Source organism: Melanaphis sacchari, unplaced genomic scaffold, assembly GCF_002803265.2.
Source record: "Melanaphis sacchari strain LSU unplaced genomic scaffold, SCAv2.0 Contig119_pilon_pilon, whole genome shotgun sequence".
NCBI lineage: Eukaryota > Metazoa > Arthropoda > Insecta > Hemiptera > Aphididae > Melanaphis > Melanaphis sacchari.
The window spans coordinates 49156-121244 of NW_020270468.1; the positions used below are offsets into that span (position 1 = coordinate 49156).

At 26.1% G+C, this 72089-nt stretch overlaps 2 protein-coding genes across 4 annotated transcripts; one reads left to right on the forward strand and one right to left on the reverse strand.

The window, feature by feature from the left end:
- Positions 1–23185: 23185 nt before the first annotated feature.
- On the forward strand, positions 23186–57414 carry LOC112604071 (aromatic-L-amino-acid decarboxylase-like). Of its 2 annotated transcripts, none has more exons than XM_025352936.1 (9): positions 23186–23488; positions 49976–50111; positions 50853–51087; positions 53435–53554; positions 53685–53814; positions 53938–54198; positions 54777–54994; positions 55688–55885; positions 56585–57414. In XM_025352936.1, the coding sequence occupies exons 2-9, from the start codon at positions 50032–50034 to the stop codon at positions 56888–56890; spliced, it is 1548 nt and encodes a 515-aa protein (XP_025208721.1). In that variant the 5' UTR covers positions 23186–23488; positions 49976–50031; the 3' UTR covers positions 56891–57414. The 2 variants fall into 2 exon arrangements, with proteins under 2 accessions (XP_025208721.1, XP_025208722.1); XM_025352937.1 differs by lacking the exon at positions 23186–23488 and adding an exon at positions 45998–46200.
- Positions 57415–65307: 7893 nt separating this feature from the next.
- On the reverse strand, positions 65308–71097 carry LOC112604075. Of its 2 annotated transcripts, XM_025352944.1 has the most exons (2): positions 67564–71097; positions 65308–66447 (listed from the first exon to the last, which is right to left on the reverse strand). In XM_025352944.1, the coding sequence occupies exons 1-2, from the start codon at positions 70565–70567 to the stop codon at positions 65351–65353; spliced, it is 4101 nt and encodes a 1366-aa protein (XP_025208729.1). In that variant the 5' UTR covers positions 70568–71097; the 3' UTR covers positions 65308–65350. The 2 variants fall into 2 exon arrangements, with proteins under 2 accessions (XP_025208729.1, XP_025208728.1); XM_025352943.1 differs by having other exon boundaries at positions 65308–71097.
- Between the last annotated feature and the right edge of the window lie 992 nt (positions 71098–72089).

The window sequence follows — 72089 nt, forward strand, 5'->3', positions numbered from 1 at the left end:
CAAAATAGAAAAAAAAAATACAAAATAATCGATATCATTTAGGTAGTATTCATTTTTGGGAAACAACTTTAAGCTATAAAAAAGTTATACTGGGATGCAATTAGGTTATAACATGTTTTTACCTTTTTGATTCGGACGCGATTTGCCTAATTTAATAAAACCTGAAACGCAAATAATATTCATCCTGCGGAATCGATGGTTAGTTTTAGTCTTTAGACTATCTGTGCTGCAGAACTGCAGAAGTAATTGATACTGGCAGAATCAATAAGTCTCTATATTAGTATATCGTATATCGAATGTTACAGTTATAATATGATTGAAATACATTAATTTACACTGTTATATTCATATGATTGATGGTAATTCAGTCAAACAGATTTTAACCGTGCAAAATATTATTATTTCTTAAGTAACTTATATGTATTATATCTATCTGTAATATTATTAATTGTAATTGTTAAATGTAGATAGTGATAGTAAGTTATGTAACATCAAAAATTATCTATCATAATTTCTCGTTTCCTATTTACCAGTTACTACTATGAATGAATAATATTAAGTATTCTAATTCAAAATCGATTACGGTGTAGGTTTAGCAAGAAGTTTTCGGTTTGAATATTATTTCGACGGTACGACACTCATAAAAATCTTTTTCAGTCGAATAAATACCTAAAAGCGTTATGTACGTAGCTTTCAAGAACTGAATAGGATATTATATATCATAATACACCTAAATATATAATATGTATCCTAAGGATAGGCACGGCTGTAGTGAACTCTTGAAAGCGCTTAAAGAAATTACAAAATTATACCGAAAAATAAAGTAAGCGTTAAGCTTAACGCTAACAGGATTTATAAGAATATATTGATTTATTTTATATATAAGTATATATATTTTTTTATCAATTATTTATATATATTGTAAGAAAACAAGTATAGACGATGTCCGTTTACCTATTTATTAGTGTCGGAAAAATATGGTTTTGTAATGTGGATGTATTAGGCTGATTTATAACATATTAGTTGATAATTAAAAATGTAATTTAAGGGGGTATAGATCAATTTAACACGTAATTAAAAACTTAATTAAAAAATTAATCAATAGGTAAAACAATTGTACCTAAATTAGTAAATCATTTTTTCTTCTGTTTACTAGTTCATTTATATAATAGTGTAGTTGGGTTACACCCAACTTAGTAGGGATGAACACCGAACGGTCATTATAGCCAAATCATCGTGTTATTGAGGCGACTTTAGAATTACATAACAACTAATTTACAAATATTAACATTTTAAATATATTTTTAATTTAACTTTAAAAGAAATAAGAAAAAATTCCTGAAAAGATGTACTTCATGATAAAGATTTTTTTAATTTATAATAATTATTATGTTTGTACAAATATTTGTTTTTGCTCAAAGTAAACTTTATACAGTGTGTTTAATTCTAGAGAAAGTTTATTGTTTTTATAATCAAAAACAAAAAAAAATTCATTTTTATCAGATTGTAACAAAATAAATATTATTATTAATCAGATTATTTTCTTTGTCTAAATATAAAATAATCAATAATATTGTATGATATTAGTATAAATATTAAGAAAAAAAAGTCACGGTGAAATATATCCTTGTCTCGCCCCCTATGCTTTAATGTATTATCGTTTATGATTTTTGAAAAAAAACACTCAATTTCAAATTATTTTTAACATCCATCGTGGTATTAAGATTGAAACGCAATTACTTATATTTATTATGAAATTTTGTATGTAACAAAAAATATTAATTAACAGTTATACGACGAAATAATTTTTTTAGGTTTACGATATTTTATTTTTATTTAGGTACCGAATAACATCCATTTTCAATTATTTTTCCGCCAAATCAAAAGACAAAACTAAAACAAAAATATGAAATTTGCCTTTTTAGAGTTCTGACTACCTTCCTTTGCGATTACGTTTATGATTTAAATAATAATAATAATAATAATAATATATTGTAACAAAGAAAAACAATTATACAATTTACTATTATTATTTCCTGTTACGACATTCAGTCGCATCAGTGTGGTTAAGTAACAGGCACAGTGTAAATTAGAACATTAATGCAATTTAATATTTAAATGTCGATCGATCGAAATCGGTACATGTATAGTGTATATTGATCACTGATCACTGACTGTAATATCTAATTAGAAATTAACCGCAAATGGTCGTAAAACCAAGGTCTCGTAAAAATACGACGGATGATCAAATTTAATCTATATAATACATTACATAATCAATAATTCCGCATAAAACATATAACAATAATACTATTATGTCGGATTATTATGATTATATAATATTACTTTAAATAAACTTGTCACAACAGTATTTTTTCACGGCTTGTGTGGTCACTATATAGTATTATTATCTATATGTATATTATACCTGTGCAAGGCCTCGGACAAAGTAATTATAATGATTTTATGTAATGTACATCAATCGGTTTGAAAATTAAGTTTTTGAGCTGAAAGATTAATGTATTTGTTTTACAAAGATGTGTTATTTTGTACGTTTGTCTTCGTCTTCTAGAGCTGTAAAAATTCTATAATTTTCAATTTTGAGGGTGGTATCAAATAGCAAATATAATATAGTCGGTATAATATTTTGAGAAGGTCAAAAGTTATTGTTGATATATTGTCATAATATAATCGTTCAAAAAACTTGATTGTAGGAACTTGAAACATTTCACAAGTAAGTACTATTGAATTATCATTCTTTGTGTTTATGTCCACAGAGTTTAATTTAATATAATTATTTGAGCGATCTATTCAATGGTGAGGTAGATACTTCGATGCCTATAATATACAGCAAAACAATAATTTTTCCAGTTTTTATTTTTATTATTAATTTTATTCATTATTTATTATACCCAATAGTTGTGATACGTATAGGCATTTGTTTCAAGAAATGTTATAACTTTTTTCAAATTTATTTTCGATCATGCATGGTTGGTTTTATATCGTTTTCATCGTATACATAATCTATCATAACAGTAAGCAAAATATCTGTTATGGGGTTGTGGGGAATGGGCAAACAGCAATTTATAAAAGTCTTTTTTTGCATTACAATGATAGCGGCACGTGTGACATTTGCATAGCAGCGCCATTGCTATTGAAAAAAAATCAAATGAATTTTGTACAAAAAGGTCCGAATATTAATATGATAGAAAATTACGCGGAAGAAATATGTAAACAACCTATCGATTCCAAAATCAAATCGAACTTTTCCTGTGGTACATATAAATTTAAATTATATATTCATATTTTCTAGAAACAAAAAAAAAAAAAAACTGCTGTTTAAATAAACCCTAGTTATTTTATATTTATCCGACTTTTTCGTGACTGCGAAGATGTTGCAAATCTATAGAAATATATAGTCATTTTCTAAATGTGGGTATATGTATGTACAAAATAATTATTTTAATTGGCAGGTTAAATTAAGCAGCAAATTTCGTTTATTGTAATTATCAATATATCTTTTCTGTTGTTAATAATAATTATTAAGCAACTTTAAGAATTAAGATTAAAGTATATAGGTAGTAAATACTTATTTACAATCCAAATGGTTGTTTGTATGATATTGTTGATATAAGTAATAGAAATAATAGAATAATAATAGTTTTATTCATAATGCATTGCGATTACGTATTGTAAATAATTTTAAAATAATAATTTGGTAAAAAAAAAAAAATATTTAAAAATGTCAGTGCAAGTGTTACTAATGCCATGGGCTACAGAATTTTAGGAATTAATAAGTTAATAGGTTAGTTAACAGTGTATTGAATACATTATTTTAGAAATAGCATTTATTTATTATTGTGCACGGAAATAATTTTGTTAAATAAAAAATATCAATTAGTGTTTTGTAATCTTTGATAATAATAATTTCGATCACGTATAAGTACAGAATTTACTATGTAAACAACATAGGCTAATTGGAGGCTACATTTTAATTAGACACGTATTGCATTACTTAATTCGTTTGGTATGCAAATAAAATAATATATTAAAATGGCGTGTATGGCTATTGGTTTTATCTAGCGGTTATTTTGTACTGTGTGTGAAACGTGTGTAAAAATGTAATTTAACGTTATTATAATTATTACGTGTAACAGAATCATATTATGTATAATTAATTAATTATTATATTATAATACAAAATTATATGATGTATCGGTTTGAAATTTTCATTTAAATAAACATTCATTAATTTTAAATCGGTCTATTTGAACAAACGTGAAAAAATACTTATAGTATATTATAATACATTGAGCGATTAGATTAAATATACTTACTTAAAGATCGTCATTTTATATTATTGAAAATTTTTTGTGCTATTTAAGAAGTGCCACGTGAAGATACATTTATACATAAATTATAATTTGTTAAAATGATTCAACTATGATAAATATTAAATCTAATATAATATATATATTATATTTTTGTAAGACAATTTTTATGGACCATTATCCTTGAGTATAAACATTTAAATAACTAAAAACTACTTATAAGAATTTTGAATTAAGTACATTAACATTAAAAAACCCATAACCACTAAAATAAAGGGGTTCTTATTTAAAAAACAGAAGTTTTTATCAACACAGAACAGTCTAGAAGTATTTAAGAGTTGTATAAAAAATGTTTACTGATTGAAAGTGTGTTTAAAAATTCCAATAATTAGAGTTCAAATAAATTCATTATTAAAGGAAATTATGGAGGTAAATAAGAATTCTAAGTGAATTATCTTGTAGGTATATATTATTATAATGTATATATTGCAGTGCGTAGGCTATATCTATACCTACACTTTTACCACGAATTGTGGTCTATCCTGATCGATAACAAGTGTATTGAAAATCGAGATGAACATCACATGAATATTTGAAGTCTGTAAACATTATATACACCTAGTCCTTTTTCATTGATCATTTGCCTGTATAAACAATCCTAATAAAATAACGACCCAACAAAATCTTCTCGGCGGTCCTCTCAAATTGAGCTTATATATATATATATATGACATATGTATACCTAACCTATATATACACTATATCAATCTGTACGTCGTGGCTTTTTAGGTACAAATATTTGTATAATAAACGGCGTTGAGTAAACCCGCGATGTCGGGCCACCTGCAACATCGATTTAGCCTTTCAGAAAAGAAGAAATATTCTCAACCGAATTTAAACTCGTCCGCACCGAAACGTTTCCTGTCACGTTTTTGTTTCGAGTTATGATTTGATATTCGGTACACCTATACTTCGTAGATCGTAACTGCACGTTATTTTCGTACCCTTTACTATCTATAATAATATTATATATTTTGAACAGCGTAGGAAAACGGATGAAAAAAAACCCTATTTTTTCAAACTTGTTAAATTGATATACAAACTATCATATTATGATGTATATATTTATATTTTATCATTATACTTGATCAATAATGTTGGACCGGGTGATAATTTTTTATCATGTGCAGCGTTAAATTGAAAATGTAATCGATTGCTGATATTTTTTCATATATTACATAGTAAGAACCTATATTTGTTTATAGTTTTAAACCGCATAATACTAGAATGTTACATTGAACGAAATTAACTAAAAAGTCAAAATAAACAGAAGTTTTAAGATAAAAAGAAATTATATTTATGTACTACTGTTGACTTTGTTGTTGTTGTTGATATTTTCTTGTTAACTACCTACGTTAATTTCCAGTTTTTATTTAGGGAATTTATAACAATGTTTGTTATCGTGATTAAAGATATTTAAAATATGTTTTGACGTTATTCTAGGTATTGAGCTATTGAAATTGGATGTGTTTCAACAGTTTAATAAATTTGAGCCATAATATAAATATATAATAATTATTTATAGTAGCACACTCGTAAGCACGTTACATTGTTACCTGTTATGTATATATATGTATCGAAATTGGATTAATTTTTTATCACGATGCGGCCTAATTTAAGTAAAAGATAATACTAATACGTCGTACAAGTAGTTATTAAATGCATATCATCTATATTGCAGGCTAGTGGCATAGTAAGATTTTTAATTGGAGAAGTGAATAATTGTTTTCCTAGTTATAGGCGTAGATTATAGGAATTTGGAGATTCACCCTCTCTCTTCTAAATATTTCGAAAGGTATGTTATCACTTATCAGTATATATTTTTAATTTTCTTATTACTTTAATTTAATTTCTAGAAATTATAATATTCTACTAACAACCTTCAAAATTTTAACTGTAGGTACTTACTTATATGATTTACCGCTGTGGCTTAAGCAATTAATACTTAATACTTTATTAAGAACAACAATAAAAATTAAAAACTAAATTAATAATTTATTCTTATAACATGGTCTATAGATTATGGCACACAATTTAATAATTTATAAATATATATAAAAAAAACTGTAATTGATAAATGATGTTATAGTAACTAAATTAACGGACGATATTCATCGTTTTTCACTTCGGACGATGGTTGTGTTTTATATTGATAACGCTCGTAGCTACAATCAAAAACATTATGTATCAATAAAACCTGGTAAATATTTCTTAAAAAGAAATTATGCATTTGAGTTAAAATAAAAGACTAACGGAGTGATGATAATAGTGTTTAATCTTTAGAGATAAAATTATTATTGTCAAATGACATTTAAATTTAATGTAACACTCTCAGCGAACACATTTTAATTTGTACAATATTTATTTCATATTTCAAATAAATGATAAAATAGTAGGTATTCACTGTAAATGATACATATATAAACACAGTCTAAACTCTAAGCCTCCTGGCTGCGCCACTGTAATGCAAGCGTAAGTATATTATATTGACTTACCACTTGGAATTTCGTTCGGTTTATTTATTTGTTTTTTTTTTTTTTTTATTAAGTTAAAGGCTTCAACAACAATGGTAATTAGCCTACCTTAATTAATTAAGTAATTACAATAAAAAGTTTATATAACAGGTACATTTTAAATATGTACAGTTGATAATAGTATATTACAATTTATTAAATAAATCATTTTTTCAAAAAAAGTTGCAGATGTTTTATGTGTTGTCTTTGTTGAGAGCTTGTTGAATTGTAGTAGGATTGTTGAGTGTCCTATGCGATTTTGAGAACTTTGGATATTCGATCATGATACGGTGAATTGATAAGTTGAATCTGCATATTTATTTTATTTTAGTATTTTTAAAAACCATGTAAAAAACAACATAAGATACATTATATATATATATATTGTACTTTTCATATCCACGATTTATGTATTTGTAAGATATAATATATATGTATATATATTATGAGAATTCAATAGTTTTATTTTTAAAGATAAATTATATATAACACGAAGGGATGCAATTTCACTGTAGTTTGTCCTCATATTTATTTTAAATTCAATCTTCTAATTAAAACTATATTATTAGTTGATATTAATAGCTTTATGTATAATTTAAATTGTTTTTGTATGCTAAAAAATATTGTACCTTTTATTTCATAATGTATACACCAATATATTAAAGTTTTAAATTCTTTAAAAAAATAAGACCTTCAAATGGGTTATCTTAAATTTTTAAATTACGCGAAAAATAAAAAAATAAATTATTTTTGTAGACAAACAAGCAGTGAGTTACCTTGCAGTAAGTGCACATATATATATATATTATTAACTTAACCTTATAGGTAAACCCAGCGTGCGCGTATTTAATAATAGATATAAATCAGTCATATATGTATTTACTTTATAATGTACTCGATTGCTTAGATTTAAATTTGATTGGTACCTGTCTTAAATGTGTGAAAAACATATAAAATAAGTCTTTCGGCATACACGATACCATATGAAGTAAACGAAATAAATACGTCATATTACTCATATTAACCAGAGTTTGTTTTATTAATATAATATTACTTCTAAAATATTTTGCATTCTTTTTTATTCGGTTTACAGGACCATTAATGAATGTCGTTTAATTATCTACATGCAAGGAAAATTGAACAACATTCCATGCATTTCCGTGCACATAGTATATCTATTATTTGTAAAAAAACATCTAAATTTAATTAGTTGTATTACCTAACTTCACTCGCGTTAAAATTAACCGATCTTTCTGTTGTTTTTTTTCCGTTTTGTTTCAGTTAAAATACTTAATATGAAATATAAATACAATTATAACGATGAATTTTATGATTTTTAACTTTTTAATTTTGGAAATATTTTTGATATAAGCATAAGGTATACTAGTGTCAGATTCAATAAATACTTCTAAATCGACGTAAATCCAATATCGTTAAAATTGGCATTGGTCTTTATATGTTAACATAAAAAATAAATCCAGAATTAAGAAAGCAAATCATAAAATAATTTTTTGATTAATTATTAATCATTATAATTATTGTATTCATACCGTTCATAATTTTGTAAGTATGTTTAGTTTTAAGACATATTAAATTTATTTAAAATAATAGTATTTCTTATAACCAATACAGTTAAAATTACCCATCTAAGTATTAAAAAATTTATTGATATAACTTTTATTAAAAATTGGTTCATTAGTTTTTGAGCCTATAGATGAAAAACAAAGAAAAATTTACTTATATATCTATATATTTATATATGACATGTATATATAGATAAATAGTCTGACCACGTGATCTATTTTCAGCCAAATGTAATCGACGGACGACAACGATGTACGATTTAAAATAATAATCATTATGTATATAATATTTATTATAAAATTGAATTATCACATTTATAGTTGTACAGTCGGCTTGGTATGTGTCGCACCTTGAGAGTAGAGATACACATTTGTTTTCATTTCTTAGGTGTTTGTTGAGTTTTTGAAAACCTAAACGCATGTACATGTTTAATATTAAATTGAAAATTAAGTAACCGTTCATAAAACAAAGGAGTGCTTTTATTAAATTACTCATGAAAAGTTATCTAAAAAGATATCTAGTAATGTTGAAAAATATTTACGATTTGAAAATACAAATTCTTTAATTATGACTCATGTTACCAATTTAAGTTCATCAATAGTCAATTTCTTTAAGAAAACAGACTAAACGTCTTTCAAAGACTCTGAAGTTGTTGTGGTGGTGAAGGCATATGGCTTATATCTCATTGTGTGAGAAAATTAAAGTTTTAACTTGAATAGTTGTGCATTTGGTTTGATAATACATGTTACGAGTAAAAATTTAGATGTACTTTAACTATGTACTCGTATGAAATCTGTAGTTATTGTTGAGAATGTGTTTAGTATTTGCACACATGATAACACATGCATTAAAGACTGTCTTTGTAAAGCTAATTGCATAACTTAATTATCATAATATGCTTCAAACCATGGCTCTAAACTGAAAAAAAAAAGTCGTTTGTAATATGAATAAAAAATTGTTCTTAATCATAATCTTTGAAACAACATACTTTTTTATTAATTCAATAAAATATCGTCCATAGATTTATAATAATATTTGCCAATATTATAAAATTGCGTTTTTTAACTCAATAATTATTGGTCTTTAGTCTTTATTACTCCACTGTAATTTTTTAATTTTTTATAATGATTATTTTTATTGGAACAATAAACAAATAGTATTATTATTGTTTATATTTCTGAGAAACTGGAAATATATAATTGAATTCGGATTTCTGTCCCTTGAGTCCTAGTTTAATATTTAATATTGTCGTTTTAATTTTTAGGAATAAAATAAAAACTACAAGAAGAGGATAGCTTTATAATAAGTTCTATAATTTGAAAATGTCTTTCAAAGTGATTTCAAGACCTCTCGAGAATGAGTTTAGAGAAAAAAGTTCTTCTATAGCTACCCTGAAAAATTTTCCAGATATCTTTAAAATTTAAGTTAGCTATCTAATTTAATTTATAATTATTTTTTATTTGATTTATTTTATGACAGTTTAAATGTTTAATGTTTCTATTAAATAAAGATCCAGAAATTAAAGCAAAGCTGTCTTAAAATTTTAAAATTTTACACATTAAAAAATCTAAATTTTCAGTTCAGCCTTCACTCTTTTATGTAGGGTAAGATATTTTTTCAATAACACACATCTTCCTATACGTAGAAAACGTTCGCTACAAGTTAAATAGTTTTTTAAAAACATTGAATATCTGTTTTAAATGTATATATTTATTTGGTTTTAAGTTTTTAAAGGAATCTATAATGTACTATTCATTTATAGAATGATTTTTACAATTTGAAATGTATTAAAAGTTTTACCAAGGTTCATATTATGTTACAATATGAAAAGAATTGTAATTAATATTATTCATTCATATTACCAGCAGGTATACTGTATACTTAGTATATGTATAATATACATTTTATAAAGTAATTACTTATAATAATTTTTTTTAAATTAAATGTATAGTGTTAATAATTAATTAAAATTGCTATAAAACTATACTTTTATTAATAAATTTGTTCTTTCGCCTATTTATATGTAACCTTTTGTATTTTTTTACAGTTTTTTTCGAACATTTAAAAATAATAATTTTTTCTTGCTTATATACTGTTTTCTTATTTTTTTTTTATTACTTCATTGTATCAATTAATAGAACACATTTTAAATGTAAAAATTATTATATCATTTGTGAATGTTGCATTAATATTATTAATATGGACAAAAGCTGACAATAAAAACAATAAAATAAATACAATTATTTCCTTGACTATTTTTTAATTATTTTTAAAATTGAATAAAATTCCATGTTTAAAAATTTTTTTGTAAATTGCTTTTATATAACTTTTTTATATTATTATTTCATTATAGTAATAATACATTTTATTTCAAGATACTTTCTGTCGTTTAGTTTTTCTTCTATATAATTTTTAAATTTGGCCTGGAACAATATTTGTTATTATTTTTATTTTTTGTCTAGTAAAATACATAAACTAAAATAATAACTCTAATAGATTTATACAATAGTTACTATTGAATAGTATGAATTATTAATTTAAATTAATAATGAACTAATTAATTTAATAATCAGTATACATTAAAGAAATAAGAACTGTTCATAGATTTATCTAATCTATACTTTGAATTAATCCATAAACATTTAGTATATAAAATATGTTCATTGATATAATTACATAATATTATATTTAATTTAACTGATTATTGCTATACATTGAATACATATCATATATTATTAATGTGATATATCTTGAGTTTACATCATTAAACTTTTTACGTTATATCTATAATTAAATATTTTATAATTTACAAAATAAGTTGTTGATATAATTAAATACACTTCGCTAACTTAATGTACACTGTGTACATTATATACACAAATGACAAATACTCATTCATTATATCAATAAATAGTTCTATTAGGGACATTTTAATGACAACTTATTATTAATTTAATAAACTTTTTTTGTAGTTATACGTAACTATTTTTTTAGTGTATAAAATTATTCCCTGTCTTAGCTCTCAAAATTTTACATTTAAAAAAAAGTGCAAGTAAAGATTTTAGATTTTCAAGAGTAATCAGGCGAAAACTTGAATATAATTGTTGATTATTTGAATCAAGTATTAACGATAAATGAACTGACACAAAAAACTGTGTGGAAATAATACTAATTGCAATTTTGGAGGAAAACAGAAAAGGAGTTAATAATGTTTACGTAATATTGAACACACCTCTTGAAAATACACTCACAGGAATTGAATGCAAAGCTCACATATTTCACAGTACAACCAAAACAACTGCTGATTGATCTACCTGTTGATTGCTTTAAATGCATTATCGTGAAAATGTATTAACTTTTCTAAATTATTGCGTTTGTGTTTGGAGTTTTTAAAGAATTCTGTTATGTAGCTATGACACATAATATAAAAAAAAACTTCTGGGTTGTAATAAAATTAGATGGCTTGTGTTGATATATGCACTGGAAAGATTTTTGAGAATATTTTAGCCTTTAAAAACTATTATCTGAACATTGATAAATGTCCGAATATATTAAATGAATTGTTTGAAAATCACAGCTTTGAATTATGTTTATTTTTTATGCACGCACAGTCAGCGACTTTTCATCAAGCGGTGTTAAAGATTAAGGGACAAAACGTGCCTGCGATAGACGTCTAAATTGAAAAACTGTATATATTAATAAACCTAGTTTATGTATAAACCCAAAGTTTTATCATGACTTTTAGTTTTCGAGATTTGCACAATTATACAGGTGGTATTTTTTATGTACACACTATTAGGCTATAATTTATAATGCAACTGTATAATATAATACAGTGAAACTTTCATACATTTTTTCTGTTGAATGAAATATTTTTATAAACCATAACCAAATTACAACCTAATTTATGTAATTATATTTAACAAATTTCTTTATAATACGATTTTCTTTTGTTACTCATGAATCATGATACTTTGTAATGCGGAAATTTCATTGTATAATAAATATAATATCTATTTAAAAATTATATGCCTGTATGAACGTAAGCTGACATATTATATATAATACGGTTGCATTGGGGTCATAACCTCGACGAGTTAGATCTTGTTCACCGCACGCGTGAATATAATAATAGTAATATTGACTATGTGATAGCAACAGGCCTTATAGCATGGCCTAAACGTAATTTATTAAAATTAATTACCACCACACTTAGACCTAGAGGCGTTATTGACTATTTTGGCGTGTAGTTGGTACCCTAAAAAATATCACTGTGAGTAAAATAATCATGTACTATTTTTATTTATATTATTATAACATTGATAACAACGATATTTTGAACGATAATATCCGTGAACCATGTCGCGTTTTCCGCATTTGCATCCTTGTTTTTCTATTCAAAAATGTACAAAAACAGGTGAATTAATTATTTTCCACCAAGTTGTTACAATTATTATGGATATAGTAGATGGAGAATTACATAAAATTTACCGCTCTTACTATCATAGTCAAGTGACTACTGTGCCCATATGGCATATAAACATGAGTACATTTGTGAATCCACGCACCTATTATCGGCATGATGATTAAAATTTAAAATACCACGTTACTCGGGAAACTTGCTCGGGCCGTACATTCATATAATAGTTTTATAATAATATTATTATTTATTACGGTAGATAATTATCATGCAGAACGTCGATGATTCGAATTTTCTATCAAGAAAAAAAATAAAATGTCTACTGTAATTTAAATCTAAATTAATGCAGTAGGTATATTCAGTGTAGTGATAGATGCTGGCGTATAAAAAAGTCGAGTGAAATATAAATTAATAATTAACAAGTATTTAAATTGTTAATATTTTATTATGGGTAAAAGTTATTAATCAAGTTTATGCATAATTGTCATCATACAATTTGAAACAATATACGTATTGTATTAGTATTATAATTTTTAAATATCATCTGCAGTGTTGGGAAATATCTAGATAAATTATCTAGATAGAATTGATTTATCTTTTATCTTATCTAGACAATTCTCAACTAATTTATATTTATCTTCATCTAGATACAATTCTAGTTATCTATGAGTACCTGTCTAGATTATTTATTTTTGTGGGCTAAAAAAAAAATTAAAATTAAAAATATTATTTTTTTCATATGTAATTTTTATTTGTTTTATTAAATTATTATAGAATGACTTTTCATATGTTCTAATGAATAAACTATTTTATTTTATGTTTATATTTTAAAATGTTTTAAATGATATATTTTTTTACCTAATACCTGTACCTATATCACTGAATACTTGCAAAATTAATGAAATTATTTGATATTTATCTAGATAAATTACGTATTAATTATCTATTCTCAATAACAGTGATAATCTGTTTATGTATTCAAATTATTCTACTAATTTTGAATAAAAATCAATACATTGAACTATTTTCTATTCACCTAGAAATCTGAATTAATGATAGAGTTGTAGATTTAAGATTATATGATTAGAAAAAAAAATTCAGTAGTTATCTTATTCTGAATAGATAAAATAGTAAGATTTTCGTAGTCTGGATTGAGAAATGTGTTTTTTACTCTACATAGTCAAAGATCAATAAGTAAATAAATTATTTTAAACTTGAATGGTTTTTTTAAAATTGTTTTTCACGAATTTTACTTTTCCTTCTTTTACATTTCCAATTGTACTTTCACTATTTGATACAGGCTCAATTACTATAGTAAGTGAAAAAATCGTTAACGAGTGTTTAAAGTTTAGTGCAGTACGACGATTTATCGGCAAAACGATTCTTGTATGCGTATATATTTTCGAGTATTAACTTTTCTGGTCCGAAGGAAAAGTGCGGAATACATCATCCATTTTCCAAGAATGGCGAGGCAAGTTAAGTCACGCACCTGTCATCTATAAACAGTTATATATGCGTGATGCGTATAGTATTCACATAAAGTACCTCGGACCAGGATTTAAAGGTTATTTGCAATTTATTATAACTGCACTGTATAACTAAAGCCTATATTTCAATGCAAAATGTTAGCTTAATCTTAGAGTTTACGAAAATACATTCAAAGTAAACATAATTCGTTTTATATAACAAATACTCCAAAGATGACTTACTATTTTACATTTTTAGCTGTTTTCCCTTTTACAACATATGTTTAGTAATTTTAGGTCATTTTATTAATTTTTTGTGTATATATTGTTATGCGTAAATTATACAAGCTTGTAGTATAAATTAGGAAGTTCAAAATATTATATCAAGAAATTAATATTGTTTTTATAATATTATTTGGTTTAATAGTTTTTAGGTATTTTTCATCCATACTAAATGCAAATTTATCTATTTAAGAATTTAATAATGTCTTTATATCTATCTATATGCAGTAATTATCCTAAAAGATGTCTTACTGGGTCTTACTCAAATAAATAACAATGAATCGGTCAGTAGGCGTACCTAATACATCGCAATCGCGTTTATTTCAAATGTAGGTAGTAGATATTTGATACTGCTGTTTATTTATTGTGCATAGGTGGTTAAGTTTAGTATTCTGTATTAATATTATTGTTAATTAAATTAAAACAAAAAAGTATAAGAAGTTCCAAAAGTTAAACTATTGGTTGATTGTCTATTTGTCTATCAAAAATATTTGGGTCATTTTTTAAGAGCGTTATTGCATTGAAAAGAAATTTATGGTTATTTTTTTAAATCATCATTTAATAGTTTTTAGGAAATTTCAATTTTGGTGTTAATCATATCATAAACTGTTTACGAGTTGATTCTCAAGTATTTTTTAACTAGGTAAATCAAAACCAATGGATTAATTCTAGGGTAATTATTAGGTATGTATATTGTATACCTAAGTTAATTCTCTTTTTGTTGTAAATCATTAGAAAATGACGAAAAAAAAAAATTTACGAAGAGAATGATGCATTAGTACCATAAGATAACTCAATGATAGGAACCAATTTTTAAAAGCAATGTGTTTAAAACATTAATCTTTCACTTAATAGCTTCCTAGTATATAAAATAAGCTAACTATGATGATTATCATTGACAATGCTTTATAATTAAATGAAAAAAAATGTATTCACTTTTAATCAGTCAAGATAGTTTAATGAATTTAAATATGACGATTGACTAAATTAAATTAAAAAATGGGAGACTTATTAGCCTATCTTCCACTGATATCTCTGGGGTAACACGAATTGAGTAAAGTTCGGGTATTAATACTGCATGTGTGCTGGGAATCAATTCATTCGTTCTCCAAATTAATTCGGGAATCAATTAAAATGCTTTAAAGTAATTGAGTAAGTTTTGGGAATCAACTCATTCAAACCGATAACACTTAGCATGTACTCGTATATTTACGTAGATACTCGTAAAAAGTCATATAGGTTTGTAAAAATACCAATAATGATTTTGATGATAATTTGATAGTCAATTCGTCACGTGATTATCGTTTTTCATAAAATGATTACAGCCACCCGTTTTTAACCTTTTTTTTCATGCAACGTAGTCGATTTGTATTTTCACCATATCTTTGAGTATAAAAACTGTCAGTAAATAAAGGGCGAAACTCCTTTCGCTCAAAAATGACCTTTTTCATTTCTTTCACGTCCTCTTTTCGAAAAAATATGATAAAGTAGTTTCCTTTTTCTAAACATAATTACATTTTATTCACTCACCATTTCACATTCAACATTTGGGGAAGTATTGTTTCAAAGTTAGTTTAAAACACCATTTTGAATAATCTAGAGAGCACTTAAAAGAAGCGGCTTCTATTATATTCTAAAATTGTATTATCTGTGTACATTAAAATAGTAATTGTATAACATTGGCAAGTATTTGCCATTGGCTATTATAACGTCGTTTAAAAAATATTTATTTTATGTATTTTAAGTGTTTATTAATTAGAAGTTTTTTTGGTGATTGTATTGTTGAATGTCAAGATTTAATAAACTCATATCGATTTAAATCTTCTATTATATTGTTGGATTTTATTTTTATTTTTTAATTGACATTTTTGTACTTTCCTATCTTTGGGGAAAAAATAGTATACGGATGCTATAAATGTTTGTATATAAATCAGTTTGTAGCTATATAATGCAATAATTATTTTGATGTACATAAACACAATGCATTTTTGGAGAGTAATAGAAGCAACCATTTAGTAATGTTAACTGAGTTTTATTAAATAGGTTTATTAAACTAATTTTGAGACAGTACTTCCCAAAATATTGAATGTGAAACCTTGGGCGAAAAAAATGCAATTATTTTTAAACGAAAAGAGGAACTACTTTATCCTATTTTGTGGAAAAGAGTACTTCCCGTTATTAAAATCTTTTCCTCTCATCAAGAGTTTATTTTCATACAACTTAATATACAATACTTATTTGAAAAAAAAATATTGAAAAGAACATAGTATGATATTTAGTACTTCAGATTCTCGTATTACATTACAATTTTACATTGTGTGTATTGTATTATATTTTCGTCATTATTAAATTAAATAAGTAAACAATAACATGAAAATATACAAGATGCTTTAGTATATATATACTTACTTTACTTTTGATTATTATATTTATCAATAATTAAGAAAAAAATATGGTATATCTATACATTTTTAATTATTTTACATTAAAAAAAATATATGTACGAGTATGTGGTATGAAATATGGAAAATAGTAAAATATCACGTGTATTTAACGAAACTACTAATGAATAAGCATTATTTTTAAGGTGTACGAAAATAACGTTAAAAATCTATAAAAAATAAAGAAAATGCTATTTGTGCCACATCTAAAAATTAATTTTGATAGTTTGTGTTACTATAGATAAAAGGGCATGTTATGTAATCAGGGTAAATTATTGGGCCTTGTATCTACCTATAAAAATTATAAGTTGTGCTATTTTCACCTTATAAAAATGTCTTTAAAATAATTTATATAATTTTTTTAAACTTTTAATAATTTTTAATTTAAATTATATATCAATTAAGTTTGTTTTACTTAATATATTTTAAGAAAATTATTAAAAATGTAGGTACAATATAAAGTAAAAATAATCTTATAGCATTAATATTTTTCAAATAAAATAAAATAATAATATTATATAGATTAATTAAGTATTCACTAATTTTTTGTACTTTTAACCTAACGACAAAACTAAATTTCTTAATTTGTTTTTGTCTATAGACTTCATATATTTATCGCCAATTTTTAATTATTTTGGAATTCTGTTTTTTTGAAATGTATACTTTTAATTTTAATCAAATTTTCCATTTAGATCCTCTTAGTACGTCCAAGAATTGGTAAATAGTAGGATCTGGTTGATAGTTTGAAATTTGAATTGAATCGTGAAAATTTGCTGTCCAAATTTAGAAAAATGTTTTTTTAATAAATTTGTTAGTGAAAATTTTGCTTCTTTATACTGATGTATGTAGCAATTAAATAATTTATATATTTCATAATATTTAGAATATATAATACTAACTGATCCTGCGTGGTTTTGTCTGTGACAAATTAAATGTCTGTGGACCTTTTGTAAACTACACATATTTTTTAACATATTTATTTAGGTTGTAATGATCGAATATAAAATATATGTCTAAAATTATAAACAACTATAATAACTATTTTATTTTCTATAAATAATAGTAATTCCCCATTATAAAAACAAAAATTTGTTTTTCGTGAGCTAAAAAAATTAAATTCTGTGTGAGCCCCTTTTTAAAATTCAAAAGTAAAAAAAATTGTATTTGAGAGGTTAATAACTAATTTACTTAATTTTAATAATTTATTAATTTTAAAATCATAACACACTCACACACATACACGAATTTCCTTTAGTGATATACATTTTAATATTATATCGGACACGTGTCGGTATTAATGCTGCAGTATGTTATAATCGATATGAGCTCAGTTATTTATCAGAAAAATTCCAACAATTGAGATTGAAAGTGTGGCGCAGATTGCATATTAAGTCATTTCGTTTTTTGTCCTGTTGTAAATTTCTAAAATTAATATTTTGATGTAGCCTAAATGATATGTTATTTTCAATATTATATTTTGTTATAGATAACACATGCACTTTTATGTATACACCTATTGGTGGTGTAAATCATAAGTACTAAAATGGTTATTGATTGATTGATTGATTGAGCAGAATGTTATACTTTTTTAGGTGAACGATTGAGAACACTTAAAATTTATAAAAGATTCCCTGCTTATCCAAATATTAATATAATTGAGAATGAATTTACGTGCAACGTTGTCATATAATTTAATTGGTTATCAAACGATTCAGAATGTAGAATTTTTTTAAGCAGAAAATTTAAGTATAACGAATAATGATAATTATAATAATAATATATATATATATATATATAATGTTAAAATAAATTACATTATATGTATATAAATTTATATATACCTATATATAAGTATATATACAAATAAAATATATGATAATCGATAGCAATGTTCAAATTTATAGTCATTCATTTTAATGATAATTTAAATAATTTTATACAAAATATGGTATACATTTATTACATTATGTATTACGAAATTGATTTGCGGTATTCATATATAGACTAATATCAAATAAAGAGCTCAATTGTCAAATAAAAATGATTGAATACGGCAATGTTGGAAAAAATAGTGTAAACTGAGCATTCTTAATCGATATTTTACCCACTGGAATTGGCGCAAAATATCATCCTGCTCACTGTAAATGGTTTGTGCAATAATAATACAGCAACACTATTGGCATGCGCTGTCTCGCATAGTCAGCTGGCCGTTTATGGAAGCGCCTCGTGAAGCAGAATATCGTTTGAAACCAACGTCCAGTACCGAATCTCATCATCACATTATAATATTATTGTAGGGTAATGTTATCTAACATCGTCAACGTTTATATTCACCTGACAGCGATTGCGCACCAACGTGATATCAAACAATAGAAAAATAAAAATAAAATAATATTGAGTATACAGTGGTCGCCGCTTAATGTAATCACTTTGGTGAGGGACATAACTGATAACATAATCCGATTGATAACATTAAACGAAAGTTAAAAAAGTTATAAAAAATAATAAAATCTACGTTAAATACATAATTAATAAAAATATAATTTTTTTATTTATTATTATTTATTTATAAATAAAGTACATATGTAGGTTGTAGGTATAAATTGGAAATTTAAAATTAAAAAAAAAAATTAAATGTAAATAAACAAATATGTATAATATGTATGTACACCACTAACATTTATATCTTTATTATGAGACATTCGACGAAACATTTGAATGTATGTTACAAAATTATGATTTTATGAACTCAACTGATAATATTATGCGACGTATTGATTACAAAAACCGACATAATTTACACATATAAGTATAGATCCGGCTCGTACTTACACTTTTTGATAACAATAAACGATTGATAACATTAACCGTGATTATAATAAGCGGCGACCACTGTATTATAGTTATACGCCATAATAATACTCGTATATTATCTAAAGAATAACTACTTTCAGTATTTAATCCGGTATAAAATTTAAAATTTTAAATAAATTGGGTTTATTTTTTTTTTTTATTAGCTTCAAGTAATAAACTATCATAGCTCGACAATTAGAGAATAACTTAAGAATAGTAACATAATAGTATATTAATTTATAGATGTTGAAATCACATTTTGAATATGGAAAGTGACGTGAATATAATAATTTAGACAGTGATAAAATATAGATTAAAAACAGGTATGGGTCGGTAGACCCTATTAAATAATAAATTAGGTTATTTAATTATATTTTAAATAATATTCATAATACTATAATACATGTTGTAGGTACATATTTTGCGATAATGGTTGGCCGTGGTTACGAGTCACCACTCACCCCAACACTTCGTTTATTAAGTTTGTCGTAATGTACGTATTTATACTTGAATTTTTAAATAGAAATGCCAGCTTAATATATTTTAAAAATTGAATATTACAAGCATACAATTTAGGCTTTTGGGTATTTATAATGTTTTCCGGTTAAATACGCTGATGCGATTGGTGTTTCATAATTTTACGTGAGTTAAACGGGCAATGCGTAAACGATATGAACGAAAGTTTTTATCGTACGCTTGTGATAACATCAATGTATCGTTTGAAATTTTCAAATTTTACAATATGGAAAATGAAAACATGCTGTGTTACAGACTTCAATATAGTATACATAAACGTACAGTAAGTCGTACAGTGGAGAAGCATTAATTCGATGATGAATGGGGATAATAAAATACAATCGTTCAAAATAACTAACTCGAATTTATCAAAATTAAATCTACATTTCAAGCAATAAAATAAAATAAAATTTTACGAAATAAATATTTAATATAAATATGTAATAGAATTGTATTATAAAAAAAATATGTTAAAACATGTTATATTTAAAAAAAACACAGTGATACCTATTATATTATATAATATTATCATTAAAATTGTATTTGGTTATTACTATTTTGCGTTTCGATTGTTTATTAGTTAAATCTTTTAATTTTTATACTGTTTTAAATATAAAAGTATCTATGTGTTCGACAGATCCAATAAATTGTCTAATAGTAATAATGATAACGTCATTGCTATTATGGTTTGTTGTGGAAGTATTTGAAACTCGTCATTTCAACCTTTTTTGAGATCATTATTATTGATATAAGTATATTACAGGTATAATAAAATATATTATAATTTTATTGTATATATTTATACTTTGAGTTATTCATCATATATTTTTACATGAGTAAATGAGATTAATAATATTTTGAGTTTACACCAATTTTAAAGAGAATAAAAAAAAATTGAGTAGTCGAGTTTTTTGAGTTATCGTGACTCGACTATAAAATTAATAATTATTGTGTTAACATTTTTTTTTTTTAATCGCAGCGGTCTACGTTTTTAAGAGTTCCGCATGATCCACAGTAAGACTTTAGAATAGTTGAAAAAATTTTGACAAATTCTGATTGCAAGATCAGTTTGAACGTTGGATTGACTCAAATACTTGATGATGAACGATTAAAAAGTATTACCGTTGTTATTACCATCGTAAAAACGAATGATGATCACGTGGGAGACGTAGAATAAGACATTTGCCTTTGGTGAACACTAACAAAATAAAGATAGAAAAATAAATCAATGTTATGATAGAAATATATAATATATATATAATACATATTAGGTTAATCAGGAATATTGTTAGATGCTATTTATTTTATACTTTACTTTTTAATTCTTTAAGTTTTCTATGTTAATAATACGTATGATAAAATATAGGTAATGTAAAATCTACGCACATACATATTTTGAGGTTCATTGCGTGGTGCATGTTCGTTTAGCCATAGCTCTGTTCATACACTGTGATTTATTATGCTGCCGTTACGGCAAAAACCCATTTCCTTTTTTCCCGTTTCAGCAATCGAATTCGCCCCCTCTCATTTCCCGCTTCGTTACCGCTCCGGACGCATTTATACCTGTAAAGTCACATCTTAAGGTTGTTTGCGAGGGAGACTTTGGCGGCACCCTCAAAAATACAAAATTTAATGAGGTTTTAAAATTTAAAATTAATTATATTTTCTGATCGGTTTTCGATGTACCTATACGTCGTACGTAGATACCTATTTATTGTTCGTACACATTAAATAATATATTTATGTACACAAATATAATTTGTTAGTCTTTCATTAGAAAAGTTTAAACAGTATAATAACGAATTTATTGTTGTCAGTTAGGACTAGGAGTTAATTTTATAGTTTTTGGTACAAATACATAATATTTTAGCATTCGCAATAGGTAAATTAATTTTAAGTAAATCTGCGCAAACTTAGTGTTCACGATGATATTTTACACCTATATACCTTAAGTCTTATAATATAAATGGATCATCTCGATAATAGTTGTTCCAAAAAAATGAATTATCAAGCATGTAAGCGCAACTCTCTCTCTCTCTTTATATATAAATATATATATACATATGACCTCGGATGATTTTTGGTAAGATGACGGACACAATTTATTGTTATACATCTTCCCTGTGCTTGCCCTTGCCCTTGAAGTCACGAATCAATAATTCGATTCACGAATAATTATGTTATTATAGTGCATATTATCATTATTATTATAATTGTATATGCGAAATAGTTTTGCGGCGGTTGCACACCATATTATTGTTATGTGACGTGTATTGGGTCTCCATCACTGCAGGTTTGAAGATGACGCTAACGACAGTGCCAAGGTGAAAACCGATTTGAAAAAACAAATAAAACGCGTCGTTGATCATTGCCAATAATAATAATAATAATAATAATAATATTAAATATTATTATTATTATTGCGAATCGTCCCATCCTACCATTCAGTGATCTTCTCCCCCCTCTTCATTATCATCGCACGTTTCAGGACTAAACATTTCTCTAATCTCGAAACGCCCCACGCACTGAGCTCCGATCCGGCTGCGATCCTAACTGAAAAAAAATAGACATATACAAATATTGTTATCGTATAATCTTCGCAGGTTTTTTTTTTATTTCTTGTACGATTTACTTATTATATTGCAATTTTTTCTGTCGTTCCTCGTTAGAGTTATGATTCTGCGGTAGCGGAGGTTCACGTATATTACTATTAGCTAGTAGCTACCTATATAAAGACGTACTCGTTATCGAACGGTCGGCGTACGTTGTTTATCGAACTCGCGTGTTCGCCGAGAAAATATAATATTCACTGTTGGTGTCGAATTATTTTTACTGTTCTACTATTAAGTCACAATATCAACTCCCATTGGTATCTAATATCTATGCGTAGATTTCGAACAAACGAGAAAACAAGTTCAATCTCTTAGTAAAAAAATATCTACATATACGTAAATCCACCTACACTACACATAGACACTACACCGTATCGGTTAATCCAAGCGTACTTCACATTTTCGCCCAAGTGAGTTTTTTGTTTTAGTTATATTTTCATGTTCTTTTCGGTTAGGGTATAATATAAAATAGGTATTTTAATTATAATATTATTTTATGTTTTTATTAGTTATGGCATCATTATTGTTATTACATAATAGTACAATATAATAGTATACGTTTATTGGTGCTTTTAAAATATTACATATATATTATTTATTTATTATTTCTGCTGTGTATGTTTATGAAAATAATAGATTTACAGATTTACGGACTTGTATTATTTATATGTTTAAATGTTATGTTAATAATGTGTAATATTATAGTAAATAAATTTAACGATAATATAATATGTTTGGTTACTATCTGTAAGTATAGTGTTTTACTTATTTGTTACTTTTCAAATAAGAATTAGTATTTAATTAGAAATTGTGTACGTATTTTCGTCAAATAATGATATTATGTACCAGTTGACTATACGTTGCTACCTACCTCAGTTTATTAGTTACTATCGAATCATTTGCAGTGTCAGATCTCGACTGTGAATAGCATTAATACACTATTTTCATGTTTTTTGATTTATTTTGAACTCGAAACTTGCAAAGTTTATTTGCAAATAGAATTTTTTAGTGTACTTAAATATTCACGTGATTAGACTAACGTAAAAATAAAACAATAATAAATCGTTTGTTTCGTAGAAAAATTGTTTGAGTAACTCTTATTAAAACAAAATATTTTGTGTATACCCTATAATACCCTACACGTAGTCAACTTTGTCAGAATAATATGACATTTGTGGTTTTTGTAGTATAATTTCAAATCTACCAATTGGAATAATATACAGTCAATAAAATAATAATATAATATTAAATCATATTGAATTATTATTATTATATTATAATTATTATTTTTTTTTCTTTACTTATTATTATAAATCAACAATATTTAAAGTCAATTAAATTTTCTTTCACGCAATTTATCATTGTATACAATATTAAAATCTACTGATTTAATAAATTCTAAATTTCACACGAATCTATGTTATTATTACAACTAAACAATACATTGTATACATATTAAATGGAGTAATTTATAGCTATCTATTGTAGTTTTAGCGTACAACAAAAAAAAGTATCGTGAAAGTCTGTAATAAGCCTATAATATTATTAAAATATTTTTGTCAACACCTGTTTTGGATGTTCCAACCTCATGTCTATGACATTTATATAACGTGATTTAATTTTTTTTAAATTTATTTGAATAGTATTCAATCAATATTTTTTTCTAATAAAATTAATAAATGTACATCATAATAACGCAGTATTGTAGCGTATTTTTTAAAATATGTTTTAACCATAATCTTTAATTTGTATTTATTTTATCATTATACCAAAATAATTGTATACCTAATATATTATGTTACCACTGTCATATTTTGTCGAGAATTTCTAGCGTTTAGGATTTAGATAAGTATCAGTGTTCGTGGAGCGTGCAAACCTTGTGAAACAACTATACCCGTTCATTAGTTTAGAAAATGTGTATAAAACAACTATATTAAACACTTATTGATCCACTTGACGTAAGACTTTTTTTTAAATCATTAAAAATATATATTTTTATTATTTTTTATTATATTAACTTTATTAACTTTTAATTCCTTATTCAAATGCAGAATATTTCTTCAGTACTTCGATGTATAATAATTTAATTTTGGACGAGTGATTTAAGAGTTAAAAGTTTAAATGAATTTAAACGAAAAAGGTTTTCTATTTTACTCATCTAAACTTTGAATACTTATAAAATTATAGCTAATAAACTATTTGTCCAAAATTTGATTTTATGTCAAAGTACTATGAAGAATGTTCTGTATCAGAATTAAAAATTAAAAATCTATGTTGGTATTAAAAATAGTGAAAAAAAATATACCGATAACAAATAATAAAAAATACATTTCTTTTTAAATTATGTTATCTTGTAACGATTTAAAATTATGCAAAAGAAATATTTTTTTAAAAGTCAGTATTTTCTGAACTAATGGAATGTCTTACTTTAAATGGATCACCCAGTGTACGCAAAGTTATCATTATATCAAATAGTTTAGGCGATAAACTTACTAGATACATATGTGTACTTAGTGCGTAAATGATTTTAGAGTGCTCGTTTTAGAAACGTATACCGCAGTAAACTCGATATCAGCCCTAGTGAGAATTATTTTTGATCTCGTTTACGCCAAGTTTAAACCGTTCTAACCGCTTAAAAATTAAACTACTCAGAAAAACCTTTTGACTTCGCACAGTTTGATCGCATACGTGTATTTTCAGTATTTTTGTAATTTTTTAAAACACTTTGTGCGATGTATGTTAATGATTATTAAGCTGCAAGTATTACTTAATTTAATTTTTTTTTATTTGCTGATAATTTATTATATATGGCTCAATTAATTTTAAAAATAATATCATATTTTTAATATATTTATACTTGATAGAAAGAAGTATTAAAAATACAATTTCCGTGCACAAGTATTGTATTATGATATGATAAAATAGGTTTTTATAAACATATAAATAATATTACTATTAATGACAACAATAATGAATATAATAAATTTCAAAGCTTCGAGGGAACATATAATAGTATATAATATTATTCTATTATAGTTTTATCCATTATCGAATAACGCCTGTACGATTTATATAGATATAGGTACACAACACGTAAATACGTTATTGTACATTACGCGATACTAAACAATTAACATTAAATTCTTATCGATCAATCAATACGTAACTTCATAATTGGATAGATTATACTATAATAAGCTTGCTGTATATACAAATTATCGAATAGTATGTAATACTATTATATATACGGTTCTACCTTCTACCTATATTGAACGGTTTTCGAACTTAGACCGTTAAATGTGGGATGCAATTAATTATTTACGGAGCGTATATAAAAGTATTTGAAAATAATTTGCCTATATTATTTGTAATTATCCGAAGGTATACGAGTACTTACCTAAATTCGTTAGATGTTCGTTTGACTGCAAATTACCGGTATGATATATTCGTCGAAACACCTATTATAGTAAATATATGACGTTATTTTGAAAATGAGGAATGAGTCGTAATTTTAAAGTTACAAAATCTTATATAATAATATGCGTGGTGTATTTCATCATAGCTATGATACTAATTGATACGTGTGTTAAGTGATTGATTATACAAATACATAATATATTTGATGATATGCATTTAAAAATAACTTTAAAAAAAATAATTAACTTAAAATTATATTATTTATCATTTGTACATTATTGTAGTATTATACAGAAATAATATTTTATCACTTATATTATATTGTATTAATTTAATTTTTAATTCTAATGGCGGATTAATTGATGAACTAAATTTTAATTTTAAGACATTTTTATATATGAAAAAGAAAATCAACAAATATTTTATTATGTATTCATTGATTATGTAAATTTTTAACATTTGGGCTTTAAACACACATAAACACACATAACAAACTAACGATTCTAATAAGAACAAATTATGTGGTAGATTTTTCTAATATTATATTTTCAAGCCAAATCTAGCTAGGGATAAGCAAAACCATTTTAATAGAAATATTTAAAATTAGGTTATCAGTTTAAAAATAAAATTACTGGATGTCCACGTTATGTCTCTAACCTTAATTTAAAATAAGGATCAATCTATATATATACTTCTCACTTAAAAAAATAGTCCACTAATATTATAATAGATTTTACAAAAAATGTATTGATCTCCCAAATGTCCTTTCCAACTATTCCTTAAAATCCCGGTAGGAGGCTAAAAAAAAAATTGGCCAAATGACCTTAACAAACATAATATAATTTCAAATCACTACTTAAAAAAAAATGTATATATTATATATCTTAGAGGTGTTATTAATGGGATGCTTCTTCCTCATGTTTTTATAAATGTATTTATTTTTCTGTTCTTAGTGTACAATCTTTACCTATTTTTTTTTTTTTTTATATTAGTTTTCAATGTAAAACTATTATACTTTAAAGTTATACCTAAGTATATAAACAAGAACTTATTACAATACAAAGGTTTAAAGTGCAATTATTAGAATAGATTGTAGAAATATTCTTTTAAATTTTTAACTATAAAATAATTTACGAATTTTCGCAATTTTAACTAATTTTGTTGAAATTTAAATTTTAAACGATTATAAGTATATATATAAAAAAAACATGTTATTAATGTTTACCTTATTAAATTATATTTAAAGGAAGACCGACACTTTTTAGGTACTTAGGTTACTATTGATAACTCAATCCGGCATTGCAAATACATTTAATTTTATTTGTAAAAAAAAAGTATACTTTAATTTAATGATCGTTATTTGAATTTTTAAGTTTCTTATTTTTTTTTTTTTTTAGAGCCCAAACATTGTAGTTAATGTAATTATGATGTCAACGACTTCAATGATTTTTTTGATTATTCCAAACGAGTTAAAAGTCAAGTTAATTTATTCGTACAACTCTGCATTTTTTAAAAGTGACTAAATTAAATTTTCTTTTTAAGTCAGCTGGAAATAACCACCACAATGGGTTTATGACTCGTTCCGTGGAGGATATATTATTAAGCTTCAATTAAAGGCTGGTGGTGACATTTTTAAATAAATTAATGTAACAAAATTAATAAAAAGTTTAATACCTATCAGTAAAAGTCTTAGTACCTACGCATAATAGATATTATTAAATTATTTCGATTTACTCAGCACAACTAAACATATTATTTTTAAATCATCCGGACAACACAATATAATATAATACTATTGTCTGAGATATTATAATTGTGATTATATTATTCACATTAGAATGCATTAAGCGCTATACGTATATTGGTCATCGTTGTGGTATGGAATACTTTTAATTTTGTATATCTTATGAATGAAGTAGTTCTTATAGTAATTACACTTATATAGGATTTGGAAGTTCAGTTTCCCCCTCCTTCATTGTAAAATATTGTATACAAAAACATGTCTTAATTTTATAATATCATAACGTTTAGTTTGAAACGTATATTAGTTGAATGATTTTTAAACAGCATTTTTTTTCTGTATATGTGTTTTTGGTTCATAGTATATGAGTTACGAATTACAATATTCAAATAAGATGAAAAAATCATAACGGGATAATATCATATTTCTTTAATTTCGTATCTATAATTTAATCAACATATTTTTAAAAATAATTGCACAATCATATAAAATATATTATATTATACACTGCATAATCATTATACTTTTTAAATTATGTTTAGAATTTGTTTATATATACTTTCAAATATAGTTAATTATTTACTTATATTTTTGTCAAAAAATAAAATAGTTTAACATATTTAGTGAAACATTACCACTTAAATCCCTTCTCATGGCATGCACATATTTATATTTTTTAACGCATGTTTATAGAAGTTGTTGCATAATTAAGTTCATTTTTGGTGTTTTTAATGAATATTTATGCATGTCATTTATATTTCATTGTCGAAAAGTGTTCCTGTATCCTCGACTCTTAAGTATTATAAGTCTTAAGTGTTTAAAATCATGTAGATCACATTGACTCATAATTGAGAATACAATTTAAGTTTCTGGTAAAATACTCAAAAAGATGGCTTACAGTATATAAAATATATATTTTAAATTATATTAAATTAATTATGTTCAACAATTCAAAGTATAAATTGTCAATATTTCAATTGTAGGTAGGTTAAGTTATTTTCAGGTATCTTTTGATAAATTTTCTGTTAGTACTATAATATAACCAATATATAGTTGAACTTGGTTAACTTGAATTTCTTTTACTTGAAATCGTCGATATCTTGAACCTTTTCTCTGGTCTCTAGAATTTCCTATTTAACCTGTTTAAACAATGCAAAAAATCTTATTTAACGTTAAACTTAAATATTTTCGTGAATAACTCGAAATTTTGATTTTTGTAACTATAAATTTATGATATTTCCCTCATAGGTCTCATGTATGTACCTACATTTATTATTGAAATATGACATTTGGTCATCTGCAAGATGTACTCAATCACCCGATATATAAGAGAAACAAAAATGTATTTAACCTCCCATTCCCACGATTACATACTCGTATGCACAGATGCATTATAATAAATCGAGACAATTTATTGAAAACAAATTAGAGGTCAGTGATAAATTTTTTAAAGATTAAATTAAACAGAACGATTCATTGCAAATGCAGCGATTAATAGAAAAATGCAAACAAAAATAAATAGGTATCTTTTGATAAAATAATTTTCTCATTCAATTTTTGTTTATACATACCTTTTTAAAATTATATATAGTACATAAATAGTAAATATTTTTTATTACATATTATAATAAACGAATAGAAAAAGTACTGTTTAAAAAAAATACATATCTTTAAATTTTATTTAGATAACTGAACTTCTTTTACGGTCCTCTCAACTTCGAGTTAACCATGTTCGGCTGTCATTAAACTAATATTTGGTTGAAAACATTAAAAAAAAAATGTTATAATATTAAATTAAAATGCATCAGTTTAACTAATAATTAGTTTTTCCACCTCTTTTAAGATATAATAAAGAGTAGGTATTATTAAAACTTTTCTACCTTTGAAGAAGGCACAACAAGAAACCGCAACAAATACATGATAAACTAATAACTAGGTATACACATTGTTCAAAAACAAAAAATTAGATAAGAAATTGTAATTCACTTTAATGTAGAAATTAAATGCAATTGTAAAAAATAATAAGTATTATTTGAAGTGAAAAACAATACATTTAATAAAAAGTATGTTTTATTTTGGTGATTTAAAATTAATAATGCTTTAATATATTATACATAATAATTATTTAACAGTTTCTCAAATATAATAATTTGATTATAGATAATATTTTTTATCTATTAAACAATATATTTTCAACTCGATATTATATTTTATAATAATGATGCATTCGAATCAATAAATAAATAGCATATAGTATTTTCAGTTATTATTAGTTTTTCTTCGAGCTTTGAGAGAAAAGGCGATACATATTATATATTATGTGCTGTACCTTTATATATTTTTATAAGTTTTTTTTCAGCGTTACTTTATAAAATTTTCTAAATAAATTATTAATTTTAATAATAATTAGGATTATAGGCTAAGTTATAATGTTGAGGCCATGTCGATTGATTCGAGTATTAAGCAATCATATCATACAAAATACAAATCCTTATATAAAAATACGTTAAGCTACTTAAAATGCTTTACGTTTTTTAATCGACTTATAAAAGACCTACATTATTGTCGTGTACTATGTATTGATTTTTTTAGGACCTTTCATAAGTTTTTTGTCAATTAAACATTTTATTAGTTATGACATACTCGTAGTAATTTCGAACTTTTTAAGTAAATAGTTTTTTGTGTGAATAGTCTACAAGTTATTCTGTTCAACTACATTATATCATAGTTTATTCTAGAAAAACTTTTCAAAAAATTTGATTTAAGTACGTCCACTTGACTGTTATTAAATTTGATATTGAATTCGAAGCGCATGACGGGATGACGTTTTTGACAAATGAATCGAGATTTTATAACGGCAAAACGCCACGCGTTGTCGAATCATTTTTCACGTCCGTTTCTAATGGGTTTCTGGATTGTGATTTCTCGGTTATAGTATATATATATGCGTGTGTGTTCGGCATACGCGTTTTTTAATATAAGGTGTACATGAATACATATTGTACAGGCGATTTGCATGGTCCGAATCAAATTGTTTAAAATTAATAATATTTATTTCCGAAAAATGCAAAACAATACAACCCTTAACAGGCTGTTGTCACGCAACTCTAGCATATTATATTTAGGCCATTATAAATAATAATCATATTATATTATATACAATATGTTTCATTAGCGTAATATGTTAATTATTTTGATTATTTTTTTCTTGATGAGCATTTTGAAATAGATGAAAACTTTCACCATTGAGGTTCCAGTATTTTACAACTATTATTATGGTCAATATAATTTTTACATAATTTTCGTTTTTTAAATACATTTAAACAATTTGACTTCTTAAAAAAAGAATGAGTCTGAACGTTTTCCTCGCCGCCAAATGATATTAATATTACTTTAACAAAAACTCCGAAAATGTGCAAACTGTGCAGACTGAACATCATTGAGTAACAGCCAAAAAAGACGACTGAGATTAAATGATTATTATTGCGCCTAATATTACATTATATGCTGATAATAAAGCTCTTTGTTAAGCCTGACGTTTGTGTGTTTTGATATACATACATTATTGTGATAACTAGAGCAAGGACTTTCATGTACTAAAATATTATCAAACATGCATTTAAAAATATGCACTTATGCATCAACAAATTTAAAAAACGCAGTTAAATATGCGTTTAAAAAAAATAATACACTAAAATTTATAGTTTTATAAATTATATTTTTTCTTTAAATATTTAATTTTAATAATTTTATATTATCTCATCATAAGTTTTAACTGAATTGTAATCTTATCTACAGATTCGCATCTATGATAAAATGAGTCTTTTTCGTCTTTATGAGAATATAGAAATAGTTAAATATAATAATTTATGTCCTTCATCATCAAACATATTCACTGAAAAACACGACTTTCAAAAAACTTTCAAAATATGTAATACAAACTAAAAATTTGCTCTTATAATTAAAAAAATATGTCCTTTAAACCCAAAAATGTTAAAATATGCAAAAATATGCACTAAAAATTTTGAGATTTTAATCACAAACGTTGTGAAATGTATTGTATACTTATTCTACATACAAAAAAATAAACTAGATAAAATATGCGAATGCATGAAAGTTCCTTGCTCTAGTGATAACACTTCATTACAGTGTATATGGTAACAAAACAATAGTTCCGATTCGGAATTACGTATAATCAGTGAAAACGGATATGAAAGACTGAAGTCGATCTCGATTTGTTACTTTTCTATGGGAACAAAAATCCTGATTTTAGATACTAAAAGGTGGTGTGTACGCTCAAATACAATCAAATTAAATACTTTAGTCTATAATAGACAATAGTCACTATGTCGTGTGCCTAAATAGTTGTCTTAATTAGCAGAAAGATCGATTTTATGTAGGAACATTGAGGTATAAACATTTCGTTTATTTGGAGTGAAACACCGATTGTCTATGTGTATGGAATATGGATTTATAGAACTTAAGGTTACAGTTGTTACAGGTTTGTGGGTTGCAACAAATTATTTGAGTAGTCATGAATTGGTAGAATAAACGAACGTATTTAAATGTCTCAAACATAATATACAAGCATGAAACTGTACGTCTCCTTTCTCCTCTGGGAGCGTATAAAAAGTAGAAAAATTATTCGTCAGAAACCGTATTTTTGTTGAAATTTATCTCGTTAGAAACACGTATTGTTGGAATTTAAATTTTATTGAATCATATTACTGTGGAATTTTAAATCGTTTGAAATAATATATTATATCGAAAAAGTTATTTTTTGTTAAATATCATCTTATTGAAACTGTTATATACTAAACAATAATTTTTCAGAATCATATTTTTATGAAAAATATTTCATTGGAAACTTATACTAATGTATTATTTAGTTACGGTAGGTAGACGGTTCCGAGTAAATACATTTCAATTATACGATTCCAAAATAATATTTGGTATCGGTTTGATTTCAAAACACACAAGTTTTTGAATAAATGAGTATTTTGCTGGTAAAATATATTTCCATACCTAAACAGTTCAAAATAAATACAATTCAGAAAAAATATTTTCTAAATTTGTACGTTCCCACCAATGTTATTTAACAATTAAATATAGCCGGCTACTCTCATCTACGATTCAATTAGATTAATTAAAGTTATAATCACTAATCGTGATGTTATATTCTATAAAAATTACATTAGTTTAAAAATGACTTTTTGATCTGATCATGCTCTAACGGCACGGTTTTTAAGTAATTCTAAAATATCTGGTGCGCAAGGACATCAAGCAGGTTTTATTAAAATTTGCATTCAACCTGTTCGTTGTTTTATAATAGATAATGCAGATGATGATAAATCTTTTCAGTTGTCTTTTTTTTTTTTTTTTTCATTAAAAGTTTGCTAATACTCATCAATATTGTTTGTCATAATACTGCGTGGAACAGCGCGTAAAGTACTTATAGTAAACAAAACCTAAATAAAACTAATTATGTATGTGTGATTTGTTTTGTTCAATAAAATTGTATTAAAGTAACTGATATTTAATGTAAAAATTTATAATATACAAGTATAATCATCGATATTTTCACATACACAGATTAAAGTTCAATGTACTAAAAGTTTGCGTTAACTTAAATATTATGAATCATTTTATAAATATGCATTAATAATGATAAAATATTTCCCAATATAAAAATAATTATCAAACTTTAATGTTATATCGAGCTAAATAGTTGAAAAAAATTCAAAAAGGAAATAGAGTATAAAATATTTCTTAAAAAAATAAATAAAATTATGTGATTTTAGGATAATTAACTATATTGTTTCTGACAGAGGTAACAATGAACACTTAACTTTATTTTATTAGGGTATAATATTTCTTTTTAATTACCATTGGGGGCTATGATATTTCAATATAATCGTTATCCCTTATCTTAATTTTGATAAACATATTTTCTTATACTAAAAAATATAAATTATATAAATTATAGTAGATAAATAAAAATGAATTCCTTTCTAAATACCTTGATTAAATACCAGAATTTAAGATAATTTATCAAAAAAACCATATTTTAAGCCATGTTATACATAAATACGAATATATATATATTATTTTATTATATTATATAATATACACAAATTCAAATACAGTAAAACCTATCTTGTGCGGAATTGCACGGGACCAATAAAAATTTCCGTTTTAGGCAGGTTTCCTTATAACTGAATAAAACAGAAAATTCCGTACTATAGAGTTACAATATACTGCACGATTAAAGTTGTAACATTTTCCGGTCAATAGTAAAAATAAAAATATTAAAAATTAATAAATATCATAGGCTACAATAAATTTTAATTTTTAGTAAATAATTATAATAACACTATTTCCTTTTTCACTTTCTTCGATTACTTTTATTTTTTCATTTAAACTTAAACAAATTTTAGACATTGTGAGAACAAGTAGGTAAGACGATACGAAACGACAGGTAAACTTCGACTACGGTGACAATAATAAACCCTAATTTATAGAATCAAGATAAAATTTAGTTATCTATCGATATATATAAATCGCTGACCTTAATAATATTGTTTAGTAGCAAAATAAATGTGGGCATCAAACATATTTTTGTTCATTTTATGATGTGTTTTTCCGTTTGTTAAAGGTATATAATATGATTTACGGGACTAAAATATAGCTTTCCGTTTCACGTAAAACAAGTTCCGTTTTATCAATGGTTGAATCCTATGTTAAACTATAGAAATCTGCCGGGACCATAAAAAATTTCCGCACAGAACAGGAATCCGTCTTATCAAGGGTTCGCATAAGACAGGTTTTACTGTATTAAACTTTTTGGTCGAATTTCAATTTTTTAAATTACAGATCAAGGATAACAAAATATAGTGAGGATTTTACATTTCTCTCTATAGTATTATCATTATCGATTTCCGATTTTGTTGGGAGATGGTAAACTGCGGCAAAATTTACCTTTTTCTAAAAGTCGATATATAAACTGCGGCAAAAAAATAATTAAGATTATACAATCTGCGACAAAACCGATAAGATACATCATATAAACTGTGGCAATTTATTTTATATACTTATACACGTTTATTGTTTAATTAGGTATAATACGTATTACGTGTTATGACAGCTATTAGTATTTCTTAAAGTATTAGGTGTAAAATTAAAGAAAAACCAATTTTTAAAATTGAAAAATATTATTATATTAAAAATTATTTAAAAAAATCGTTTAATTAAAAAAAAAAAATAAAAAAATAAATAAATAATAATACAATAGGTATCTAATTAAACTGCCGCAGTTTGTATGATGTATCTTATCGGTTTTGTGGCAGATTATATAATCTTAATTTTTTTTTTTGCCGCAGTTTATATACAGCCATTTTGTTTATCTTTGACGATATAAAGCTGCCTCAAGACGATTTATTTGTTGATGTTAGTACTATAAAATATTATTATAATATACACGCCAAATCTGTTTCTCTCTCTTCTATAATTTTGGATATGATAATTTGGACTACAAGTACAACGGCTGTAGATATACGTATACAACGTTTGAACGTATAACATTAAAAAGCATGATTTTATTCGGATCTTAGAACATTTTTTTTTTTTTTAATTTCAATTGGAAGGCTATACTATCATGTAGTTAAATCTTATACACTTTGTATTTATAAAAGGTATAAATAGTTAAAATATGATTTTCGTAAATTTTTAGCTGTTGGCTTAAGAAATGTGTTATTATATAAACGCGCATTTTACATACGAGTTATTTATTTTATTTATTCATACACATTTCGACTATAAACTTCCATATTATTGTACCGTTAATAATTTTCATTAAACAAATAATAAATGGTATACACCTCCCCATCGTTGTACAGTGTACATTTTTTTGCGGAATTTGTTTCACAAACTCTCCTCTACCCAACATCCTTTTATCCTTTGTACTCTTTTCACATTCAGCTGAATAATAATATAATACTACGGTTGTCAAACACTACACCGAATGCAGTAATATATTACATTACATCGTGTTACCAGGTATATTTGCATATGAGTGCGATGATCGAATGCGTGTAGTAAAGTTGTACACACACAACACACATTGTATAATAGTTGTGTTTTACATTTAGATTAGATGAACCACTACAGACTACAGTTTCATCGCGTAACACGAAGACAAATTTAAATATTTTAACGAAATCTTAAGGCGAAAAAAAAGAGAAAATGCTAAATAATGCACATACTATAATGTTAGTATGTACCAGGGTTTATTTTAGTAGGTCTGCAGATATTATATAATGCGTATATTTACTGCAGAGGTATTTACGCGACAATAACGTTACAATAGACAATCTTGTTGCTCGAAGAAACGGATTAACGATCAGAAAAATATAAAATATATTTATGGTAGGACACTCAACGATTTACAAGTATGCTTACCAAAACTAGATGTAAACATAAATAATGCGGGTACGCCAGTCTTATTTTCGGGAACTGAAAGGTGTGACATTTTAAACTAATCTGGCTTTAAAAAAAGTAATCTCGTTTTGATTTTAAATAGAAATATGCATGTCATTTGAAATCACAATATTATACTTAATATAAAATACCATATACCTATTATGATTTATTCCAATACACGAAAATTATGTATCCCTAAGATGTGTTGTCACTGTTCAATAATTGTAGGTATGTTTGTCACTTTAATTTTCGCGTGATTCAAACATGTGCATGTATCATGTGATTCGGAACTTGAGCATTTAAAATTTTAGATTGTCAATAATAAAAGCAATTTATTTTTTAGCAGTACCTATATCAAATATTATTTATTAAAATATTATCGGTTATGTTTTAGGTATCTAAAAAATCAAATTATGTTGCAATAAAAATTTTACACATTTTTATTGTAAAATCATATAGGTAGTCCAAAAAACAAAAAAATTACAGAATAAAAATTATAAAATAGATAAGAAATTTTTCTCAGATATCAACCCATTTAAAAACTAAAATATATTATTATTCTGAATTAAAATTTAAAATAATTATATACTTATAGCGTTTCATACTTGATAATATTATAATATTATTATGGATAAAAACATACTATAACAACTGGTAGTGTATAATGTATATGTTACGGGCAAAAGCCGAAATCGGGCAAACCTCAGAAATGCCCGGGCAAAACGCGAATTGCCCACAATCCTTGGGCAAAATGTCATATTTCGGCTTTTGACCGGGCAAACCTAGTTATGACCAACATCATTTGGGCAAAACCGCCAAAACCGTATACTGACTTTCATCGTAAGGACAAAACCGTAGAGTTTTAAATACGTTCGCTAATATTATAAACAAATTTAATAATTATAAAATACATAAGTATTATTGTACAAATATAATTAAATAAACTTAATTAATATATTTAAACCTCACTTGAGTCAAACTGTAGCGTTTTAAATTGTGTGTAGTTCTAATATGTGTAACAACAAATAAACAAAAATATTATTTTTTTATTATTATATTCAATTATATCTGTACAATATTTTTTATTAATTATTTATTTTAACATTATAGAGAACCTAATATTATTATATGTTTATTTTTATACGAGTACTTAATATCATTATATTTTTATTATTATTTAAGTGTATTTAATTATATCTGTACAATATTTTATGATTATTATTTTTTTGTATTTAATATTAGTGGTTATTTAAAACGCTACAGTGACTCAAGTGAGGTTTAAATATATTAATTTTATATATTTATACAATAATACTTTTTTTTAGTTCAAAAAAAATTACTCAAGTATACCAAAAAAATGCTGATTTAAAAAGGCTTTAATACGTTTTTTTAAATCATAAATTAATTAAATTATCTTAATTTTAGAGGTATTTTTTTTAGCTATTTTTGTTTAATATAAAATATATTATACATTATATCTATATCTACTATTAAAAATTGCATAAAAAATAAAAGTTAGTTAATTATAAATCATTTTTAACATCTAACAATTATTATATTAAATAATATAAAAAATAAAAATAAGATATGTTAAATGGACATGTGGCGCCGTGACTTGTATCTAAGAGTTTCTATTCCTAGTCAGAAATCCTAATAATAGATAAATGAAAAACTTTTACATAGATGTCGTTTTAAATATCTTATTTCAATAGTAGGTAGTGGGCACCCTTTACCCGTTAGGTTAGAGTATAGGTATATTATAATTTTTAAATATAAACGAAAATAATTATTAAAATATTGTTAATTTAATATTGTTTAAGCCAAGTGATAGGAATTAAAATATAAAACGAAAAAAAAAAATGTCAACCAAAATAAAAATAAAACTTAAATTATAAGGTTGGATAATTCTGCAATTATTTTGTATTGAGAAAAATAATATTACGTGGACTTACAATAAAGATAAACACACACTACTGTAACCGATCGTCAAAAACGTAGAACAAGATTAAATAACATTAAGATAGTTAAAAAAATTTCGAAAGGATGTTAATTTGTGGAATCTATTTTTAAGTTATATAATATGATGGTACTAACTGAAACGGACGGAGAACAATAATTATGTTTAATTTTATTACAGTACCTATTGTACGGCTTTTAATATTTTGTATGACTTATAGCTAACAACATGCGTAAGTGTAACTGCTCATCTCATTAGTTTTTCTTTGAAACACGTCAGATGCAGCGAAAACACCTAAAATATTTGACACACGTTTCACTATATTATATTGGTGGATTTATTTTCTTTGTTTTCACCAAATTTAATGGAAAATGTTTCGCGTGAGTCGCGCTCATTTTTTCAGTAAAACGAAATAAAAATATCACTATCGTCATGACTTACATTATACCTATATTATAGAACAAAAAAAAACGCATGTATAAACATTACGTTAACACTTAAAATAATACGAATAATCATCGTTGTACATTTTGTAACATAATTAGAAATACGCATGTATAGCAATAATATAATATGATAGAAATATAACAATAATTATGTAATATACTAATATAATATCGCTATCAGCTATTATCTGTTTTTACATTGAATATTATAAAATGGTTATGCGGCATGCTATTATAAAAAAAGTACGATAAGTATATTTTTAAAACGGAAAAAAATATTAAACAATAATGCGATTACAGTATAGATATTATGTAAAAATTAAATTATGTAATTAAAATAGACAAATCGTAACTAACATCTATGATATATAATTAGAGTCAGATAGTCTAGAAAATCTCACTTCGATTGCATTTTAAAAATATTTTTGAAACATCATTTTTTGATAGTACGTTCTATAAATATTGCGATTAATATTTAAATCCGTACGACCACTGTCTTCACAATTTACATGTTTATCGGTCATGGGTTTTACAAAAAATATCCATGATAAAATTTTATAATATTCACGTCGTTTATACAATGATTACGTCTGTTATTCAAAAATTTAAATTTGGTGAATCTGAGATGATGATAAATATAATATTTGTGATAGAGATTTGTTATATTATGGTCTTACAAGATTTTTTTCCCAGTTTTGGTTCAACTATAAATATACGTTTATTATACTAATACGCACGTTATGTTGTATTCATATAAAGAATTTGAATTGCTATTGGTGTAATAATATAACAATAATGTTTCATTATAATTTACAGTTTTATAGTTTATCCCAACGAATAATTTTGAATTGTATTTCAAAAATATAATATAAAATTGTTAGACATCATATTATATGTTATTATCTTATCGAATTCGATAAAAGGTTTTATAACGGCGTTTTTTTAAACCATATTATATTAGCGTGTTATGATTAGATATAATATGTAAAATTATTAATTGTATGCAAGAACTAGTTTTATTATTTTTCAAATTCTTGTTAGTTAGTTTTATTTTTTTTATTTATCTTATGGGGTAAATTTTTCAAAAAATTTAATGATCTTTAAAAGATTACTATAGACGTTTGCACTCTTTTAAGCGAAATTATTTAAAAGTGTACCTAGTTTAAAAACTCAAAATAAAAAACGTAAAGTAATACAAAGGTATAAAAGTAATGATAAATTATAATACGCGAATTACGCATGAATAATTAAATTGTAATTTAATACATCAAATAGATACTATTGGTAGAAAAAAATTATGATTTTAAAAATTATATTTTACACTGTCTTACATACCATAGACATTCTATGCAAATGTGTGCAGGAATTTTATAAACTTAGTTAGTTTGAAATCTGAATAATAATATTGAACATTCCTTCACTAGAAAAAACGTGTCAGGTATTCTATAGATTATCAATTCTATATAAAAATATAAACAATGTGTGTAATATAATATGCATAATAATATGGTTGTAAATAACTATTGTCATGCAGAAAATTAGAAAATAAATTTTTGCTATTATTTTAAATACAGAGTGATACATTAAGCATGCACAGTGCACACCCCATTTTCATTAAATAATGTATTTTGATTTTTTGAACTTTTAAATATACTTAATAACCATATTATTTTAAAAGTTTTTAAGATTTTTTATACTTTCAAGGAGTGTTTATAACGATTCTAACTTTTATTTTTAAAATGAAAAACTTTTTTTTTTACTTTAAGTCCTTAAAAATGGCTATACAAAATTATAAAATAGATTTTATAACTACTGTTTATTATACTTGTATCATTTTTACAAATTACGAATTTTGATAAATTAATATTAATTCCTACAGCTTCAATCCAACATAAAACTCATATTTTCCAAGCCCTTTATTATAGTGAACCTATTATCTTTAGTGTACAAAATTAAATAGTTTAAAAATTAGTCATTCTAATTTTGAATGTGTATCTACATTTTCGAAACAATGGTTTTCATTTGAGGAATAAAAGTTAATATCACCACAGAGCACTCTTTAAGTAGTACAAATTTCATGGATTTGAAAATATAGTTTCTGTATTTATTTAAAAATTCTAAAAATCAGATTCTGAATAACTGCATTTTTTTAGAAAAAAAGGGGTGAATATGCTTGGTAAATCATTCTGTATATAAAACAAAAAATTTATTGGTTTTACCGTAAAGGTAGTATTGATAATATAATGATTAAAAGATACACGTACACAATCAACGTCAATAATGTCAAAAACGTCAATGTTTTATTATAATTTTTAAATATTTGTGTACCGTATTTTATAGTTATATATATATAATTAAGCTTTCACTTTCAATTAATTGTCGTTATTATGTAGCTGAACGATGATAATACTAAATTATTCAAAAAATAAAAATAAAAAATGCGATAAAATATTAATATTTTTTATTAGAAAGATTGGCCACTGATTATGGATTAAAGAAAAAATACAACAAGCCTCTTCTTAATAAGTACACCAAGTAAAAAAAAACATACCCGGGATCACGAGAACTTAAGTTCCAAATGACTAAGTTTGAAAAATGAATGTCATATAGATAATTAATTATTAACAGTGTCTTAAAATGATTTTAGTTTTTTGTTGGAAATGCAAAGAAAGTTAAAGATTGGTTGTGCTCATATTTTATGTGATTGTAGTATTAGCTCAATGACACAATTTATTAACTTAAATTTAATACGTAAGTGCACTACGCATAGCAAGATTCAGCTAGACATCAAATATTTGTTCATTAAAGTGCTTCAACTTAGTCAAGTTTTGATTTTTGATGGTTTAAGTGTATTTTAAATTTATTATCAAGGTAAATGAAGTTTTTTTTTTTGATTTGGCTCTAAAGATTTAATTCTTTTATTAAATGTCATTATTTTTATTATTAAACCTAATATATTAAGTTATGCGTTTGGCAGTCATAATCTATAGATGTGTATATTATAATATTAAATAGGTAATATAAATTAAATTTTTAAATAAATAAAATAATTAGAATTTTTTTACGAAATTACCTAACAATAATATAGTCATGTGTACAATACGAAATTTGTATTAGCTATAACATTATATCACTGTACTTTTACAGTACTATAGTTAACATTTACTTTAATTAGTTACAATGTATCTATAAATATTAAATAATAACCAATAATAGTAATAATATTTCCAATAAATAAACATTCATTATGCTTCATATACCTAATTAGTTATAATATATAATATATTAATATACATCTAAATTTAATGAAATAGCGAGCCTTAACGTACAATTTATTGTCCTAGTCATTTTTTACGAATAATTTAAGCTAAGAAAAATGTGAAAATCTAATAATGTTTTATTTTAATTAATGTTTTATAATAATGCGTGTATTTTTTTGTATACGTGTACACGATAAGTAGTTGATAAAATGCATAGATTTTCAACTTTGAGGGTGGTTTTGAATAGATACTTGAATCTAACTAGTACTTCAGAGAGATCAAAATTATAAATCCTATTTTTTTTTTTATTTTTTTTTTTTTTATTATCGGGAAAAAAATAAAACAATCACGGAAAGACGGGAATCCTTACGCAAATAAAATACTGATAGAATATTTGGTAGTTGTAAGTAAACACCGCAGCTAAAAAATGTTTATCATTATTATTATTATAATTTGTATGAAAATTATCTAACGAATCATTCAATCATTTTATAAAATCACTTATATTTTTTTTAGTTGACTATTTTCTATTTAATTTTATGTTTAAGATGCCACTTTTTAATTTAAATTTCAAATAAAAAGTCTGGTTATAGAAACGATTTATTTTTAATTTTGTACATAATGATATTTTCTTTTTATTTTAATATAAAGTATATGGTTTTTGATAATTCATTCAAATATCACATGAAATATTATTATTATAATGTATAGAGCAAGCACATTATACCTACGATAGATCGTCTTTTTCATACAATAGCGACGCAGTAAATTAAAAACTGAACGACGCGTTTTGTTATACATAATCGCACGGCCTTCAACATCGAGAGATAAAATTAAATCAGTCTTATTAAGTACTTGTGTAAAAGTATTCAAGTGCTTTTTAAGTACTTCAATTAGTATTTTAAATACTTTTTCAAAGTAAACGAATTCAGATTTCAACTAGACTTGGTCCTCATTATTAATAATTCAACAAATTTTGTTTTCTTCTGATGATAGTAAGTATATTACTAATAGATCGTTATCATTCACCATGCATTATACAAAGTAACGTCATAAAAATTGTGGTAAATTATTGTTCAAAATCATGATGTTATAACTATAATAACATAAATTCCTTGATAGTCAATGATATTCTAGAAAGTATTGATTGGTTTAATATGTACTTAACAAACGATATAAATATAGAACTTCATTATTTCTATCATAAACTATTAAATATAAAAAATGTCTTCGCTAAACAAGTATATGTAAGTCAATCGAAGTTTCCAACAATTTTTTTAGTGAATTACGTTAATTAATTATTGATAGAAAAAAAAAGTACATAAAGCTTTTGAATCGACAGGAAACCAAAAGTTGTACACTAAATTTTCATTACTAAAAAATAAATGTAAATTACTTGCTAAATCTTATTAGGTATATAAATTATTTAAAACGAACTCAATTATCCTTAATTAATAACCCAAAATATTTTTTGAAATTCGTAAAGGATTAAAAACAGAGTAATGAAGATCATTACTTTTATTAACTGGAAGATCCTAACAATATGCACCTGTATGATTAATCTGCGTACGGTTGTAACAGTATTGCTAAAGTATTTAAAAACTACTTTAGTTCTGATAGTATATCTCTAGCCAGGTATTTTCTATTGATAATATACATAACATATTTTTAAACAAAGACATTATTGATCTTTTTTCTTGCACACTTTCTGTTTCTGAAATTTTTAATTTCTTTAATACGTAAGCTATCTTTTAATTTAAAAGTGGGTCCTGATCAAATCCCAAAAATAACATATGACCTATCAAATTCATTATTTATTTAATTTATTTTTGTTCTCAGGAGTTTTTTCCGATCTTTGGAAAACCAGTTTCATTTATCTAGTGTTTAAATCCGATAATCGCGCTTTTATTAATGATTATCGACCTATTTCTTATTTGAGCGTCCTACCTAAACTGTTTGAAAAACTTTTCAAAACAAAAATTTCTAGTATTTTTAAATATATATTAGTAAACAATCAAAATGGCTTCCATAAATCGAGAGATACATTAATAAATTTAATGGTCTCTAACTCTGATTTAGTCCATTTAATTAATAATGGCTCTCAAATCGATGCAGTGTACACTGATATTAAAAATATATTTGACATTGTAATAATATAAATATTTTAGTTAATAAACATGAAATTATTGGAGTTTGTGATTCAATATTGTCATGACTTAAATCTTATTTATCCAATCAAACCCAACAAGTTAAATAAAAATATTCAATTTTATCGATTATAAATGTTACTTCTTATGTGCCCCAAGGTGGTAATTTTTACATTTATTGTTTATTCTGTTGTAGAACGATTTAAATCAAATATTTCGTTTTTGAAAATGTTCGTTATTTGCTTATAGTTTAAATGTATATGCCAATATTAACTAGGTACTGATGACAGTATTTTGTTTTACAATAAATTACAATATGATCTTAATTAGCTTAATGTACGTTGTATAGACAATAATTTTAGTTTTAATACAGATAAATGTTTCAAAATAATGTTCACAAGAAGTAAACAAAAATTGAATTTACCGTATCAAATAAATGATGAAAAGCTTAATGTTAAAAATCAAGTTGAAGATTTCGGTATTATTTTTTCTAGTAATCTCTCTTTTACTGAACATATAAATGTAATTTATAATATAACCATATGCGTATTTGAGTTTTTGGAACCCTAATTGCTGTATTTTATATTTTTCTCAAGTTCGATCAATTCTAGAATATGGATCTATAATTTGTTACTTAGGGGCGAAATGACCCGCCAGACAACTGAGACAATGCCCGATGGCTTGGTTTGCTTATATAAGAAGTGTTTTCATATTTAGATGACTGTATAGTAGAAACAATGAAAATAAATTTATGGTGTAAACCACGAACCAAAATATTTTAGTTCATAATAGGAACTATAAATATTGAATACGTGATAACTCGATTTCTTTCTGAATTATATCATATTATTATAATATATAACGATAAGCTAGTAAATCAAATATTCAATAATTATTCAGATAGGTTATACCTAAAATCATATCGTGATCGACATGATACTTAAACAAAACAACACAATATACGACCATGATTGTGAATAAAATCATAGGCTTGTATTTTTATTTCATAATATCAATATAATACTATTACTCGAATGTTCTTAATAGGTTTATTTTACAAGAATGAATACAAGTTAAATCTATTAATTGTTTATTGACCACGCAAAGATCCGTATTCGTTTTCGATGAAATAGAGTAAATGTGTTGGCCGAGAAGAAAATACGCGAGAAAAGCATATCGTTTATTATTGTTTATTATTATTATATAGTTGTACGTTGCGTCGTGCTTGTAATAATGTATATTATATTTTAATAATGATGGCATGGCGTTATATGCAAATTTTAGACATTAGATTATAATATTATAATATAGTGTTAAGTGTGAATAGAAAAATGACAGCGCATAAAGTGGGACGGGTTTTATGTGTTGTATGTAGAGAAGGAGGGATACGGAGACACGCGGACATAGAAAGTGGTGTACTGTGGATAGAAACGCGTGTGTTGGATATTATATTTTAAAGTATTTTAATATTATATTATTATTTATTAGTGATTCGGTGTGCGTTTTGAGCGGTTAACTAAACAATTTGTTTTCGGACGTTCCGATAGTACAGTTTAATGGTGCAGATGTTCGATTAAGTGAGATCGGAAAATTTTAACAACTGCATCATATCTACCCTCAATAGATACATTATAATATACCGTTTAGCGTGTGTATTATATTATATTTATTCAAAAGTAAGTTTGTTGGTTGTAATTTGTTTTTTAATCATTAATATTCTATTGTTGATTAACATTCCAAAATATTATAAGTTTGTTTACTCACAATAAATTTGAAATGACAAAAAGTACGCATATTGCATTTTTAATAATGGATTTGCGTAGAAATTCTAATTTTTCGTAAATTTTTTAACGATTTTTTAGTTGTTTGCAGAACTATATTTAAAAACGCTTACCCACCCGCCACGTACTTTCATTTCTGAATATTAATAGTTCAAAACCATTTAATAAATTTGTATATTACAGACTGATATGCAATTAAAAACGTATTAGGTATCGGCACCTACTTATATATTAACTACATATTATTTTTATATTTATATGTATCTATACACGTCTATATAATATTATATAAATTAATATATTCATTTGGTTTTATATCATTTTTTTTTTATCATAAACAGCGTACAATAGTTTCGAGATTGGTCACTACGGTATCGCGGTGTTTTATAAATTTGAGTTCAATGATAAATCAACGATTTAGAAAAAAATGTGTCATGTTGTTTAATTTTAAAAAGTTTAACTAATACGGTTTTCGATCCATTTGTAACGATCGAGAAAAGGCGTTTACTGCTTGGTGTAAGTAATATGAAAAATTAAAACGCTTCGACGAAGACCTCGTCCGCAGACTAGATTGCAATTATTTGACTCTTGATCCGGGCTTAAAACTATACGTTTGTCATGTCAATAAGTTGAGCTTAGTCCAGCTTTGAAATTTTCCAGTAGATCATGGTTAATAAATGATATCACGATAACAATAATCAACCATAATAAGATTAAAGATACACGACATTACAGCCAGTATAGCTGTGAACTCGGTTTTGGTTTAAAATATTTTAATGTAGGTACCGATTGTGACGTTAAAGATTGATGACAAAATGATGGAAATAATGATGACGATTAAAATAATAATAACAATAATTATTATTATAGTAACATTTTAATATTTATCATGTGCGTATGGTAAACAGCGGAGTTGGGTAAACGGAGCGAGAAAAAAATATGCAAAGAAAAAAGTCAAACTGTTCGCGATATAAAAACGCCTTTCGTTAACCCCATTAACGAGGTCGATCAATCGCGCACCGACAGACACGACTCGCTGGTCGAGATGATTTTGACTAATGACCACGTCGTTGACACTCGTCGAGCTCTGTTTTCATCCTCAATCCCTTCGGTCTTCTGGAATTCCTTGAAGGGTCGAAACCACAGTTCCACGTATTGAAAACATTATACACACACATACATAATATATTAACGCGGATTCATTATATAGAAGGTCGAATGGGAATGGTCGAGTATTGTGTATAAAACGAGCATCTGCGGATAAATCGGTACCTCATTGTTTTTGGTGTCTGAAATGTGTTGTGGTAGAGGTGAGCGAGGGAAGGGTTATACGATCTTGCCATAATATAGAATTTAACAAACATAAACATTAAAATAAATTATAGTAACAACATAGTTAAAAAAAATATGTTGATAACTTAAAAACTTAAAATGGTATAAAAAAAAAAAAAAAAGATTAATTGGATTTTAGCATTCTACGATACAGTAACATTTAAATATAATATTTGATAAACGTATGTCTGTAAAAGTAAAATAGGTAATTTGTTATATGTACCTGTCTATTTGACTACGTTCTGTGCCTGGTAAATCTAAAATCTAATCACAAAAAAAAATCTTCAAAAATAATGATACAAATATTTTCGAAAATGTAAGTATTATTTTCTTTTAAATTTAATGTTTAAGAATAATTACTTACAATATACAAAAATTACAATAATTTACCTTTTGTAATGTGAAAAATGTGAAAAAATGACTTTTATAAATGATGGTATAGAACAATAAATACGTTTATGGTTTAAAATTTCTAAAAATATAATATAGAATTTATTTATTTTGAACCAATGGAGCATGGAAAAATGTATAGTTTGGTTAGCATTTTATTATTATTTAAGAAAAAATAATGCAAAAGTCATTAATATCTTATCTCTAATTATTATAATTGTTGAATTGCAAGAATGTTTTTTCCCCGACGCAATTATGCGATAATCGTCAATCATTACCAAAATTTCCTTACAGGTACCTTATTAGAATAAGTTTTTAATTTTAACGATTTATTATGTACCAAAAACTCCATTTAATTAAACATCTTTCTATAATTTTAATTTATGGTTACACATTTTTTTCGTTATCTACTGTTTCGTTCTTGCCGAACAAATTAAATAAATTACATAAAAATACGTCTTGTATAAATCTTTTCGATGGAACAAAAATCGGTGATACACATTTATTTTTAAGTTTGTCTCTCCTTAAAATTGCATTATTACTTTCCATCAGTTTTACAATGATAGATACTACTGTATTAATATACCTGTATGCCGGGTTGCACGAATATTTTTTTAATTTAATGGTTCAATTACGGACCACTAAATCATATTCATGGGACCACTATAGCTCACTATTGATTTATTAAAATTTTTAGTGATTGTTTTTACCACTCTGCACTACATTATTTTTTGTATATTATAATATTGTGTTGTAGTAATATATTATCATAATAATAACGAATGTCATCTAACGACTGCCGTTGAATCGTCGTCCAATAAGAACGCTACAGCATCGCGTGGCTGGACCCCCTTTGTCGGCGCGGTGCTCTGTTCTTTTAACCTTTTTTATAATGTATCGCACGGACCTTGATGATTTTTTTCCATTTTGTTTTTGTATCATCATTATTATGGTCCCACTATTATGTTATTGCGTGCGTCCATTGATCGCGCAAATTTTCCAACGAAACAAAAACCAAACGCGTCCTTAACGCGACTTTGAATATTATATGTTTCGTACCCACTTGAACCCTCGATCTACACACACACACACACACACACAGTGCTATATAAAGTTCGTTGATTCTTAAAATAACAATACGTATTATCATGTCTGAAAACCATGTATGTAGTTCGTCAAAAATTTGTATTATTGTAATTTATATATCTATTTCGTTATGACGCAGACACTAAGCAATAAGCAATATCGATGAACATCCTTGAAAGTTTATTAATATTTTTTCTTGGAAAGAAGTTTCAATATTATATATAAGTATGTACATAATTAAATCGCTGTATAAACTATAGTCTATAAGGAACAATACGATGATCACCAGTAGCGCATCTTTTTTCTCGGTAAAGTTTCTATATGTATTATGCGCTGTTGGAATTTAAGCTGCTCTTGCAGTTAATTGTATGCACCAAACACGAATCATTAATAACCAAATCTGAAGGATTATTTACTATTATATTGTCTATCACAGTATGTACACACGTATTATGATCTATACTCGCTGCATCGTAATTATCTTAAAAAATTGTAGATGGATGTGTTAATGCATTAATTTGATTTGAAATCGATAAATTATCGTAATATTTTACCGCACACACGTGCGATTGAAACCTAGTATTTTTCTTTGCTATAAATCTTACCAGGTGGTAAGTAGTGTATTATAGCTGATGGGTTTTTGAGCAAACACGCAATACGACGTAATTGGTGTTTCTGTATATTACTATTCTTCCTGTAGGTCTCACATAATCGATTTAAAATAAGTTTTTTTTATATCATTGATTATTTAAGTACCATAACGACAATAATCGAAACGGTAGTATTCTGTCTTAACGTCATAAATAATTATTTCAATAATAATTAAATACCTAACACTAATTTATTATGTTATTTTACTTAGGTAATACGATTATTTTTTTCGTCGTCGATGGTGATAAACTAAGAAATAAACTAGAAATGGATTCTGAGTCATTTAGAATATGCGCAAAGGCTGTTATTGACTTAATCGCCGATTACAATGACAACATCCGAGAAAGGTAAAAAAAAAAAAACAATTTTTTAATAATATAATTTGTAGATATATAATATCTGTATACAGCTATGATTCAATCATATAAATACTATCATGTCACTAAATATAAAATTACTTACCAAACATGATTACTCCCCTATTATCCTTTAGTTTATTCTAAATATGGTTTTTAGAATTTTTTAGTAGGTACTTAATGACCATATTATCAGATGCTTAGATTTTTTTATACCATTCAAGAAGTATCTTATTTGCTAATACAAACTCTTTTTTTTCAAATAAGAACTACTATTGTTATTCTAAATCTCACTTACCATTTTTTTGAAAATGTCTAAATATCTAAATTTAAATTCGAACTAGTTGTTTCTGATTTATTAAAATGTTTTAAAATAATAATTATTAATAATTTTTCTTGGGTTTTATTTCACATATAAAAATAGGTATATAATTCAGTTTAGACGTAATTAGTAACAATATGGCAATTTTTAAAATTATGAAATGGCAATTTTTTCTAATGTTAATTAGTAATTACTACAATAATTTTTAAGCAATCATAGTCATTATATAATATTTTGAGCATATCATCATGGACTATTATTTTAATAACTATTTTATAAAATGTATTAATTCCAAAACTATTCATTTGAGTTTAGATTTACGTATGAACATAAAAATTGTAAAAATGGAATAATTTCAAAGGTGTTACATAAAATTATTGTATTTAAATTAAAAAATACATCCGTTCTAGGCCCGTTATCTCCACCATGAAACCAGGATATCTGTACAAAATGGTACCATCTGAGGCTCCGATCAAAGGTGAACATTGGAAGACAGTGTTGGATGATGTGGAGAGAATAATCATGCCTGGCATTACACACTGGAACTCACCACAGTTCCACGCGTATTTTCCAACTGGAAACTCTTATCCGGCCATTATCGGAGACATGTTGTGTAACGCGATTGGATCTATAGGATTTTCTTGGGTAAAGAAGTATATATTATATAATATAAAAATGCGTTTTCTTGAAGGCAGGTAAAAGGGTTTCGACGTATATTGTTTGAAAATGAACAATTAATCTTTGGGAAATAATAAAATGATACAATTATATCGCAACATGATACCGAAAATTTTATTTTTATTTACATTTTTCTCCTTGGTTTTAAAATCAACGTGGTTATACCGAAAAATACGATAAATATTAATACTAAAGTATGATACTACTAAAATATATGCTTTTAGATTTTTTTGTTTTTAAATTTACAATATCGTATTTTTTTGTGTGTATAAAAATTTTTTGATATTCTAAAAGGGAGGAATTTGTCAAATTGTCAAAAAATAACTATTTTGTAGTTAATAGTACATAAAAACTTTTCTTTTCATGTATATTCAAGTTTTGAAAATGTAATACAAGATTCTTAATAAGTAGTTCATATTGAAACCATAATATCTAATAAATATGTAGAGAAATGTAATTCTTTAATATTTTAAGTTCAAATTTGGACGAAATTATCTATCAAACGATGAATAACGATATTAATCTTTTGTTATAATTTATAAGTATTATACGTGGAAATTTAAAATGTTTCCTTATATGTGAAGTATTATTATGAGTTTTACTATGCTCAATAAAATTTTTAATTTATTTTAAGACAACTATTTATATTATGAACTTACTTTTGCGGTTTTGAGATATTTACAAAAATATTTTATTAAATTTTGCAGTATAAATAAATACATATTGCTAAAATAACTAAAAACTAATAATATAATAAACGCAATATTTTCAATAAAAATTATATAAATCTACTCTAATAAAAAAGTAAAATAAATTAATTTAATATAATATGTATAGATTAAAAACATATCACAAAATTTAAAATATACCTATTTAATGAAATGGGTTGATAGACTGTCTCCGCTCAGAATCATTTTATGTATACAATAATGCATTATTTAATTCAAATTTAACATACTTCTATAATAGTGACCCACTCGATACCTAATGTACAACGGAACAGTATTCATTTGCCTATCTTTTGATGGCAACTTTATTAACTGTCAAAAATTGATTAATTTAATTTTATATTCTATATTTTACTTTTTTTTTCGAAAAGTTATATTTGAATGATATTATAGTTAATTATTATAATAAAATAAGAATAATAATTTAAAAATACCAGATGCCCCTATTAAAAATTATAAATTATATCAATTCATGATATAATACATCAGTAATAAAAATTATATATTATACAATGTCTCACGAGAATTGAATAGTTTATTAGTCGAATAATAGCTTTTTTTAATTAGTAATTTTTTGTGGAAAGAAAACTGTAAGACTGTACGCATATATTTTTTTTCTTAAAATTTATAATATTTTACACCTTTTTTATCGTAAGAATTGTTTGATAGCAAAATTATAGATAAGTTTTAAATCCATTGTGAGACAAAACATATACGTTCTTCACAATAAATTATTTATTAGGTGTTTGTTTGTAAATTTTAATGTACCATTAATAATAAAATAGCTTAAAAAATGTCGAACGTTGTTATTTATTTTTACATTTAATGTTCTGTTAAAAATGTCAAAGTTCAAGTAGGTAGGCTAAATTGTTTTTAGCCATTTTATCAACACAAAAAATAAATAAAAAAAAAAGTCAAACTTTGGTTTTAGCTATAAATACAAATTACTCTTATGTATAGTGTTTATCTATATTTATGATATACTATTTTTATCTGCAGGTAAACGTGTGTAATAGATATTATTAGATAAATTATAATACTGCATTATATAGGTATTGTGTGATATTTTAATAATAATAAACTATTGCAAATCTCATATTTTTTTTTCTTTTACATAATATAATCTGTTTATATTATGTTACCAAGAATTATTTATCAAATATTAAAATCAAGGGACACCGATAAAATTAAATTATAACTTCCTTGTGCTTCAAATGCTTAGTAGATTGACAATTTCATGTACATTAATTCAATTTTGTTTAAAATATTAAAACGATAATAAACAATTATTATTTAAAAATTCTAAGCGGATTGACGCTATGAAAATTGTTTCTTGTTTAATGTTTTGGAATATTAAACATAGTTTGAATCGTAACTAATATTATGAAATGGGTGTAATTAACTAGAAAGTTTCCAAAACTTAAAACGTCATTTTTGAACTCACTAATAGAGCTCAAAAATATATGCTAGTTCTATATTCCTTTAGTTGTTAAATGTTAATATTAATTGTTTTCAATCTTCGAGTCTTACTAGGTATATGGAATAGAAATATAGTCTAATAATAGTAATAATACGATTTTTTACAGATAACGAGTCCAGCATGTACCGAACTCGAAGTGCAAGTTATGAATTGGTTTGGAAAACTCTTGGACTTGCCAAAAGAGTTTTTAAACGAATCAGAAGGACCCGGTGGGGGTATTATTCAGGTATTTACATAAAAATTTAATTATAATTCTGTTATGTCTGTTTTGATCTAAAGATAAATATGTGGCTGTATTTTTCGGCAACAATGATAATAAAAATAATAATAATTATTTTTTTGTCGGGTTCATGCAGGGCAGTGCCAGTGAAGCCACGTTTGTTTGCCTTTTGGCAGCTAAAGACCGTACGACAAAGAGGATCAAAGCACTCGATCCTAGCTTGACCGATGGTGAGATCAAGGCGAAATTAGTAGCCTATAGTTCTGGTAAGTCATTTTAGGAAACGCCAATTATTAAACACAATTGATAATATGATGAGATATATGGAAATTTATTTTGATTTGTTTGATAAAATGTGTGTACAAATTAAACCCACCGCGTTTATATAGATCAGTCCAATTCGAGTGTAGAGAAAGCTGGTCTCCTGGGATCGATGCCGATGCGGTTGCTCAAGGCGGATAAGAGTGGCAGGATGACCGGAGTCATACTTTCTGAAGCTATAGCTGAAGACATCGCCAAAGGATTAATACCGTGTTATGTAGTCGCCACATTGGGTACCACTGGAATTTGCGCGTTCGACTGTCTGGAGGAGCTGGGTCCCATCTGCAACAAAAACAACATTTGGCTGCACATCGACGCCGCTTACGCAGGTATACACAGGCTACTGCCGCTTTACCTACGACGACTGTTGTACAATATATACCTACTATATAAACAATATGGAAATTTGAAAATGATATTTAAGATTATAATATGTAGTTTCAAAGTCTCGTTAATCCGGACTCGATTAAACCGGATCACTCTAAAACGCATTAGGATTAAATTGAATAAGCTTTAGAATGTCTGTGAATCAACGAGTCTTAACGGATAAAACTATTTAAACAAATTTTTTCATCATGAAATTAACTTTTTCAGTCTCAACACCACATCGTTGATCCAATTTCTCAACTTAAAATTTTTTTTAGGATAAAATTAGTTAAATTTAAATAACTAAAACTATATAAATAGTAGGATGATTAATCATTATATATTTTGGGGTGGACTTTGCCTACTCTTTAAGGTTTATGATATTAATATATTATATACCTATATGTATATTAACAAAATGTTGAATATTTCGAATTATTTGAGAAAAATAATATTTTTTTTAACAGTGTATTATTATATTATTATTAATGACTATAATTTCTGGTATGTTTGTGTGTTGTTCGTTTATTGTCTTCAATAGGTGCAGCTTTCATTTTACCAGAGTACAGATATTTGATGGCGGGAGTACAATACGCGGACTCTTTTGACGTTAACTTGCATAAGTGGCTCTTAGTGAATTTCGACTGTTCGGCTCTGTGGGTGAAGAACGCCACTTATTTGGTGGATGCGTTCAACGTGGACCGGGTATACTTAAAGCACAGCTATCAGAGCCAGGACCCCAAAATACCGGATTACAGAGTAATGACTATAATGTTATGTATATTAATGGAAAAAAAAAATTAAATAATATATATTAGTGTATGGTGTATAGAGTATACTAAAATGATATATTTAGTACTAAATTTAAGTATCGAAAGGCTAGGATGCAGTTACTAAAATATTGGAAATTTCTTTAAAAAAGAATATGTGTTTAGAAATTATATGATGCATATAATTACATTTATTTTTGATAATTGATAAAAAATGACTTTTAAAAAAAATAAATATTTCTATTCAGTAATATCTCATGGCTCGTGTGTTCTTTTAAATTTAGTTATATGTAGGAATAAAACTGAGCTCACGAAAGTGTAAAATAAACGTATGGGAGTCAATTATTAAAATTCATTTTTTTCTCAACCATTATTCAATAATCTCAATTATTTATCAGTTTACAAAATTAAGAAATCTAGAATATTATCTTGAGACTCTTAAGATAACCTAAGACTTAAGTTTCTAGTACATTACAAATCCCTGCACTCCATTATTAATCCGAAATATGATATATTGATAAATAATTAAAATAGTAACCATACTAAAATTATTACAATTAGTAAATTATGAAAAAATGTCGAAGAAACAAGTATTAAATAATTTATTTTATTATTTATGTATAATAATATACTTAATACAATTACTATAATATATTACACTGTGGTCATATTTATATTACAGCATTGGCAAATACCTTTGGGCCGGAGGTTCAGATCATTGAAAATGTGGTTTGTGTTGAGAATGTATGGTTTGGAGGGCCTACAAGCACATATTAAAAAACAGATTCACTTGGCAGATATGTTCGGGAAATTAGTCAAACAGGACCCGAGGTTTGAAGTCGTCACGGTAACCATGGGATTGGTTTGCTTTCGATTAAAGGTACGTATAAATACTGTTTAACGTGATGTATTAAAGGTACATATTGGTTGCGTACATAAATTTATATTCCAATTAAAAAAAAATGATGTTCAACAAAGAATTGTTTATTCGTTAATCATAACACTCTTCAGTTTAAATAAATGGAAAAATTCGCACAAATATTATATATCATACAAATTAATAATATGTACATTATTATTTCGTCGTTTACTAATATGTATATTTCATTGTTATCTAATAATTAATAAAAATAAATTTAAGTTGCTAGATGATTACAAAATTTTTATATTATACTATAATTATTGTTAAATTTGACTTATTTTTAAAGTTTTATGAAAGAAAAATCGATAGTTGTTATATACGTCTTATTGAAAATGAAAATAAACGTTGATATGGATCACTTAATTTGAATAGTTTTTAAAATTAATATTTTTGAGTTAAAATAAATTGTCTAAAATTGTAAAAGTACCAAAAATCATTATTTTTCATTTAAATGTACAATTTTGAAAAAACTTAAACTACCTATAAATATCTATATAATAGAAAATTGTGCCAATGTAATTTTGATATTAAAAAAAAAAAAAACAATATTATGTTGAAATTCCCAGTGGAATCTAAAATTTTACTATTACAACATTTAATATAAAATACGTTCATGATATGTGATACGTCATTAATTGATTTTTCGTTCATCTGTAGGGCGATAACGTCTGGACGAAAAACCTTTACGAGCGACTGATGGTGAGTGGGCAAATTTACTTGGTCACGGCCACTGTGGGGTCGAAGCTAGTAATACGGTTCGTGGTGTGCAGCCGGCTGACCGAGGAGATTGACGTACATTTCGCGTGGAACGAGATATGTGCGCAGACCGATCGCGTGGGTAGCGAATGCGACATGACGCCTTCGAGCATTTGTAACGACTTGACAGGAACATGGCCAAAGGACAAGGACTGCGAACTTACCACCGCCACTACTATTGTCGTCAAGTCTTTGACCCAAGGATGAGCTACTTATATATATGCTATACTAATCGTTTTCATAATTATTTACTCTTATTGGTATTGTTATTATTATTACTATTATTAATATTATTTGTTATTGTAATTTAGTTGTGCGTGGAATCATAGTGTTAAAACGAGAAACCAAAAAACCATACTCGGATCGAAAGTATAAATTTGAATTTTCAAATATAGTTTATCGTGTGTTTAAGCGTTTTGTGCTGGTCATAATTTAGGTTTAGTATAAAGTAACGAAAATATTTAAGAATTATATGTCATATACAAACATAATATACGCCACTATCAAGTGATACCCCAAAAAATGTGCACTCAACCGTTATAGTACAAATTTCAAGCTCCTCTATAATGTGATTGTATATATACTATTAAATTAATGTATAAAAGTATAAACGACAATTTATTTATATGATCGTTTTTACACGTGGTAGTTTGGTTTTTGGTTTTCTTATACAATTATACGTCCTTTTAAATTTGTAGATTTTTATTGTTATAAAATATATGATGTTCTATATCCGTAATCAAATAAAACAAGATTATGCCTTATAGTTTTAAAGATTATTGTATTTTCATCATAAACAATAAAGTTGATAATTTACTTATGTTTAAAGAAATCGAATTTTTATATATTTTATATATTGATTTTTTCATAATAATTATAATATTATTACTATTTACAGTAGTATTGATGTTGTTTATGTTTATCTATTTGATTTCAATGTTGCCGAATATTATACAAACATTACAATACATATTTATAATAAGTTATATACTTATTAGTATAAATTAACCAATTATTAAACGCATAATATTTTAAACAATATATATTGCACGTCTATTCACATTTATCGTTGTATTATTTTGGTTAAGTACCTAAAAATAATGAAAATCGTAACATTGATTTTAAAAGAATTTGTAACACGTGTGGTGTAGTAGTGTAGTAGACTTTAGTCCTAATAAAATACTCATATTATGTGCACAAAATATATAATACAGATGAATCTTTTTTAAATGAGTAAAATATTAATACACATTCAAGAGATCTATTTTTTAATTTTATTTTCTATACTTTTGTTTATTGTTTCGTAACTATTATTGATTTTGCCTTTTATCTAATAATTTTAATAAAAATAAATTTGCATAATATTATTTTGTATCATGGCGTGGGATAAAACATCTAATAAAAAAAAATAAAAAATGTCTTTCCTCATATTTTAATGGTTAGATAAAAATATCATTAGTTATTTATTTACGTGAAAAATCTGTTTTGTCCATTGCTATCTTTTATCTTGACGACTAGACAATATTGTCATTAATAAATAGTTAATGTTGTAATAACTACTTTTACAAATGACAAACTTTGAATTTTTTTTCAACTTAAATATTATTACTTATTAGGTATAACGTGTAAGACGTTACTCATTATGTGTAAGCATTAGATATACCTACATCAGCATAGGTAAAAAAAAAAAAAAAATTAGAACATTTTAAAAATACTTTACAGTGTAGTGTATACAATTCGGTGGTGAGTTGAAAATTAAAAAAAAATAATGAACACAGATTATTAAAGTTAGCAATTTGTTATGTGTGTGAATTTGCAAATATGTTTAAAAATGTTTCAATTAGGTATAATGTGTAATTGTAGATTGTTTCTTAAAATAGTATTCTAAAATAACAACATTTTCTTTTTTAATTATCGAGCGGATGAAAAACAACTATTATTTTACAGAGGAATACCAAGAAATTAATACTTTTTATTTTTAAAGAAAAAAATATAACAATAGTTATACTATATGTGTGTTTGTTTATAAAATACAAGTATATTTTATAAATGTCTATAATGTGTATATCAAAATAAACAATGTTTATATCGTCGAGAGCGAAAGTTTTCATTTACTGCGACAAAACTTCATTTGTTTATACATGGACCGATTTTACTATTGTTTTATTAGGATAGGATACCGTTCCTCATAATTGTTGTTTTAGTCTTTCAGACATTAAACGCAGTGAAGTTATACTTCACAATATAAAAACAAAAGGCTTTAGATTGATGTTACAGATTACACTGTATTGATCTTTTGTATAAAATAGAAAAGGAGAAACACTTTATGAATTGATTTTATGGAATTCCATTTTTCATTTTAATATTGATATAAAAATAATAATAAAACTTTAAAATAATTTCAATAATAAAAAAAATTCATATCTTCACGATTTTAAATAAAATTTAATAATACAAACCACAAAACTTCGAGAATATAATATTTTAGTGTAATACATTCAACTACAGAAACTTGACAAATAAAAAGCCCAAACTCTATAATTATTATATTATTATAAATGGTATGTTTTAATGGTTGGGGGTAAATAAATAATTGTTAAGTATTATAATACATTTTTTAATTTTTAGTTCATTAAAATTTCAAATTGTAAAATTATCTTCAATTTATCTTAACATAATATAATAATTATAGTTTATAGCTTTAATTTTAATTATAAAAATTATGATATAAATGAATATAATATTAATAGTGCGATATTAAAATCTATCTACCAATGTTTAAGCGTTTAATTCCATTTATTTTAAATATTCATTAAAGCTATAATCTATATAATATTTAAGACGATTAAAAATAGGGTTTACGACAGCAAAAACTATAGAAATTTAGTAAATTAGTATATTAACTAAATTGTAGAACCACCATTAAATATAACATTAGGCACTGCATATAAAATAAATACTTGATTATATAATATTATCTTAAATTGCGTGTACTATAAGCAATTAAAATTAGATTACTATGCAAAAGTAGAGTAAACTTAACGTGTAAAAATTGAAAATCCTAGAGTATGTTGTAATTTTTTTTATCTTGAATAAATATTGTTATTATTAGATTCTAATATTGTACATATTTGGAAAAAAATGTTACAGTTAGTAGATAATCGTAAGAATGTTTGAAAATAAAAACGTTACGTAATAGCTACCTTTAAACACTAGTCCTGTTTACTAATGATCGTTTATTTACTAGGACTGTGGCACTTGGCGAGTTGCCCAAACCTAACTCTAAATACAATAAAAAACAAACCCTAATGACCTATGACCAACTAATTCTCTAGAGCAATTTCACAAATATTTCAGACGCGTTCCAAATGACTTGATATTATCGACCAAAAATAAATAGTATATTTGTCTGATCTATGTATTTAATATCTGATCCTATCACACAATATTTAAGAAAATTGCATTATAAATACTATAATATTTGAATATAATACTACAATATAATTCAAGATTTATTACTGATTAATATTTTAAGTTATGTATATCAAGAAAAAAATAAATGAATGTCCACATATATTGAGTTTAAATAGATCTGTTATTGAAAAATTATATTTTAGCGTTAAGTAACTATTAAATACAATTTATAAAAAAATAAATGTACTAAAACAGTATACATAATATAGGACGTACATCCGAGACAATAATATTATAACAATATGATGATACGTAATAAATTAATCTGCAATAATAGATACGACTTTAGTCAATAATTGGTGCAAAAACGGTTCCTAAAACCGTCGATGATGGCCCTACTTCCGACTGGAACTGAAGTGGATTTGGCTCTTTGAATTTCAATAATTGTCATCAATCAGAAAATGTGAAATAGAATTTTGATATTTCAGACTACCCATTTACCATATTATGTAAGTCCAGGGACGGATAGAGCGACTAGGAAACTGTGATTTTTCCGATGCGTTCTTTAATGCATGCATTATGTCATCTTAACTATCAACTGGTATATTAAAGGAATGCTATAGTTTATTTTTTTGAAATTAAACATTAAAACCATTTGATGTCAGTATGTTAATACCACAAAGCGCATGGAGATAAGAAGAGCAAAATTATACAACCTCACAATAGAAAAAAAAACAAACAGAGTAAAAGTGTCTTCAGTCTACGCTGTACATTAATCTACAGCGACTTCAACTAATATATATATGACGACGTGACTTACAGATCATACAGTTAATTTTATGCGTATCTATTTTTGTCAAATGCATCTTGAAAATTTGTGAAATAGGCAAACACAAAATTTTCTTTTATCTCTAATACATATATTTTTAACGATGAATTATGAACATTTATTAGTTTTAACAATTTAAAAAAAAAAAAATAATAAAAAACTGGATTTTATGAAAAATTGAAAAATTCTATGACACCCTTTATTATCTAGTAAATAAATATTATTAATGGTTTAATGAATACAATAACCAACAATTTTAAATTGAGATATGCAAGCATAACTTTTAAATAAGAGAGAATTAAAACATAATAGTATTTAAATACATAATTGTACTTTGTTATGCCTTTCTTATTATTATTGTTTATTTGATTTGATATCAATTATTTGCAAAACATTAAGTACTGTCACACAGGTTTTACAAAAGTGATATTTTTCTATGTTAAAATATTAAAAAACTATTTAACAAATACTCTAACGTAAGATTATTTGAAAAGTGTTATGTTTATAAAAAATAAATATATTTTGCAAATTTAACTACTAAAAATGTAATGCTCAAACGACTTTTACGTTTTTAAAGTGTATAAATATTGTTATATTTTTAGAACTTATTTTTTTTAAGTTGTTTGTTTATAGAAAAAATATATTTTATATGTATAAAACCATTAAAACCTAATAATTAATATATATTTTATATATAATAAATATTTAATTTGTAAGCAGTTAATTTTATATCATTATTAATCAATATGGTATAGAATTGTAATGATAATAATAACAGTATCTAATTTGGAATAAAAAAAAAATACATTATTTTATTTTATAGTATAATATGTTAAAATACCTAGTAAAAATTTTCCACCTTTTTAAATAAATCTGCGGTGAAAAAGTATTTAATTATCCATATTGATATATTTACCTAGAATTATTGATTATAGAAACGAGACCATAAAAAAATATAAGATTTACTATTAGTAAAAATTTAGTTTAAGTATTTAAGAAAAAAAATTTTGTTGAAATAACTAATTATGTTTATTGTTTAGAGTGTGGTTTGTATCTTATAACCTTCGGTGTGTGCCTTATGTATAAATATATAAGTACTAAGTATGTAGATATACATTTTGCCTTATACTTTTATATATGTTTTAGCTGCGATCGATAATAACAAAAGTGCACATACATATATATATAAAAAGAGAGAGAGAGAGAGAGAGCCAACAATCGGAACTAAGACTAAAGGTACTGTTATATTTATTTCCGAGATGTGTTTGCTATGTGTTTTTAAGTAAGTGCGTCGCTAAGTAGATGTATTTATATTATATTAGTAATTTAAATAGTACGACATAATCATGAAGTATATATTTATATAATACATGTATATTATACATTGTCTAAGTATAGCATCCTTACAACGAAAACGAAGAATGACGAATCATTTTCTATATAATATTTGCACGTAACTCCAATATTTTATATTACTATAACTTGTTATAGTGTTAAACCCAGATAACGAAAAAAAAAATGCTAAGGTAAGATAAAGTTATATCATTATACTTAATAATTAGTAGTATTTAGATGAAACATAAATCTAATAAAGTGTAATTAATCCATTTAAATTAAATATCTTACCTAAAAGTTGACATACTGTCGTTCTTCTGGAGTTATCGGTACTCCTTTTTATATGCAACATACCTTCGTTTAGTTTCAAGTAAAGAATAATTTTTTAGATTGAAAATATTATGTTAAAAATATAGAGCCAATTGTTCTTAGTCTCTACTTCGTGATCCAAACTCGACTACTAGTTATATCAATAATGTAATGTATTATACGCTCTTACTCAACGATGTGATCTGTCAACTCATAAATTAGAAAATATAGTGTGTTATATATGGCAAATCCGTAATCTAACTCTTTACAATATATTACACCTACAACATACGAACGTTTTAAATTTAGTTCAAGTCGGTATGATGAACAATGTAAATAATAACTTCTAATTGAGAACTGGAAATAAATCATATAATGTATTAAATGTATTGTATAAATTGTCTTGTTGTATACCTACAAGTTACTGGCACCCAATGTTTTACCATCTTAGACTCGCAATTAGTCCTTTGGTATACTGATCGACGAAGAAAAGTGTTGTTGGTACTTTATATAGTGTTATACGTTCAATAGTAAAATAATGATATAATATCTATTACCTAGTTTATAACCTACCTATATATTTCCGTTGTCATTTACTTGACATCATAAGCAGATTTATTAATATTATTCAAAGTTTAGAAATTTATTGGCATATAACCTAGCGCACGATGTAACGAATTTAGGCGTTGTAGTAGACAACAAAGAAGAAAAAAAAGAGAAAAGTTTATCTTTGGTTTGCCGGCGTTTTGTTTATATTACGGTAATCTTTATAGTTAAGCATGAAATTACGCGTTTTATACACTTGCTGGGATAGAGAGGAAAAATTTCGAAAATCCTTTAAAGATTGATTTTAAAATCCTTAAGAAGTTTAAATTGCTATACTTCGGTAATTGGAATACTATTATATAGTATAGCTGCAATATTATGCATACACCGAGCGGAGACGTTAAATCTGCGTGAACTATATACTTATAATAATATATTGCATCAATAACATAATTAAAATATTGTATTCAAGTGTATAATAGAATCATTAAATTAATCAAATGTAAATTTTTAAATACAGATCGATTATTTTTTTTATTAATAATTAATCATTTTTTTAAATTTTTTTTTACTTCTCCTACATTGGTGTTAACGGAATATTATACGTATGGGTTAAATAATTCAAACATATATAATAAAACAATTTAACTACCGCATTCTATTATTCATCAAGATTTTAAATTATTATTATTTCATCATTAATTATAATTTATTATACGTTAACACGCCTATTCTATGTTTTATTTCGCATGAATTGTATGAAACATAATATTATGTATATTTTGTTGCGTAATTATTCAATGGTATTTTGTCCACATGACACACATGACATGACATATTATGGTCTATGGCTACAGTGCAGCATCAAGATTTTGTTCAGTATAATACGGCAACTTAAATTATAAAACTATTAAAAAAAATAAAAGAAATGGATATATTAAAAATCAAACGGTGCCTATACTTATTGGGTTTTGTGGGATGAAGAGCGTGTACTTGTACAAAAAAAAACTTAAGTAGGAGCTTTTTACTACATGTGTAAAATCAAAGATCGATTAATATTAGCAAATGAACAATGGTTTTTATTCTTTTTTTAACATTCGATTTTTAGGTTAAATTTATGCATTGAAAAATATGAGTAAAATGAATTTATAGAATTATAAATAGTGCTTAAATAATTAAATTGTTACGTAAGTACTTGCATACCTTAATAAATAAATTAAAAAAAAATATAATATTATACGATATTTTGCTTAATAGTATTTTCATTATTTCTGAAAAAGATTAATTATTTTGCGAATTTTAGGGTTTTCCTTTATTATTACTTTTATTATTCGGCGGAATTTTATATAATTAATTTCGCTTAGTTAAGCGAAATATTTTGTTTAAAAACGTTGGCATAAACATTTTAAACCAATACCTAGTTTATTATTATTTATAAACGTTGAAAGTTTAAATGTACGGCGAATCCCACGCATTTTCACAAAACTTTACATAATGCTTATAAAATATAATAAACTTTTAGTCCAACAATTAAAATATTCTATACATTGATGTTTTCAAAAAAAAAAAAAATAAATAAATAACAATAATAAACCAGTGAAAAGTAAAAAATTAAGAATTTCAATAATACAATAAACATTTTTCTCCATGAGGTAAACACAATAAAGTCAACAAAAATTATTTTTACATAAAAATCAAGTTAAAAGTAATTGTTATAAAAATATAAATGTGTAATATTATTGTTGTCGCTGGTTTTTAATGGACTGTATAATTTTTAATATATAATTTTCATTAATATAGAAATGTATAATTTATTTTAAAAATACTGAGACAGACACGGTGACGCGCATATGTACATGGATACACGGTTAAACACACACTAAAATAGGTAACATTCGTACATGGATCGGATCGACATTGGCGATCATAAGATAACATAACAATAGATAATAATAATAATAGTGACATTTCTGAAGTATAGTATACGCGTCGACATGCCGCCCGCCTTGAAAAATTAGAATATTAATACAGTAAAACAAAGGCATATAAAATATTTTTCAACAAAAGTTCACAATAAATAGATAAATGATGTCAACACACAAAATTAAATAAAGGAATAAGTAATATAAATATATAAGTAAAGACATTGTTAAATATAAATAAATTAGAATGTTTCATAATACATGCCATATTTAAATATCAATAAGATATCATAGAATAAAAAAAAAAATATTTTACGAACTATTATCCTCAAAAGGAAGAGGACAAAGTTTACGGACAGCTCTGGATATTTCTTTTCCTTTTGATAATATAGTCGCCACTCGGATGACACCGTCGTCACCAGCTTGGACACGAACAACTCGACCCATTGACCAAGACATCGGGGGCACGTCGTCTTCTTTCACTAATACTATAGTACCGATCTTGAGCTTAGGGCCCCTATTTGCTAACCACTTTTGCCTCGTTTGAAGTTGCGACAAATATTCTTTACTCCAGCGCTTCCATAATATTTGAGTCAATTGCGTTACCCGCTGCCAACGTTTTAATCGATTTTCTGGTATACCAGTTAAATCTGGCTCCGGTAATGAACAGGTAGGTTCACCAATTAAAAAATGAGCCGGTGTTAATGGTGTCGTATCAGTAGGATCGGAGGAACATGGGGTTAAAGGTCTGGAATTAAGGACTGCCTCTATTTTAATTAAGATGGTGTTCAGTTCATCATATGTCAGATTAGCCGTACCTAAAACTCGGTATAAATGATTTTTTATAGATTTAATGGAAGCCTCCCACAATCCGCCAAAATGAGGGGATCGAGGGGGTATGAAATGCCACCTTATGCCCTCAGACGATAAAGCATCGTATATTTTAGTTAAATGCTCTTCAGTATGAAATATTTTTTTTAGCTCTAACAATTTATTATTAGCTCCCACAAAATTAGTAGCATTATCACTAAATATATCGGAGCATACACCGCGGCGTCCAATAAAGCGTTTTAAAGCATTTAGAAATGCTTCAGCAGTTAGATCAGCAACTAATTCAATATGGACTGCCCGAGTGCTAAAACATACAAACACACAGATATACCCTTTTATTGTTGTAGCATTTCTTCGTAAACTTGTTTTTATGGTAATAGGACCGGCATAGTCAACCCCGCATTTTTTAAACGGTCGATTTGGCTCCAGTCGTTCCGATGGTAAATCCGCCATTATTGGTTCAACTACTGTTGGTCGAAGTCGAAAACACTTTACACACTGGTGAAATATATGTCTAGCAATATTTCTGCCTCCAATTATCCAGTACTTTAATCGACTGTTTGCTAACATTGCTTGCGGGCCTGCATGCAAAAGTCGATCGTGTTCGTTACGCAATATTAATTTCGCAATAATACTATTTTTTGGAATCAGAATAGGATGACGCTGTGCTATACTCACATGATTGGCATTTTTTATGCGGCCACCGACTCGTATAATTCCGTTTTCCAAAAAGGGTTGTAAATTATGTAATTTACTTTTTATCGTTAAAGTGCAATTTTTATTTAAATCATTTATTTCACTGGACCAATAGGAAGCTTGAGCTATTTTAATTATAATTATTTCAGCTTCTTTTAATTCATCTGATAATATTGGACCAACTACTTTAATTTTTTTTATTCTTATTTTTATAAAACGTAAACAATAACAAAAAATGCGCAATAATCTATTCCAAGAGGAATAATTGTTTAATATTTGTTCGTTTATAACCGGTTGTGCTAAAAATGCAACAGTTTTCGGTGTACCCTTCTCTTCTGGTATTTCGGTATATTTTAATTCGCAAACAGTTTTTTTCCAAGTTTTATGATCGCTGGTTAACCAGCTTGGTCCGTGCCACCATATAGAACTATTTATAATTTCTTTCGCACCACATCCTCGTGAAATAATATCCGCGGGATTGTCCTTAGTTCCAATATGGTGCCATTCGTTTACTGAGCTAAGATCGTGAATTTCCCCCACCCTATGCGCAACAAATGTTTGCCAACGCGTAGAAGGTGAAGTTACCCAGGCTAAGACGATTGACGAATCAGACCAAAAATATCGCCGTTGTATTTGTATACCTAATTTTGGTATTACTTTATTGTACAGCCTTACCAAAATTACGGCCGCACATAGTTCCAATCGGGGAAGTGATATAACTTTTAAAGGCGCAACTTTAGATTTTGCACACAATAAATGCGATGTACAAACACCACTATTATTTGTAGTGCGGACGTATATGCACGCGCCATAGGCGGCTAAACTGGCGTCAGCGAAACCATGAACCTCTATATAACAATTATCTTCCGTACACAAAAAACGCGGTATACACAATTCCCGTAAACTTGCCAATTCGTGTAAATATTTCGTCCACTCATCTTGCATTTTCGTCGGTACCGGTTTATCCCAATCAATTTTTAACCTCCACATTTCTTGCATTAAAATTTTTGCCTTTATAATTATAGGTCCCACTAAACCGAGTGGGTCGAACAATGAAGCTATTTGCGCTAATATGCTTCTCTTTGTTGTCGATTGAATTTCCGAACTTGTATCCTGTACTTTATATTGAAATATATCTTTCCTAGGATGCCACAGTACCCCGAGAACTTTCGCCATTTCGTTTTCTAATTCGAGTACCAACATAGAATCACTATTTTCCGTATTTAAATTTTTTAATAACTCCGGATCATTGGCAGACCATTTTCGTAAGTTAAAGCCACCGGATTGTAACACTGTTCGCAAATCATTACGTAATTGTATGGCCATCTCTTTCGTATTTGCACCCCCTAAATAATCATCCATGTAAAAGTCATTTTTTATTGTATTACACGCTTTTGGAAAATTACTATGCTCGTCCTCCGCTAGTTTATACAAGCACGCGGTAGCTAAGAACGATGCCGAGACAATACCATAAGTGACCGTATTTAATTGAAATATTTGCATAGGCTGTTCCTTATTTTCACGCCAAAATATTTTTTGATATTTCCGATGCTCCGGTGCAATCCAAATTTGACGGTACATCTTCGATATGTCTGCGGATATAGCGTATTTGTGTGTACGAAACCTAGCCAAAATATTTAATAAATCGTCTTGTATTGTTGGTCCTTTTAATAGGACATTGTTTAAGCTTATCCCTGTATCGGTTTTACTAGAACCGTCGAATACTACGCGCAGACGAGTGGTGCTACTGTTATCGTTTACTACAGCGTGATGCGGTAGAAAATAGCCTGGTTCATTGACCGACCCTTCCCCCGCGCCGCGCAGCGGTTCCATGTGACCAAGATATAGGTAATCATACATGAATTGCTGATAATCCTTACCTAACTTTTTATTTAGTTCTAATCGTTTTTCTGTAGACAGAAATCGTCTGTACGCGTTTTTATAAGAATTACCCAATTTGCTAATGTCTTCCCGGAACGGCAACCGTACGACAAATTTGCCCGTATCGTCGCGGCGTACTGTTTTAGTAAAATGATCGTAACAAGCCTTTTCTTCCAATGTATAATGAGTATTTTTATCTATATTTTCCAATCTCCAAAACTTCGCAATCCTTTCATCTAAATTATCATCTACTTGATACGTACTTAAACAAATATTTTGTGTCTCTTTTAAATTCGATTTATTATTAGAAATTGGACCTGCCACAATCCAACCAAACTTTGTTTCTTTCAATATAGGGCCATTTTCATTTAATTTAATTTGACCTTGATCTAATAAATCGAAAAATAATTCAATACCCATCAACATATCTATGCGTTGTGGTCTATTGTATGATTTATCGGCTAGTACAATATTATTTGGTATATTTATGGTCTCCGTATTTACCGTGCTTATCGGAATATTTTTTGTTATACAAGGTATTATTAAATATGATATATTTGCTTTGAAATCCGTTATACAGGAACCCACCGTTACCGTAATCTCGGATCCTATGGTATGTAATGCGTGCCCGATTCCAGCTACATCATAAGTAACTTTTTTACGTCGCAATCTTAACATTTGCGCCATATGCTCTGTGATAAAATTATTTTGTGAACCGGAGTCCAATAAAACTCTGCACCTTACCGGTTTGCCATCATTATTAAATACGTTAATTACTGCGGTTGATAGGAGCACTTGTCTATAGCTTATCGCTGATGCGTGTGCCGATATACTCAAATTGCTTGTCGTGGGTATTTCTTCGGTATTATCTTTAAATTGCTCTGAAGAATTACTCTCCGTCTTATTATTTATTTTTAAATGTAATAATGTGTTATGCGCCTTATGACATTGAAAACATTTTTTTCCATCACATTTCTTTCCGATATGAGACCGAATACATATCTTGCATAATTGAAGTTCACCCACCCTTTTTATTCGATCGGGAACCGGTAAAGCAAGAAAAGATGGGCATTTATATATCGAGTGCGCTAATTGGCAATTATAACATTTCACACCACCATATGTTGGAAACGCGATTGATTTGTGGTTATTTTTGGTTTTTTTTCTGTTAATCATATTATATTTTATTTTTTCGTCATTATGGACATTTATACTTGACGAGGTCTCCACTGCTTCAATTACTTTAAATCTCTTTTCTAAAAATTCAAGTAACACTTGTACTTTGGGTATTTCATTTTTAGGAGATACCGTTTCCCACGCTTTGAGTGTACTGGAATCTAATTTAGTTGCGATAAGGTGCAGTAATATTGAGCCCCACTCTCTAGGTTTCTCTCCTAGTGCTTCCAACGCGTTTATATGACCATTTAATTGATCTACTAATTTTCTTAATTGTACAGCTTCCTCGTTTATCGCCGGAATATCGAACAACTCTTTCGTGTGTGACTGCACTAACACCTTTTTATTATTATATCGAGACACCACGCTATTCCACGCTACGTTATAATTTGCGGCTGTCGTTTCTATATACATTATAACTTGTGCCGCCTCATCTTTTAGGCACGAACGCAAATGAAAAAATCGCTGTATATCATCTATCCCTGGATTATTATGTATCATTGCCATATAAATATCGTGGAAAGCCGACCATTCCTCATATGCACCCGAAAATTTTGGTACATCTATCGGTGCCAATTTCAATGCTGCGGTTGTGCTGTTGCAACACGAATTCGTGCTACAATTAATTGTTTGCGCTGTTGCAATTGATCTTACACCACCCGCATCATCCTTTTTTGCGCTAACACGTTGCATTTGGCTCTCACCTAACGCTATAGCGCTAAAATATATTTCTTCAAACTCTATACGGTAATCATCAGTTTCGTTTTCAAATGACTCTATTTTAGATTGCACTTGATCAAATTCTGACCATAATTCTTCCATCCTCTTACTTCGACATTTAATTTCGATTGGGTCCACTGAATCTTTATTTACATATGTACTGAACCTTGTTAACTGCCCTTTTAATTGCCCTCTGCGGGTTTTTAACGAAACTAAATCTGACATATTGAAGTACGCGTTTTTGAGTGTGTATGTCCTGTGTATGTGTATGCGTGACAGCTTGGTGTCTAAAGTGGACGGGATCGCCGATCACGATAGACAGCTGTGTGTTTGTAAGTAATGTGTATTAGTGTGATAACGTACGCCAACAGCCAATTATTTATTATCTATACCGAGTTGTACTATAGTTATGACCTTCTCAACAATTTCCCAATTAAATTTAGGTACCTGAAGGAGACTTTCAAACTCATAGATAGGATTTATTTTTAGGAAATAAGTAATAATTTGCACTGATACAACTTACCACATCGCCCCATCACTGTCCTTCTTGCTTGTGTAATTCACCTTAATTATGCATGTTTAATATTTGCTGAACACATATGAGTATATAACGATTTACCACGCGCACTTAATTTTACGGAATGCTATAACTTTTTTTTTTTTTTTTTTTTTTATTTATTTAATTAAACAAAATAATAATAATTCTAATTACGTTGTATTCAGTTATGCGAATTGCAATCCGGCCGAAGGACCAAATGTTGTCGCTAGTTTTTAATGGACTGTATAATTTTTAATATATAATTTTCATTAATATAGAAATGTATAATTTATTTTAAAAATACTGAGACAGACACGGTGACGCGCATATGTACATGGATACACGGTTAAACACACACTAAAATAGGTAACATTCGTACATGGATCGGATCGACATTGGCGATCATAAGATAACATAACAATAGATAATAATAATAATAGTAACATTTCTGAAGTATAGTATACGCGTCGACAATTATATCATATTCAATGAATGTGGAGGGTGAGGAAAACATAGGACATGGGTGTAAAAAATATTAAATAATAATATGAAATAAGAAATATATTTTATAAATATATAATACACTACAATAACGGATTAAGTTGGTTAATAATAAATATCATAATTTGCAGTAGACCCATCTATGTATTTTAGTATAGATAATATTAGTGTTTTATATTTAAAAAATATCGCTATTTCATGTTAGTATACATATACGTATTATAATATAATTATGATATATGTATTATATTGTTGAATAGAAGTTAATTAATGTCATCGACTAAAGTCTACAACGATTAAATATAATTGTATACGATGGTATATAATTGTATTTATTAAGTCGATGTACCGTAGTATATATACCTAACTTTCACTGCGTATTCGACATCCCATAACTTACAAAAAGGGTACAGTCAATTGGTTGTACGAATTTGGTCGTGATGACATTGGTCGCTTAGAAAATTAATATATAAGTATATAATTAGTATATTGTATTAATAATAAAAATAATATTTTGTCGTGATTTTTCTTAAAAAAATTCGTAGTAATATATGTGAGTATATAAGTTATAGAAAATAATATGTGTAAAAAGTATTATAAATTATGAGCTATCCCTAATATATATTCATCAATTAATGTTCTATTATTAAATGTTTTATATATTGTATTTATCCTCTCTGCGGTGTCATTATATTTCTTCCGTTTTCT

Coding starts and splice junctions, on each gene's coding strand:
- LOC112604071 (XM_025352936.1), top strand. CDS start 50,032: ATGGATTCTGAGTCATTTAGAATATGCGCAAAGGCTGTTATTGACTTA. Junction 53,815..53,937: donor ATTAGTAGCCTATAGTTCTG/GTAAGTCATTTT, acceptor GCGTTTATATAG/ATCAGTCCAATTCGAGTGTA. Junction 55,886..56,584: donor TGGTTTGCTTTCGATTAAAG/GTACGTATAAAT, acceptor GTTCATCTGTAG/GGCGATAACGTCTGGACGAA.
- LOC112604075 (XM_025352943.1), bottom strand. CDS start 70,567: ATGTCAGATTTAGTTTCGTTAAAAACCCGCAGAGGGCAATTAAAAGGG.